This window comes from Rhinoderma darwinii, chromosome 5 (genome assembly GCF_050947455.1).
Source record: "Rhinoderma darwinii isolate aRhiDar2 chromosome 5, aRhiDar2.hap1, whole genome shotgun sequence".
NCBI lineage: Eukaryota > Metazoa > Chordata > Amphibia > Anura > Rhinodermatidae > Rhinoderma > Rhinoderma darwinii.
Window position 1 is genome coordinate 41268222 of NC_134691.1, and position 72089 is coordinate 41340310.

Sequence of the window (72089 nt, forward strand, 5' to 3'; positions counted from 1 at the left end):
TAAGGTTCTTACAAAAATACTGGCGACCAGACTGAACTCAGTCATACATACAATTATTCATCCAGATCAGACAGGCTTTATGTCCGGAAAATCTACATCAGATAACATTAGGAGAGTGCAAGTGGTGACGCATATTGGTATGGCCTTGAACAAAGATTGGGCGCTGGCCTCATTAGACGCCGCAAAAGTGTTTGATTCGATTGAATGGGTACTGCGCCGATTTGGTTTCGGGTCTCCGTTTATAAAGTGGGTTTCCTTATTGTATAGATCCCATAGGGCTCAAATGTTGATCGACTGAATTTTATCCCCATATTTTCAACTTGCTAGAGGCACACGGCAGGGATGCCCCTTATCCCCATTGCTGTTCAATATATCCATAGAACCATTAGGCTTACTTATACGTCAAGATATCGTATATCAACGGGTTCAATTTGGGGGGAAGATAGACAAAATTGGCCTTTATGCTAATGACATGATTCTCTTTATGCAGCAGCCTGCGGAATCTCTACCCGTAGCGATCACTTTAACTGACGAATTTGGAAGTTACTCTGGTTTACGGATAAATTGGGACAAGTCATACTTCATGCCATTGCAAGACAAGGGATGGGAACCAACAGTATGTGGACTCAAAGTAACTGATAGTTTTAAATATCTCGGGATAATGATTTGCAAACACCATAGTTCAGACTTGGATAATAATGTACGGTCTCTGTTGGACTATATTAAAACTAAATGTAATCTCATAAAAATGATTGTACTCCCCAAGTGCCTTTACATATTGGAACACATTGCAGTACCTGTCCCGATGTCTTTCTTTAAAAATGTTCATGCTCTATTTCCGTCCTTCATATGGGGAACTAATAGATCAAAGCTTAAACTAAGCACACAACAGAGACCCAAATCTATGGGAGGTGCCTCTCTCCCTGATATGTATTTGTATTACCTGTCGGGACAGCTCCGATATCTCACTTCTTGGACTGAACTGGGAATCCTCCTTAATCGTGAACACTATTTGGCATCCTATCTGGATGGTCCACATTTATGGCCTGTATTGGAGGGTTCAACGTCACTGTTCAAGAACTTACTTCCACTACATAGAATAGCAGCACAGCTATGGTTAGCTACCAAAAAGTTGCTCAATTATGTGGATATTATGTCTGAAACTCCTTTATGGCATAACCCGTCTCTGTCCCATATCTCGATTGCCCTAGACCCACAGTTTTGGAAGTTGTGTGGTGTTGGATGTATTGAGGATGTGTATGTAGAGAGAAGTATCAAGTCTTTTGTGCAATTACAATTAGATTTTTGATATACCTAGAGATTCCTTTTTTACATTTCTTCAGCTTCGTCACACTTTACAGATTCAATATCCGCTTAGAACCAGATTTTCCCATCATTGGAATTTTTAGGTCCCAGGGACCTAGGGGTCTGATTTCGGTAATCTACTCTTTCCTAATTCAGGCTAGATTGAAAGCGGCACTGCTGGTAGTTGAGATGAGATGGAGGGAGTTGATACCTGAGATATCCTCTGAGATATGGATTGATATTTTGAACTCCCATACATTGGTATCTCCAGCTGCCAATAATAGGATGACAATTATTTATAACTCACCAAAGCTATCTGACCCCAGTCTGACTTCAAAAAATTAATAGGTGCCCAACTGCTGAGTGCCATGGGTGTCGATCCTCCTGAAAAGATTTTTGGCACATGATATGGGCATGCTCATGGATATACTCCTTTTGGGAAGACGTGATAGCATTGGTATCTGATTGGTAACGCCCACTTGGTCAAAAATTAAAAAAACACCCAGTTGGGAATTAAGAAACTAATGGTTAGAAATATAAAATTGCTCATAACTTTCTCAAAAATTATAGTTTTTCAAAATAAAAACCATTGCGGTTATCTACATTACAGCGCCAATCAGACTATGTAGGAGATAGGCCACTTATAATGTGGTGACAGAGCCTCTTTAATTTCAAGGAGTATGACTAGGAAACATCTGAGCAGAATTTGACTAGACAGAAGAGAAACGTTCAAGTGTTAACCTGATATTGAGAGTATTTTAGGTGAAATGCTCTTTAGGAACACAAAGTACATGTCCCTACAACATCTAGTACATACACCATATACATATCTATCTGGACAGCTTCTACCTGTCATGAGGAGCAAGAACATTAACACAATATACCACTCAATACTGAAGCCTGCAGTGTACAAAACGTCCTAATAAAAGATACACATTGCAATCAAACATTGCACAAAAGCATCAACACAAACCAATTCACTATCAAACGTAAACCGGAAGACAAACAAATAGCAGGGCATTACTATTACAGCTAGGTCAGATAATCTCTCTGGATACTAATAAAGCTTGGCTTAAAAATAGATGAATGAAATTGATCGGTGCTCGTTTGCTCCTTTGACAAGTAGCAATGATCGGTTATGTATGGCTTACTACAATCGTATGTTCCTATATATTTTTGTTGCGTTGGCAGCACATCTCCCGGTTTACACAGGGAGATGTGCTGCCGACTAGCAACCATCTTTTTGGCCACATAAACGAGCCGATCAGACGATGAAAGCTCATTTGCCCGATCATTGATGTCATCACTGCAGCTCAATAGAGACCAGCGGGGAGCACCAGAGTGGCGGTGCTGAAACGACAGGGGGTGTAACAGGTAAGTTATACTTCTTTTAATATTTGATGTTATTTCCCTCCTTTGTCGATCCCAGTCAATCCCTTTTAAAAAAGCCCCTAAATACACATATGAAACTGCCATACAAAAACCATTGGCATCTGAAACCATTGGCATCTTTCACATGCATATAAAAATGCTTGTGAATGAGGCGTTTTGTTTGTTGCGATTTTCACAATTGGATGTTTGGACTCTGTTGGGGTATGATCTAGGCTCAAGTCGCAACCTGAATGGAGATTGAGAGCAAGACTAGGTAAGGGGAAATAGATTAACCCATTATACCAGTATCACACACAGTTTTAATGTAGTTTTTGACTCCGTTTTTTTGAACCAAAGCCAGAAGTGGATCCAAAAGGAAGAAAGATACTGTATAAAGAAAAGGCTGATACGTTTACTTTCTTTTGGATCCACTTCTGTGTTTGGCTTAAAAAAAACTGATCCAAAAACTGCCACAACACTGCATCAAAACTGTGTGTGTGACCCTGACCTTACAGTGACACTTCACACAACTGAAACTCATTAAAAAAGATAAACATGAAAGGTCTAAGTTCGATTTATATTGGCAACTTCTTCTGACATTTATCTAATGCAGTGGTTCTCAAACTTTCTGAGGCCGGGACCCACTTTTGTCTGAGACTTTTGTTTGGGAACCCCCACTACCGTACTTAGCCCTATTTTGTCTTACGTATGTCAACATAATTCGTAGTTAAATGCTGGTACTTAACTCTATTTGAAAAGTAAGTCCCGGCAACATTGAAAACAACAATAATTGTGTGGGCAGGGATAAGGTATCCTGCTGCTGTGCATCGCTGAGGCCCGACTATGGCTACTGATGGTGGGTCATATGACCCGACCTATACATCAGAGGCATAGCTAGCGGTTTAGTACATGGGCAGTGAATCACATCTGAGTGGACAACCCAGTGGGCCCCACACACAGTATAATGACCCCTTAGAGGCCCCCACACAGTATAATGCGCCTATAGCTGCCCCCGCACAGTATAATGCCTCTATAGTGCCTCCTTACACGGTAAAATGGAAGCCTGTCCTTTGTCATCCATTTTATAGTCTTTTTCCTATGAACAAGTATTAATTTTGTTCTCTTATCTTAAAACTATTACATTCTAGAATTAATTTTTGTAAGAAACTGTATAAACTTTTGTTCCTCTTTCTTAGATATGGCCCATCAGATATGGCTCACCACAAACTGTATGATGACTCTGCTCACGTAGCTAAAAATATGATGAAAACATTTATGATAAATCATGTGATATAATGTATACGTGTTCTTTTATGATGACTCAAGGTCAAAGTCCTTTGTGACTGGGGGGAGGGCTCGGGCAAAATGGGTATATAACATATGTGTTTTTCCTTACTAAATTAGAGAAGTTTGATTACACTTACATATTGCGTCAAGTGTGTTGTTTCTCTCTGATGCATCGTACTACTTGCACTCTCCCACCAATTTGAAACCAGATAGAGACTACAACGAGGTCCAGTTGATGACCTGCCTAAATTGATGTCCACAACAATTCTTGGTGCCGAAACCCAGGATGGAAGACAACGAGTAACGGACTGAACACAGTGGACAGACTCAGGAGGAGTCACTAACATAAAAACCACGGTGGGTAACACTGTTAGTTACTTAAAAATTGCCTCAGCCACTCTACTCCTAATTCTGTCTCAGGTCAGTCAGTGTCTCTTACATTTCCATCCCGAACAAATGTCTCTATCTGTGTTCGTATGAATGTTTGAATGAAAGGTCTACAATAGAACTCAGACTCTATAGAAAGATATAAATTGAAATGACAGGAACAGACATTGAAATACCAACTATTGTTGTTTGTATTTTACTGTATGTAATCTTCATTATATGGTTAAAGAGGCTCTGTCACCAGATTTTGCAACCCCTATCTGCTATTGCAGCAGATAGGCGCTACAATGTAGATTACAGTAACGTTTTTATTTTTAAAAAACGAGCATTTTTGGCCAAGTTATGACCATTTTTGTAGTTATGCAAATGAGGCTTGCAAAAGTCCAAGTGGGTGTGTTTAAAAGTAAAAGTCCAAGTGGGCGTGTATTAGGTGCGTACATCGGGGCGTTTTTAATACTTTTACTAGCTGGGCGCTCTGATGAGAAGTATCATCCACTTCTCATCAGAACGCCCAGCTTCTGGCAGTGCAGACACACAGCGTGTTCTCGAGAGATCACGCTGTGTCGTCACTCACAGGTCCTGCATCGTGTCAGACGAGCGAGGACACATCGGCACTAGAGGCTACAGTTGATTCTGCAGCAGCATCAGCGTTTGCAGGTAAGTAGCTACATCGACTTACCTGCTAACGCCGATGCTGCTGCAGAATCAACTGAAGCCTCTGGTGCCGGTGTCCTCGCTCGTCTGACACGATGCAGGACCTGTGAGTGACGTCACAGCGTGATCTGGCAGAAGCTGGGCGTTCTGAAGAGAAGTGGATGATACTTCTCATCAGAGCGCCCAGCTAGTAAAAGTATTAAAAACGCCCCGATGTACGCACATAATACACGCCCACTTGGACTTTTACTTTTAAACACACCCACTTGGACTTTTGCAAGCCTCATTTGCATAACTACAAAAATGGTCATAACTTGGCCAAAAATGCTTGTTTTTAAAAAATAAAAAAGTTACTGTAATCTACATTGCAGCGCCTATCTGCTGCAATAGCAGATAGGGGTTGCAAAATCTGGTGACAGAGCCTCTTTAATGGTTAAGATAGTAAACGATCAACGTAAGGGATACCCCAACACACATCTAGTATAGTGTAAAAGATATATACCTTTCGAGTGCTGTAGGCCTGAGGACAATATATCATTGAGTCCTAATTGTAAGGATATAATTGAATCTGATATAGTCAGATTTCAACATAGGGTGAAGATATACCAATACCTTTCGAGTGCTGAAGGCCTCGGGACGGTATATCACTATATCGAGATTGTTTGGATATAGAAAGGTTTGAGACAGTCAGACTAAAAAAGCATAATAGTCCTTTGAGGTTTGATACAACTGATCTGGGAACCTCCTTATAAACTCCCAACATGGATTCCGAAGACAGTAAACCTGACAGTGGGTGTGTGGAATCATGGGTGTCAGCAGTTGATATAGTTAGACGGTTGAAAAGTGAAGAAGCAACCAAAAACTGTAAAAGAATGTTTAAACAAATGATGATAGGAAGCAATGGTACGTTAGATGAAGGACAGTGGAAAGAGTTTATTGCCAATCATAGGAGACGGTAGAAGGTTGTGACAGAATGTTAAAATGAGCAGGAATGTCAAAAGGAGGTTGTTTACATAGTTCAAGATGGAAAACTTTCATAGAACAAAATGCTAGCTGGTTGAAAGACCATGAACTGATAGGAAAAGCAGAACTATAGTTGAGTGTGTCAATGAATGTTGATATGAATAGTATGTCTATACAGGCATAGTTTTTGACAAGAGTGACTGTACTAATGATGATAAAGACTAATACAGCCAGGTACATTGCAGTGAATAATGTGGATTATGATGAGAAGTATGTTGTAGACATATATACAGTGTGTGGGAGTTACAGAATAGTCTGAGGAGCAGACTGGAGCAAATGAGAATGGATTGTATTGATTGATGTGAGATGTTTCTTTTTTCCCAATCCAGATTGAGAACTGAATTGATTGAACCGTAAATTATTTTAGAGTGTGTAAAAAGCCCTAGAACACTGAACTTAAGTACAAGGTTGTGTAAATAGACGCTTTTTAACGTACCTTATCTATAAGGTTTAAATAATTAAAGTTAGGTCAAGTTTTAGAGTTATAAATACAGCAGTCTTAGTTTCTTCTCAGCATTTTGGCTTGCTGAGGCTCATAGTTCAAACAGTATGCCTGGATGGTGCTTCCCCAGGGTGCACCAACCTCCCCTGATATTTACCCCCATACAATGAAAGAGCTGTTGGATAAGTGGTCCCCCAACACTCCACCACTTGTCTATTCCAATATGTTGATGATTTGCTTTGGTGTTGTTGACATATGCGCTCAGGAAACAGTCTCATTATTGTTGTATCTGTCCCATATTGGTTGCAAAGTATCCAAGAACAAATTACAACTTTGTAAGCCCAGTGTTGTTTTTCTTGGTCATTGCCTCTCTGCTGGTGTTGCATCTCACTCTCTCCAGGCTTACTGATATCCAAGACCACCCAGTCCCACACAACCATCGCTCAGAGACTTCCTGGGATTAGTGGGTTATTGTAGACCATGGATTAAAAATGCGTCCATATCAATGCAGCCCCGGTATGATTGCCTACAAACTGACCCCTTCCAACTCTCGCCTTACGCTGTAGATGCATTTTACACCCTCAAGCTGTCTTTGATCTCAGCCCAAGCTCTGGGCATCCCTAGCTACCTTAAGCCTTTCTACCTCTATTGAGTGTCATGAACAAGATGGTCACGCTTCAGGTGCGCTCACACAAGACCATGGTGGTTGTATGCGCCCCATCGGATATTATTCCGCTAGCCCTGATCCCATTGTACAAGGTGCTCCCTCTTGACTCTAGGCAATCACAGCAGCCGCCCTCCTCCTTGCCAAAACTGCAGACATTATTTTACAACATGATTTAGTGTTTCATGTCCCACACGCAGTTGCCAAAGTCATGCACAATATTAAGACCAAGCACTTCACCACTTCTCGTATCACCAAACTTGAACTTGCCTTGTTAAATCCCTCCATCACTCTGAAAAGATGTACTACGCTCAACCCTGCTACTCTGATGCCTATGGTTACAGCAAAAGGAGGGGAAGTGGGGATGGTAAACCCTTAATGTACGAAACTGCAAATGACAATGACTAGTTTGATATGGAACATGAGCCTAATTGTCACAGTTTAATGCAACTCGCACTGATGTACCTTTGACTAACTATGATGCTCAGTATTTTGTAGACGGATCTAGGTACTGGAATTAGCAGACAGGACATTTCGCCACCGGGTATGCAGTAGTCTAGGAAGGTAAGACAGTGCTGCAAAAGTCACTGCCCTCCAGCAGCTCTGCCCAAGAGGCAGAACTCATGGCACTCGCAGAAGCATGTAAGTTATAGTCACAGGTAAAAGGGTGTACGTCTATACAGACTCAAAGTACGCCTTTGGAGTCGCACGCGATTATGGCACAATATGGCGATCAAGAGGCTTTCTGACTTCAGCAGGCAAACCAATCGAAAATGCTGATGCAGTATAACAACTACTTAACGCTCCAGCATTACCCACCCGGCGTAGCCATAATAAAAATGCAAGCACGCACAAGCCTAGACACCGCTGAAGAAAAGGGAATGCACCGGCCCCTGAGCAGAAATTTTGGCAGGAGGCAGGAGCTGTCAGAGGCGAAGAAGAGCCATGGCGTATAAAGGGTAAAACGTGCTTACCACGTAGTCTGTTTCCAATGATGTGCGCCCCTGCGTATATTCCCCAGTTCACAACTTAAAAGGAGCCATGAATAGCACAGTGTTACAACACTTGGTCCCCTGGATTTCAGAACGCAGCTGTTCGACATTTAGAGGGTTGGCTGACATGCACTGGACACAACCCCGGTAAATTGACAAAAACTCCCAGTAAGCACATGCCTCGCCCTGATTACCCCTTCCAGCGACTGCAGGTGGACTACATACAGCTACCCAAGGTAGGTGTATATGAATATGTCCTTGTATGTACTAACTTATTTTCAAACATGCCTGAGGCATGGCCAGTAACCAAAGCCACAGCTAAAAACACAGCTAAGAAAATACCCAGTGAAGTAGTATGCCGATATGGGGTCCCTGAAGTACTGTTTGGGTCAGTCCCAAAGACGGGTTTGTGCTTCCCACAACAGTTGCAACAACAGTTTGACGGACTAACAGCCTGTGTTATCCAATTACACAGGCATTTAACTGAATTGCATAAATAAGTGTATTCTTCTATTCCAGACACCAATTCCTTAGAAGGTACCCATCAACTGCTGCCCGGTGATTGGGTAATCCTGAAAAGACACACAAGGATAGCTTTGGAGCCCAGATAAACCGAACCGTACCATGCGCAACTGGTCACTGCAACTTCAATCAAGCTCGAAGGCAAAAACACCTGGATCCACGCCAGCCACTGCAAAAAGATTGTAGGAAGTCAAAGATGTCGCTACTTCTCCCGCTCTTGATGATGTTGCCACTGGCGGGCACCCTCAATGATGTAATCAAGGACTATTGGGACAATAAGTTCATCAAACATCACCAGGTTTTGTATCATGCTCTGAGGGAGCAAAGCAATCTGACTGATTGTTGGATTTGCACACACAGCCCTGTCAATGCCAAAAGCATGCCCTACCTCACTATACCTGTTACCTTGAATGAAATAAGGGAACTGTATAATTTTACTTGATTACTTAAAGAGGCTCTGTCACCAGATTTTGCAACCCCTATCTGCTATTGCAGCAGATCGGCGCTGCAATGTAGATTACAGTAACGTTTTTATTTTTTAAAAACGAGCATTTTTGGCCAAGTTATGACCATTTTCGTATTTATGCAAATGAGGCTTGCAAAAGTACAACTGGGCGTGTTGAAAAGTAAAAGTACAACTGGGCGTGTATTATGTGTGTACATCGGGGCGTGTTTACTACTTTTACTAGCTGGGCGTTCTGATGAGAAGTATCATCCACTTCTCTTCAGAACGCCCAGCTTCTGGCAGTGCAGATCTGTGACGTCACTCACAGGTCCTGCATCGTGTCGGCACCAGAGGCTACAGTTGATTCTGCAGCAGCATCAGCATTTGCAGGTAAGTAGCTACATTGACTTACCTGCAAACGCCGATGCTGCTGCAGAATCATCTGTAGCCTCTGGTGCCGATGTGTCCTCGCTCGTCTGACACGATGCAGGACCTGTGAGTGACGTCACAGCGTAATCTCTCGAGAACACGGCTGTGTCTGCACTGCCAGAAGCTGGGCGTTCTGAAGAGAAGTGGATGATACTTCTCATCAGAACGCCCAGCTAGTAAAAGTAGTAAACACGCCCCGATGTACGCACACAATACACGCCCAGTTGTACTTTTACTTTTCAACACGCCCAGTTGTACTTTTGCAAGCCTCATTTGCATAAATACGAAAATGGTCATAACTTGGCCAAAAATGCTCGTTTTTTTTAAAATAAAAACGTTACTGTAATCTACATTGCAGCGCCTATCTGCTGCAATAGCAGATAGGGGTTTCAAAATCTGGTGACAGAGCCTCTTTAACTGCCTCTCAAGGAGGAATGTGTCAAATTGTGGGCCCTGCCTGTTGCCATTATATTGTTCCTGTGGGCAACCTACATGTTAAAGCTAGTCCAACAAATATAGCTGATTTTAGAGAAAAGTGGTTAAATGAACACGAGGTTAACAGACTACTGGCGGGATTATACCTTTTCTTTTTAAACCCAGCCTATTGGTTCAAAAGAAAAGCAGGATGGCTTATGGGTATACTTCAAACTGTGTTTCAAATTATTTTATTTTTTATACTTGGCTATATAGCCTTTCGTTTGTTAATATGGCTAATGATATTTTTATGTAAGAGAGCAAATAAGGTGATACATCATAGGCCGAAACCCAGACCCTTCCATGAACAATATCCTATAAGAACGCAGCCTGTCACTGAGCCAGAGGTGGATGGGTAGAATCAGTAAGGAAGTCCCCCTCATCCGGTTTAGCGGGTGAGGATAGTAGCTTGGGGATCAGTGAATAAGTTTTAAGAATGAGTAAAAGGTCTGAGATGGAAGCCTGTCCTTTGTCATCCAATTTGTAGTCTTATTTCTATGAACAAGAATTTATTTTGCTCTCTTATCTTAAAACTATTATATTCTAGCATTCATTTGTGTAACAAACTGTTTAAACATTTGTTCCTCTTTCTTAGATATGGCCTGTCAGATATGGCTCACCACAAACTGTATGATGACTCTGCTCACATAGCTAAAAATATGATGATAACATTTATGATAAACCATGTAATATAATGTATACGTGTTCTTTTATGATGACTCAAGGTCACAGTCCCTTGTGACTGGGGGGAGGGCACGGACAGAATGGGTATATAACATATGTGTTGTTCCTTAATAAATTAGAGAAGTTTGATTACACTTTGTGTATACATATTGTATGTATGTGATACATATTGTGTCAAGTGTGTTGTTTCTCTCCGATGCATCGTACTTCTTGCACTCTCCCACCAATTTGAAACCAGATAGAGAATACAACGAGTTCCAGTTGATGACCTGCCTAAATTGATGTGCACAACAACAGTACAATGCCCCTAAAGCTGACCCCCCCACATGGACTAATGCCCCATAACTGCCCCCACGCAGTATAATGATTCCTTATTGCCCCCACACAGCATAATGCCCCTATGGCTGCCCCCCACAGAGTATAATGCCCCTACAGTACCTCCCACACAGAATAATGCTCCAATAACTGCCCCCACATAGTATAATGCCACCATAGCTTCCCCACACACAGTATAATGCCCCAAAAGCTGCTTCCATAGCTGCCCCCATACAGTGTATTGCCCCATAGCGGCCCCCATACCCAGCATAATGATCCCATAGTGCCTAATATAAAAATAATAAAATATTACTCACCTATCCCCTTTCCCACGCACACGGCCGGCATACACAGCGAATTTTGGAACAAGGAGCCATCAGCTCCCTGCTCCAGCATTGGATTTAACTGTATCTGCATCCCGAGGATTCAGATACGCTTGAAACCGAGACCTGCCACCATCATCGGTGAGGGGCTAGCAACCACCCAATGTTCTTCACACGACCCTCAGGGGGTCGCGACCCACAGTTTGGGAAACACTGATCTAATATGCAGTATATGATTTATTTATTTTTTCAAAGGTAGCTTTATTAAGACCTCATATCAAACAGTTGTACAAAATGTAGAAGTATTAAACAATCCTATACACAGTAAATAGCACGTCAGTGCCAAGTGTACAAGGTCAATGTTAAACAAAAACACAACGGATATATATTACTATATATTACGTCACATATCAGTAAGTATATATAATAGAAAGCAAAAACTGAACAAACCACTGTATATGATCCTTGATACTTGTTTTTACTGCAGAACCTTATGGACTTTGCAGACAGAACGGCAGTGACTGTGAAAGCTTCCGCCTGATGATGACCTCTCCAGTCCACTGTTTCCTGCCAAGCATCAGTCTCTTACGGGCAGTCACATTATCATAAAGAGCTGTCAGCATGAGCTACAACAGAGGAATAGTTCATTGGCATTTTGTAATCATTTTTGCATGAGGCATAGAGTAGTGCAGGTCTTAAGCCGCTGCATGATTTGCCTGCACCAATACGGACCTTGCCTTTGGTGCTTTGCTAGTGCAGAACTTTTAACCATCTGTCTAATGAAGCAGAAATTAATAAATACATGTCACCTTATTTGCAAGGTCCAGTAATCCTATGTTCATCTCTATAGGGTTTGTCTCAAGATGACTACCGCGTTCCATATGTTCTTTTACAGCATCTTGCTTTGACACACCTGACCCGCACATGTATTACATGGTCACCCATTCATTTAATGTATTTATGGCCAGACATGGCTCCCCCTGATGATAACAGCTGATCGCAGGGTAGAAAAGGTAAGCTTTAATTTACAAAGGGATTCTCTTTGTTAGAAGACTCCTTTAATTTCTCATTACTCTAACCAGGTAATTATATGTAATTTTAATTCCAGATGTAACCCCCTGTATATATGACAAGATATGACTTTGAACCTGTTAGCATAATCATCATTGACCACTCATTGTTCTTTTACAATAAAAGAAGTTATTGAGGACCATCACATTTTTCACCGGCCGGGTAAAAACTGGACGTCACCCAAGTTGGTGTACGAGAAGTCTGCGAGGCTTCAAACTGAGCCTTCATTTATACCTTCACACTTTCAATTAATACATATCGACCAATCAGATAATGACAACTGTAGAATACATACGTCACTTCTACATATGGTAACACTTTACTTCTTAGCTACACATACATCCGGATTACCTCATGATGTTATCTACATTCTGTCTTTATGTCATTAGAAATGTTATTCTTTTCATACAGAATTATAAAGATGGGGGGGATGTACTCTTACAATTTAAAACTTTTACATATCTCTTATATGGTTAACCCCTTCAGGACACAGCCTGTTTTGGCCTTCCTGACGAAGCCAATTTTTTCAAATTTTACATGTGTCATTTTATGTGGTAATAACTTTGAAATTATTTTTCATATCCAAACGAATCTGAGATTGTTTTCTTGTGACATATTGTACTTTATGTTAGTGAAAAAATTTGGTCGATAAATGTAATATTTATTTGTGAAAACCACCAAAATTTAGAGAAAATTTGCAAACATTAGCGCTTTTCTAAATTTAAATGTATCTGCTTGTAAAACAGATAGTAATACCACACAAAATAGTTACTATTTCACATATCCGATATGTCTACTTTATGCAGTCATCATTTTTTTTGAACGTTGTTTTCTTTTTCTAGGACGTTACAAGGCTGATAACTTTAGCAGCAATTTCTCATATAGTCAAGAAAATTTCAAAAGGCTATTTTTACAGGGACCAGTTCAGTTGTGAAGGGGCTTTGAGGGGCTCATACAATAGAAACCCCATAAATCACCGCATTTTAAAAACTGCACCCCTTAAATGATTGAAAACAGCATTAAGAAAGTTTCTTAACTCTTTCGGTGTTTCACAAGAATTAAAGCAATGTAGGGGTGAAATTTACAAATTAAATTTTTTTTGCAGAAATTCATAATTAATCCTTTTTTTTCTGTAACACAGAGGGTTTTACAAGATAAATGAAACTCAATATTTATTGCCCAAATTCTGCCGTTTTTAGAAATATCCCACATGTGGCCGAAATGTGCTTATGTACTCAAACACAGTCCTCAGAAGCAAAGGAGCACCTAGTGGATTTTGGGGCCTTCTTTTTATTAGAATATATTTTAGGCACCATGTCAGGTTTGAAGAAGTCTTGTGGTGCCAAAACAGTGGAAACACTCCCAAAAAGACACCATTTGGCAAACTACACACCTCAAGGAATTTATCAAGGCGTATAGTGGGCATTTTGACCCCACAGGATTTTTGCTGAATTTAGTGGAATGAGGCCGTGAAAATTATAATCTAAATTTTAAGGCATAAAGAACAAAAAAATAACATTTGAAAAGCAATTCCTCCCGATTATGGCAATACCCCATATGTGCTATTAAACTGCTGTTTGGACAAATGACAGGGCTTAGAAGGGAAAGAGCACTATTTGGCTTTTGTAGCTCAAATTGTGCTGGCATGGTTTGCGGTGGAAACTACACCCCTGAAGGAATTTATCTAGGGGTATAGGGAGCATTTTGACCCCACAGGTTTTTTGCCGAATTTAGTGGAAGTAGGCCATGAAATTGAAAAGCTAAAATTTTTGGGATAAAACGTGGACATTTTCAATTTTTACAAGGAATAAAGTAGAAAAAGTACCCTAACATTTGAAAAGCAATTTCTACCGATTACGGCAATACCCCATATGTGGTGATAAATTGCTGTTTGGACACTCGGCAGGGCTCAAAAGGGAAGAAGCACCAGTTGGAGCTCAAATTTAGCTGGAACGATAGGGCCCCTGAGAGCAGTATTGCTTGGGGGACACATGATGACATAGGGGCATTCAGATTATTTAGTTGTATTGCTGTTTATTAATATTTAGTTTTTCTAGGTGGTTTGGTCCTCCCCCCTTTATTTTCCCTTATTTTGCAGTTGGTACTTACCTATCGTTCTGGAAGTTTCTGTTCATCTGCCCAGCTCCTGGATACTCTTGCTGATTGGATGTCCACTTACCTGGGAGATTCTGGAAGTTTCTTTACTTCTCCCAGCACCTGGACTCTGTCGTTGATTGGCCGTTCAGTCGGAACGACGGGAAGAATTTGCTTTAAATACCCAACTTTCCCACAGCTTCGCCGTCAGTTCTGGATTTCCTTGGACCAGCGTCCCCGCCCTCCCTCCCAATTTTATGAATATTTATGCTGTCGCAATTTTTTATTAGTGGGGTTTTTGTCTCCCACCCTATTGCTGGGTGGACTGATTTTTTAACTGGATTATTATTATTATGGTGATTTTAATTTATATTGGTTTTAATTTTTGGTTCAAGTATTGATTATTTTATTGATTCAAGTATTAATATTTTTGTAACCCTTAATAAACACATTGCAGCCTTTTTTATACACATATTTTGTGTCTAGTGTCGTTAATTTTGTTATTATTAAACTGGATGAATTGGGCCTTGTGCCATCATGGTATTCGGGTGCCATGTCACATTTCAAAAGCCCCTGCAGGGCCAAAACAGCTAATAGTGACCCCATTTTGGAAACTACAAGGAATCTATCTAGTGGTATAGTGAGCATTTAAACCCCACAGGTATTTTGCAGAATTTATTGGAATTAGGCCGTAAAAAGTAATATCAAATTTTTTCCACTAAAAAGTTGCATTTTTTCATGCTCACAAGGGAAAAAGGAGAAAAAGGCGCCCAACATTTGTAAAGCAATTTCTCCCACGTACGGCAATACCCCACATGTGGTCATAAACTGCTATTTGGACACACAGCAGGGCTCTAAAGGGAAAAAGCGCAATATGGTTTTTGGAGTAGAGGTTTTACAAAATTAGTTTTCTGACACCATGTTGCATTGAGCTAAGGTACCAGTACATTGAAAAGCCCAGAAAAATTACCCCATTATGGAAACTACAACCCTGAAGAAATTAATCTAGCAGTATTGTGAGCATTTTGACTCCGCAAGTGTTTTGCAGAAATTAGTACACAGTAGATGTTGCAGATTGAAAATTGCCATTTTTCCACTTCTATGCAATTTCAGTGACCAATATGTTGTGCCCAGCTTGTGCCACTGGAGACACACACCCCATAAATTGTTAAGTGGGTTCTCCAGAATACAAATAATACCCCATATGTGGTCATAAACTGCTGTTTGGGTACACTGTCAGGCTCAGAAGGACCGCCATTTGGCTTTAGAGTGTAGATTTTGCTTGGTAGCAGTTTTGTTCGGGGTTTTACTGGTATTTCAGCGTATAATGTGGGGGCATATGTAATCTGTGCAGAGTACATCAGGGTATATGTAAGATGGGCGGAGCACATCAGGGTATACACTACCGTTCAAAAGTTTAGGGTCACTTAGAAATATCCTTATTTTTGAAAGAAAAGCACAGTTTTTTTCAATGAAGATAACATTAAATTAATCAGAAATACACTCTATACATTGTTAATGTGCTAAATGACTATTCTAGCTGCAAACGTCTGGTTTTTAATGAAATATCTACATAGGTGTATAGAGGCCCATTTCCAGCAACCATCACTCCAGTGTTCTAATGGTACATTGTGTTTGTTAACTGTGTTAGAAGGCTAATGGATGATTAGAAAACACTTGAAAACCCATGTGCAATTATGTTAGCACCGCTGTAAACAGTTTTGCTGTTTAGAGGAGCTATAAAACTGACCTTCCTTTGAGCTAGCTGAGAATCTGGAGCATTACATTTGTGGGTTCGATTAAACTCTCAAAATGGCTAGAAAAAGAGAGCTTTAATGTGAAACTCGACAGTCTATTCTTGTTCTTAGAAATGAAGGCTATTCCATGCGAGAAATTGCCAAGAAACTGAAGATTTCCTACAACGGTGTGTACTACTCCCTTCAGAGGACAGTACACACAGGTTCTAACCAAAGTAGAAAGAGAAGTGGGAGGCCCCGCTGCACAACTGATCAACAAGACAAGTACATTAGAGGCTCTAGTTTGAGAAATAGACGCCTCACAGGTCCTCAACTGGCAGCTTCATTAAATAGTACCCGCAAAACGCCAGTGTCAACGTCTACAGTGAAGAGCCGACTCCGGGATGCTGGCCTTCAGGGCAGAGTGGCAAGAAAAAGCCATATCTGAAACTGGCTAACAAAAGGAAACGATTAATATGGGCAAAAGCACACAGACGTTGGACAGAGGAAGATTGGAAAAAAGTGTTATGGACAGACGAATCGAAGTTTGAGGTGTTTGGATCACACAGAAGAACATTTGTGAGACGCAGAACAACTGAAAAGATTCTGGAAGAGTGCCTGACGCCATCTGTCAAGCATGGTGGAGGTAATGTGATGGTCTGGGGTTGCTTTGGGTGGTAAAGTGGGAGAATTGTACAAGGTAAAAGGGATTTTGAATAAGGAAGGCTATCACTCCATTTTGCAACGCCATGCCATACCCTGTGGACAGCGCTTGATTGGAGCCAATTTCATCCTACAACAGGACAATGACACAAAACACACCTCCAAATTATGCAAGAACTATTTAGGGAAGAAGCAGGCAGCTGGTATTCTATCTGTAATGGAGTGCCCAGCGCAGTCACCAGATCTCAACCCCATAGAGCTGTTGTGGGAGCAGCTTGACCGTATGGTACGCAAGAAGTACCCATCAAGCCAATCCAACTTGTGGGAGGGGCTTCTGGAAGCATGGGGTGAAATTTCTCCCGATTACCTAAGCAAATTAACTGCTAGAATGCCTAAGGTCTGCAATGCTGTAATTGCTGCAAATGGAGCATTCTTTGACGAAAGCAAAGTTTGAAGGAGAAAATTATTATTTCAAATAAAAATCATTATTTCTAACCTTGTCAATGTCTTGACTATATTTTCTAGTCATTTTGCAACTCATTTGATAAATATAAGTGTGAGTTTTCAAGGAAAACACAAAATTGTCTGGGTGACCCCAAACTTTTGAACGGTAGTGTATGTAAGCTGGGCAGAGTACCTCAAAGTATATGTAATCTGTGCGGAGTACATCATGGTATATGTAATCTGTGCGGAGTACATCAGGTTATATGTAAACTGTGCGGAGTGCATCAGGGTATATGTAAGCTGTGCGGAGTACATCAGGGTACATGTAAGCTGTGCGGAGTACATCATGGTATATGTAAGCTGTGCGGAGTGCATCAGGGTATATGTAAGCTGTGCGGAGTACATCAGGGTATATGTAAGTTGTGCAGAGTACATCAGGGTATATGTAAGCTGTGTGGAGTACATCAGGTTATATGTAAGCTGTGCGGAGTACATCAGGGTATATGTAATCTGTGCGGAGTACATCAGGGTATATGTAATCTGTGCGGAGTACATCAGGTTATATGTAAGCTGTGCGGAGTGCATCAGGGTATATGTAAGCTGTGCGGAATACATCAGCGTATATGTAAGCTGGGCGGAGTACATCAGGGTATATGTAAGCTGTGCGGAGTACATCAGGGTATATGTAATCTGTGCGGAGTGCAACAGGGTATATGTAAGCTGTGCGGAATACATCAGCGTATATGTAAGCTGGGCGGAGTACATCAGGGTATATGTAAGCTGGGCAGAGTACATCAGGGCATATGTAAGCTGTGCGGAGTACATCAGGGTATATGTAAGCTGTGCGGAGTACATCAGGGTATATGTAAGCTGTGCGGAGTACATCAGGGTATATGTAAGCTGTGCGGAGTACATCAGGGTATATGTAAGCTGGGCGGAGTGCATCAGGGTATATGTAAGCTGGGTGGAGTACATCAGGGTATATGTAAGCTGTGCGGAGTACATCAGGGTATATGTAAGCTGTGCGGAGTACATCAGGGTATATGTAAGCTGTGCGGAGTACATCAGGGTATATGTAAGCTGTGCGGAGTACATCAGGGTATATGTAAGCTGTGCGGAGTACATCAGGGTATATGTAAGCTGGGCGGAGTGCATCAGGGTATATGTAAGCTGGGTGGAGTACATCAGGGCATAATAGGATGATGTAATAATGGGGTGAATGAATAATCCATGGATTGGTGTGGTACGCTTTGAACCAATCCTTTATGCACAGGCCGGGTTTTTCGGGTATTGTACAAAATATCTGCGCTCCAGTATTGCCTAATCTTTGACTTCTTCACTAGCCCTATAAAGCCCTAAAATTTCCTCATCTCCGCTGCATCTACGGGTTTCACCTGTGGGGTCTAGCAAATGATGTTGTGTTGTTTTTAGTGAAAAACTACCGGACCTAAAATATTTGTCTGGGCCATCATTTTGCATCATTGCGTTTTGAGAGTCATAACGTGTTATTTCTCCGTTGACGGAGCTGTGTGAGGGCGCGTTTTTTGTGGAACGAGCTGTAATTTTTATTGGTTCCATTTTGGGGTACATGCGATTTTTTTTTTTTAGCACTATTTATTCCATTTTTTGGGACATGAGGAAACAAAAAAACAGCAATTCTAGCACGGTTTTGTTTTTTCTTTGTTACAGTGTTCACCGTGCAGTATAAACAACATATTAACTTTATTCTGTGCGTCGATACGATTACAGCGACACCAAATTTATATAGTTTATTTTACATTTTACTACTTTCACACAATAAAAATACTCTTTTCTAAAAAAAAACATGTTTAAGTGTCGCCATTTTCTGACAGCCATAACTTTTTAATTTTTTAGTTTATATCGCTGTGTGAGGGCTTGTTTTTGTATGTGACGAACTGTAGTAGGTACCATTTTGAGGTACTTGCACTTTTTCTTACATTTTGTCTGAGACAAGGTGACCCAAAAAATAAATTCTGTCATAGTTTTTTATTTAACATTTTTACGCTGTTCACCGTGCAGTAAAAATAACGTGATATTTTTATAGTTCAGGCCGTTCCGTACGCGGTGATACCTAATATGTATATATTTTTTCATTTTTCTAATTATAAAGTACTCGATCAGGGAAACAGGGCAATTATTGTTTTTATTACTTAACCCCTTCCCGACATCCGCCGTATATATACGGCGCGCGCCGGGTGGGGGAATATGGAGCGGGCTCACGGGCTGAGTCCGCTCCATAGAGCTAGTGTCTTGGCTGTGTGTTACAGCCGACACTTCCGGGTTACGAGCGGGATCCCGTTTTAGCGCGATCCCGCTTGTTTAACCCGTTAAATGCCGCTTTCAATAGAGATTGCGGCATTTAAATTACTAAAAACAGGGGGGCGACCTCCTGTAACGTCCCAACGGCCCCCCCGCGGCGAGATCGGGGGGAGCCGTTGGTTGGCACGGCTGCCTGGGGGCCTGACGAAGTCCCCCAGGTCCGCCATCTTTGTACTCCTATGAAGCTCTGCCTCCGGCAGGGTTTCATAGGAGACTGTCAGAATCACAATATACTGCATTACATTAGTATTGCAGTATATCGTACAAGCGATCTAACGATCGCTGGTTGAAGTCCCCTAGGGGGACTAATAAAAAAAGTAAAAATGAGTTAAATAAAAAAAAAAAAAATTTAAAAGTTAAAAAAACTCCCCTTTTCCCATTTTCCCCCTAGAGCATAGTAAAAAATTAAATAAATAAACATAATTGGTATCACCGCGTCCGTAAAAGTCTGAACTATCACAATATATCATTATTTAACCCGCACGGTGAACGCCGTAAAAAAAAAATTGGAAACGCCAGAATCTCTATTTTTTGTTCACCTAATCTCCCACAAAAAATGAAATAAAAAGTGATCAAACCGTCGCAAGTACACCAAAATGGTATTATTAAAAACTACAGCTTATCCCACAAAACATAAGCACTCATACCACTTAATCGACGAAAAAATAAAAAAGTTACGGCTCTCGGAATTTGGCGAAACAAAATACATTTTCTTTTTTAGACTTAGGTTTTTACTTGCAAAAGTAGTAAAATATAGAAAAAACCACATATATTTGGTATCGGCGTAATCGTATTGACCCACAGAATAAAATTAACATGTTATTTTAATTGCACAGTGAATTCCGTAAAAATGGCGCGCAAAAAACCATGGAGGAATTGGTGTTTTTTTCATTTTCTACCCCACAAATAATTTTTTTCCCGTTTCCTAGTACATTATATGGCAAAGTAAATGGTGCTATGAAAAACTACAGCTTGTCCCGCAAAAATCAAGCCCTCATAGTACTATATCGACGGAAAAATAAAGGCGTTATGGCTTTTGGAAGGTGGGGAGGAAAAAACTAAAATTAAAATCTGAAACAGGACTGCGACAGGAAGGGGTTAAAACTTTTATTTATTTATATTACTTAAACATTTTTTTAAACTTTTTTTTTTACACTTACTTGGGGACTTGAAGATCTGATCTTCTGAGCCCCGGTACAATACACTGCACTACTTATGTAGTGCACTGTATTGTAACTGTCATTTTCAACTGACAGATAGCTTATTTAGGTCCTGCCTTGGGCAGGACCTAATAGGCTTCCATACCCTGCTAACCGGGAAGCCATTGTTAGGCTTCCTGGTTGCCATAGCAACCATTGTAACCCGCGATCGCTCGCAGGAGGGGGTGGGGGGTACAGAGGGAGCCCCCTCCCTCTGTCAACCACTTCAATACGGCTGACGCCATTGACCGCCACATTGAAGGGGTTAAACGGCGGCGATCTGCAGTAACAGCTGACATCCGCTGAAGATGAAGCAAGCACAGCTCCTGTGCCTGCCTCATCTACATGACGGGTCTGGTACGTTGGATTGCGGTTAGAGACTTGCAATGCTGACATACCAGACCAGTCATTTTGCGGGAATGGGTTGAATGCAGCTATTTTCTTAGCGAATATACATTTTATATGTATGAGGCCTCATTTACACGAGCGTAATATACGCGCGTGCGACGCGCGTGCTTTTCACGCGTGTCGTACGCACCTATATTAGTCTATGGGGCAGTGTAGACGATGCGTGAATTTTGCGCAGTGCGAGTGCGTTGCGTAAAACTCACGACATGTTCTATAATCGTGCGTTTTTCGCGCATCACGCACCCATTGAAGTCAATGGGTGCGTGAAAACCACGCATGCCGCACGGAAGCACTTCCGTGCGAACTGCGTGATTCGCGCAAGAGCTGTCAAAAGGATGAATGTAAACAGAAAAGCACCACGTGCTTTTCTGTTTACAAACTTCCAAACGGAGTGTCAAATTAGAGATGAGCGCACCGAACTTCACCGGGTTCGGCCGAACTCGTTTTGACCGAACCCGGCAAAAAATGTTCGGGTACGCGACGGCAGGAGACAGTCACTGTCCACGGTGCTGAAAGAGTTAAACTGGTTCAGCACCATGGACAGTGACTTCCGATCACAATATACATGAACGTGTAAAAAAAAAAAAGAAGTTCTGACTTACCGATAAAACTCCCGGCTTCTTCCTCCAGTCCGACCTCCCGGGATGACAATTCAGTCCAAGTGACAGCTGCAGCCAATCACAGGCCAAGCACAGCCTGCAGCCAATCACAGGCTGCAGCGGTCTCATGGACTGCCGCGTCATCCTGGGAGGTGGGGCCGGATGACAAGAGAGGGACGCGTCACCAAGGCAACGGCCGGGAGACCGGACTGGAGGAAGCAGGAAGTTCATGGTAAGTATGGACGTCTTTTTTTGATTCACAGGTTGGTGTATATTGTGATCGGAACTCACTGTCGAGGGTGCTGAAAGAGTTACTGCCGATCCGTTAGCTCTTTCAGCACCTTGGACAGTGACGGGCGTCGACTAGCCTCATCTCTATGATGGCGGCTGCGCGAAAATCACGCAGCCGCGCATCATACACGGATGACACACGGAGCTGTCAAATGCCTTTTGCGCGCGCAAAACGCAGCGTTTTTTGCGCGCGCAAAACGCACGCGCTCGTGTAAATCAGGCCTTACTCTCATAAACTCAATGATGATGAAGTATTTATGACAACCACTATTTTACCAAATCAGTTATTAATGAAACACCACAGCCACATTTGCAAAAAAATATTCTAATTTGTTGGGTAACAGACCATCATTCTCTAGGAAGCTGTAAACAACCAGGAGCGTAAGTTGAGGAGGTGCAGAGGTTGCTGTTGCACCTGGGGCTGGAGCCTGAGGAGACCCAAAAGGTCCCTATTCCCCATGTGACGAGACAAGTACTATAAATTATGGAGAACAGTTGGGGTCCCGGTCCTCAGCTTAATGTTACACGCATGAGCCCAGTGCTTTTTTGACATTTGGGTCACATTGTGGTCATTACGCATACCTGCTGCTACTAAAGCATCATAGCACCCTGATCTCTTGGAAAAAGTAGTCACCTGGAAAATGTGATTATATCACAGTTATCACAGAACAGATAATATAATGACTGATACTAAATATACCTGGAAACACCAATCTTATTCAACTAATAGATACATAATCCTTTGCAATAACTGCTGTTTCTTTTACAAGTGAGGGTAAACCAAAAAAATCATCTAGTCTCTGTTCCCCCATGGCTCCTCTTCCTGCCCACTGCATGAGAATGGTGGACAGGCAGGGGCTGGTGACTGATCCAAAAGTTTTGAGATAGACACAAATGTTGGTTTTCACAAAGTTTGCTGCTTCAGTTTTTAGATCTTTTAGTCGGATGTTTCTATGGTTACTGAAGTACAATTATAAGCATTTCATACGTTTTTAAGCTTTTATTGACAAATACATCAAGTTTATGCAAAGACTCAATATTTACAGTGTTGACCCTTCATTTTCAAGTCTTCTGCAATTTGCCCTGGCATGCTGGATATTAGCCTCTGGGCCAAATCCTAACTGATGGCAACCCATTCTTGTCTCATCAGTGCTTCGAGTTTATCACAATTGCTGTTTTTATTTGTTTATCTGATTTTTGAGGATTGACCACAGGTTCTCAATTGGATTGAGATCTGGGAGTTTCCTGGCCATGGACTCAAAATGTCAATGTTTTGTTCCCCGGGCCACGTAGTTATCACTTTTGCCTTGTGACAAGGTGCTCGATCCTGCTGGAAAAAGCATTATCATCACCAAATTGCTCCTGGATCGTTGGGAGAAGTTTCTCTTGGAGGAAGTTTAGATACTACCTGCCTGCTGCTAAATCCTCTTTAGGACACAGTCCTGGAACTGGCTAGTTTTAAATCCTCCTTATGCTCCTGGCCAAGGCGAATAAAATGGTGGGGACATCGAATACCAGCAGTAGCTTGCGCTAAACGCCTACAGAAAACACGGCCCATGGGCATAATTCTACAGGCGAAATTTAATTTTCCTAAGGCCTTATTCACATGAACGTGTCCGCTTTGCTCGCATTAAAAATTCAGCATTTTTCCTGCATTGCAGTTCCGTGTGACATCAGTGTTTGGTGCTTGTCAGCGTTTTTTACGCGCGTATGTCATCCGTATGTCATGCGCTATTTACGTCAGCAAAATAAAATGAAGGAGGTGGTTTTCTTTTTCTCATCATTTCTTTAGCAACTGTTGCATGGATCACGCACAGCACACGGATGTGCGTCCGTGTGCTGTCCGTGATTTTCACGCACCCATTGACTTCAATGGGTGCATGATGCGCAAAAATCGCACAAGTATAGGACATGCAGTACGTTTCACGCAGCGGAGGCACGCTGTGTGAAAAAAACTGAATGTCTGAATGGCCCTATTGACTTGCATAGGTCCGTGTGACGTGCGTTATTTTCACGCGCGTAACACGGACGTGAAATACGCTCGTGTGAATTAGGTCTAAAAGAGATTGGGTGATTTTTTGTTTTCACCGTTGCCTGCAGATTGATAAGCTTTGCATCTGGTAACCTACATTCCATAGCCTGGGAATCAATTTCAATTCCCAAGAAACAGAGCGTAGTGGTTGGCCCCTCAGTTTTCTCTAACGCCAACGGAACCCCAATGTCAGCAAAGACATCCACTACCGCCTGCAACAATATTGCACACGACGGCCGAGCCGCAGGGCCCACACAAAAGAAGTCATCCAAATAATGAATAACTGCTTTAGAGCCAGCTCGTTCACGGATCACCCATTCCAAAAACGTGCAGAAGGCTTCGAAATAGGCACAAGAAATAGAGCATCCCATACGGAGGCACCTATCAATATAAAAAAGACCATCAAACGAGCACCCCAGCAAGTGCATGGAGTCCCGGTGCACTGGAAAAAGGCGAAATGCAGACTCCACATCCACCTTAGCCATCAGCGCCTTTTGCCCCACCGTTTAAATCAGACGAACCGCTTCATCGAACGACATATAGGAAACCCGCGACAAAGAGTCATCAATATCATCATTCACAGAAGAACCCTTCGGATAAGACAAATGATGTATAAGGCAAAATTTTCTCCTTCTTGGGGACAACCCCCAGCAGAGAGGCACCCAATTTCGAAATAGGAACATTAGAAAAGGGGGCTAACATTCTACCCAACAAAACTTCTTTCCGTAACTTGTCCCGCACCACGTCCGGATGATCACGCACCAAACGCATATTATCAGCCATCAAAACCCCTACCCCCGGGGAGAACGGAATCCTAAATCCATCACCCAAAACCATTCAATAACAGCCTAAATCCATCCCCGAAACCGTTCAATAACAGCTGCGCCTTCTCACTGTCGGGGTACATCTTTAGCCAAGGCGTCATGGCGTCGAGTTTCACTGGACTCTCCCCCTTTAGCAGTACCGTCCCCTGGAAGGGGAGCCCCCCCTAGGTAGAGCTACAGTGGTGGCAGCGGTAAACGCCATGTCCGTGGGGGTGCACACTGCTGTACCTATCGCGGCAGCTGAGCTGGGTCTCGCCAGTCTTAAGCCGGAGGGAGAAATTATGCAAGGGGATGGGGGTATAAAGTCTGGGATCTCAGCTCCCGCCGCCAACTGCGACATCTGCGACGGGGCTGGACGCTGCACTCAGCTATGAGCATGCGCCTCGCGTCTGCCAGACACAGAACGGGTACTCACCACCGTGGACGGGGAGAGACGAGAGCGGCGTGCCGAGCGGGGAGAGAGGCAGGCAAAGATGAGTCAGGTACTGCAGTCTCATTGAGGAGGGCCTGCAGCCAGACGGGGCTGTCATCCTGCAGACGGATGCGGATAATTTCTTCCAGCTCTTGCCGGTTCATGATCACAGCTACAAGTAAGTGGTCTGTGGACAAATAACGGCCAAAAGAGGGTGAGATGTTCTGGGCTGCTAGTTTTAAGCCAAAAATTGAGGTAATACTGCCCATATCCTAACCCACTTTATATGTACTGAGCTTGGTTCTGGTGTTGTATTTATGTACTGTGCTTGGTTCTGGTACCCACAGAGATCTGATGCCAACCAGTACACGTTATCAAAAAACGAAGAAGGAGGGGCGGCAGGAAACATAGGAAGGCTGGAACTAAACCAGAGCCGTCACCTCCGATCACGGAAATATCAACCATAAATTCGAACGTGGTCAATTTATCATCGACGGTACTAACGCCGGCACAAAACGAAGTTCTATCACTGGGTTTAAACTTTGCACCAACTAACAACTTTGATATCTTCCATACGATCCTTGATATTAATAAATTCATAAGAAATCTCACTGTCAAACGTCACTTTCTTATATCTGATTCCCAAGCTACAAACACCAAGACAGTGCCAGACTCTATATCCAGCAACTACAGAGCTTCACATGAGAACCCCACCTCCATAGTGCCCTCTTCAACCACTGATCAAACTAACTTGAGTCCAAATCAGGACCCCACAGTGACTCCCACTCATATCTCTATGGACATCACAGATCCATTCACATCTGTGCAAAGCAACAAAGACCAATCCACATTGGCTCTTTCCTTTCAGGAACTACAAACCATCTCATGTCTGGACAGTCTTCGAATAGATAACATCAACCAGGAGGATAATACCATTAACCAACTATCCAACTTTTCTACAACGAACATCCATTATTATCCTATTAAATCAAGGACCGACTCCATGGACATTTTCCAAACTTTGCTAGAAAAAGAACTACAAGCATTATCCAACAAAACCAACCAGATTGTGTACAAATCCAACTTGTCCAAAAAACTCAAAAATGCAGCAAAATATCTTGAAGATAACAAAGATATCATAATCAAAATGGCCGACAAAGGGGGAGGAGTAGCTGTCATGGACAAGTCTGATTACAAAACATCTATATTAAATCTTTTATCAGATGACCAAACCTATAGAAGGCTGGAAAAAAATCCCACGGAGACCATCCAAAAGAAAATGAAACAACTTCTCAATGAAGGTCTTAACAATGGGCATATCAGCCAGAAACAACTTAAATATATCTACATTGAACAGCCAATTACACCAATAATCCGCGCTCTACCTAAAATTCACAAACAAACTAAACCCCCACCCATGCGCCCAATCGTTTCGGGCATCGGTTCCATCCTGGAGAGACTATCTGAGTGGTTGGACACACTATTACAGCCACTAGCCCAGCAAACCCCAGCATTTCTGAGAGATACACGAGACGTTTTGTGTTCCTTTCAACATAAAGTATGGAAAGAGGAATACTCATGGCTTACATGTGACGTAATATCGTTATACACCTCGATTCCTCATCAAACCGCACATATTGCTCTAGATTATCATCTAGCCACCCACAGTACATACACGAGAAATTTCCAAAAGTATATTCTTGACGTATTAACTTTTCTCATGACTCATAACTATTTTCTATTCAATGACATATTTTACCTACAACTCAAGGGGGTCTCTATGGGAGCCAAATTCTCCCCTTCAATAGCCAACTTAGTCATGGCCTGGTGGGAGGAACATACTATTTTTTCAACCAATAACCCATTTGGACATCATATTGAATGGTATAAAAGATATATTGATGATCTGCTGTTTATTTGGAAAGGAAATGTCCAAACAATTCCAGAATTTTTGAAATATATAAATAACAACTCTCACAACCTCAGATTTACCTACAATCACAACAAATCTGACATTGTCTTCCTAGACCTAGAATTAAAAGGCTCAGAAGGAGACATAATCGAATCTAATACTCACCGAAAACCCACGTCTGCAAATACCATCCTACATGCAGAAAGTAATCAAGCGAAAAAAACCATCATGAACATTCCAATAGGAGAAATGTATCGGGCAAGGAGAAATTGCAGTTCCAATAAACAATTTAACATCGAGCAGAAACAAATATGCTCTAGATTACAAAAACGAGGCTACCCCAATTGGTCTCTTAGTAGGGCCACCAACGTCACAGCCAAATTAGCAAGAAACGATCTCCTCAATGAATTCAATAATAATAAGAAGAAAAGTAAAAAACATGACCACCAGGTACCCACCCTGATATTACAACAAAGTAACCAATTTCCTGAAATCAAAAGTATAATTTACAAATATCTACCAATTCTATTCGAAGACGACAGTCTACGCTCCATTCTTCAAGAAGGAGTTAGAATTGTTGCTCGAAAGGCTCCATCACTTGGTAGCTCACTATCTCCCTCAATATTTTCACCCAATGATACCAAATCAACGTGGTTAGAAAGCAAAGGCTTTTTTAAATGTGGGCAACACCCATGCAAAACTTGTTCTTATACCTATCCTAGTAAAAACTTTTCCAATACAGATAACACACTCACATTTGCTGTACAAAATTACATTAACTGCAACTCAAAGGCAGTCATTTACATTATTGAGTGCTCAGAATGCAAATTAAAATATGTCGGCTGCACCAGCAGAAAATTTAAAACCAGAATACTTGAACACTTAAGTTATATCCGTAACCCGAATATTGTTAATGTGTCCAATGCAGCCAAACATTTTATATACCAACATAACAGAACAACCAATTTCTTCAAATGTTACGCTATTGAAAAAGTCCATTTACCAAAAAGAGGAGGGGACCTACAATACAAAATCTACCAACGTGAGGCCCACTGGATCTTCAAATTGAACACACGTTTTCCCAATGGCCTCAATATTAGACATGATTTAAATCTCCATTACTAAAAAGCCTGTTACATTTCTGTGTTCAAAACTGTATCAGCCATGGCAGGATTCATATCACCTAAATCGCATATTCATTCATATGAACTGAAAATATTATTACATCTTAGGTTCATATAATAGGGCCACAATATGGATACATGTCTTCTCTCCAATAAGAACAAAATATACACATTCCCATTGGGATATTAATAACCTACTGGCACTTATAAAATAATCCTATTCTATCATTATTTGTAATCCGACAAATCCAATGGAGTATTTATCCATTCGTGGATAATTTACCTCTGTCAAAGTCCACATCGTTTTAAATACGTGGCGTGTATGTTATGTGCTTATTACACGCCACATTCTTTTAAAGTCACTATGTTAATACACTCAAAGTTTCATAGAAATTTTGTCACCCAAGTTTTTCGTTTTTCACTCTCCGTTTTATTTTCACACACATGTTCCGCTTTTACTTCATCATCAGATTTCCATACTTATAGCTGACTGTTCCAATCAAACATTTATATATACATATAAGTCTTCATTTACTAGAGACAAATCCATAAATCAACACGCTTGATCAATTTTTCATTTCATTCTGCCATCAAGTTTTCCTCAATACACAAGTACAAAAATCAAGAAGACGTCCTTTTGGATTAAACAGATAGCCCGTAGTTTGTATCTACATAGTAATATCATCAATCAAGGTCTAATCCTAATACAATTTATAGTTTATACACAGTTAGTATACAATTATACTCGTGTATATATATTGTCTACTCACGATCGGATTGCAGGGTTCCTCTCGACTCTTCGCCGCTGGGGATGCTGCTTCCGGTGATGCGGTCCAGCGTTGCCATGCCCTGTGGAACGCAAGCATAGTTGCAACTGACCCTTTAACCCGGATATCGTTCAGGATGACAGTTCCAGTAAATACGATCAGGATAGTTACACATAGAACCAAGTCTGAATGAATATACTACTCTTAAACATTTGACCTTCTAGTCTTAATATCCGAACTTCTTCCTATTTAAATCTTATTGTTAATATATCTACATTTGATACCAGAGTCAATCTACCGACAATGCTACGGACTAAAACACAAGGGAATATAATTAGGGCTAACGACCATCACATGTAAACGGAAGTATATATGGCAGCTTTTTCACTTCAGTCAGTCAGCTTCAGCCATGATTAAGGACGCTCGCAGCGTCTGAAACGCGTAGGCTTTCAACCATTACTACAATTTTTTCCTTACACTACCAGGATGTCACGCTGTGTACCCAGATCCTGATTTTAATCAGCCAAAATACTGGCCCATTAAACTTGGAAAATCCTTTCCATTTTATCGTAATTTCCGTGCTGGATCCAACCTTGCTTTTCTTGGTTCTGGTACTGTCTTTATGTACTGAGCTCGGTTCTGGTGTTGTATATATGTAGTGAGCTTTGTTCTAGTACTGTATATATGTACTGAGGTTGGTTCTGCTGATGCATATATGTACTGAGGTTGGTTCTCGTGTTGTATTTATGTGCTGAGCTTGGTTCTGGTACACTGTTTCCGTAAGTCCCATAGAACTGAATGGTAGTTACGTAAACAGCGTAGCTCGCATGCTACGCTGCTTCCGTAACTGCCATTCACTACTATGAGTTACGGAAAGTCCACGGTCAGGGAGTGGCCGAGAGGCAGCGATAGCAGAAAGAGGCAAAACAGGGTTTAGGGGGCCCGGTTCTAGAGATAGATGTGAGTCCCACCTCTGGGAACTGCACCTACCTGACAGGATCCACAGGATATGTCATAAATTTCCCTCACTGGAAAACCCCTTTAAAGTGTACCTAAACTTCTAAAAAACTTCTGATATGTCATAGTGAAATGTCAGAAGCTTTGATCGGTGGTCCGAGCCAGGGCCGCCATCAGGGGGGTATTAGGGGTACTACTGTAGGGGGCCCGGCCAAACTTAATTGAAAGGGGGGCCCGGCAACTGCCGCGACTTGCCTTTGTTAGAAAAAAACAGGCCCCTGCAATGGGGCCTGTTCTTTTCACCAAAGCAATGTCGTGAGCTGCGGGCCCCCCTCTCATCAAACACCGCTGTGAGCTGCGGGCCCCCCTCTCATCTAACACTGCCGCGAAACACCGCGTGCGACCGCGCGCGCGAACGACCGCAAGCGCGCGCCGGCGCGCTCGTTACCGCAAACGCGCGCTCACGCGCGAACGACCTGGGGAAGGCTGGAAAGCAACCCGCTCGTGCCCGCCGCCGAGAGGGATGCGGTGCGCACGCACCAAAAGTACAGCGACCAATCAACTGGGAAGAACAGCGGCGCACAGTCTAATTACCTGCTGGCCCGCCTCCGACTCCTCGTCCTCCTCCGCCTCCTCGTCCTCCTCCTCGGCCTCCTCGTCCAGCGCCTCCTCGTCCGACTCCGCCTCCGCCTCCTCCTTCTTCTCCTCCTCCAGAGCGTAGCTGCGTAAGGAGAGGGGGAGGAGTCCAGTTCTTGCGCGACGGCAGGAGTTCTTCGATCCCCGCAATTTTCTGGAGCCTGGAGGTGAAGGACGACATCTGGACCGAAGACATCGCCTGACGAGGACTGGAGAGGGAGCAGCTCTTCTGACACAGTGAGTAAAGTGTCTGAAAGTGCTGTTTATGTATGGCCCTGTTCACACAGAGTATTTTTGCAGGCCAAAAAAATCTGCCTCAAAATTCCTTAAAGAATTTTGAGGCAGATTTTGACCTGCCCACACTATCTTGCCGCGTTTTTTGCTGCGTTTTTTGCCCTCGGCGATTGAGGACAGCAGACAAAAAACGCAGCGAAAAATGCATTTTCTGCCTCCCATTGATTTCGATGGGAGGTCAGAGGCGGAACCGCGGCAAGAAAGGACGTGCTGCTTTTTCTTTTTTCCGCGACTGGCTCCCATTGATTTCAGATTAAATCAATGGGAGGCGGTTTTGGAAGTTTTTTGGTGCTGATTCTGACGCAGCGTCCGAGTCAATATCAAGGCCCAAAAACTCTGTGAACTGGGCCTTATTGTTAGGGCTTATTCAGACGAACGTGTAATACGTCCGTGCAACGTGTGTGATTTTCACGCGCCTCGCACGGACCTATGTTACTCTATGGGGCCGTGCAGACTGTCAGTGATTTTCACGCAGCGTGTGTCCGTGTGTCCGCTGCGTAAAACTCACGACATGTCCAATATTTGTGCATTGTTCGCGCATCACGCACCCACTGAAGTCAATGGGTGGGTGAAAATCACGCCCAGCACTTCCGCAGCAGTATAAACTATGAATGAAAACAGAAAAGCACCACGTGCTACAAACATCCAAACAGAGTGTCATAATGATGGCGGCTGCGCGAAAATCACGCAGCCACGCATCATACACTGCTACCACACGGAGCTGTTATGGACCTTTTGCATGCGCAAAACGCCACGTTTTTTGCGCACGCAAAAATCACACGCTTGTGTAAATCCGGCCTTAGGGTAGGAACACACTAGGCATGAACACTGCGGATTTTATGCAACACATTTTATTGTGGAAAATCCGCAGCGTATCACAGTCGCAGCAGAGTGGATGAGATATGAACAAATCTCATCCACACGCTGCAAAAAAAATTGACCTGCAGTGTGGCTTTTGGCTTTTTAGGCCGCAGCATGTCAATTTATGCTGCAGAATCGCCACTCGTCTGGTGCGGAAATGTTGCGGTTCTGCCGCAAAAATCACAAAAGAGAAAAAAAAAAGGCACTTTTTTAAATTGATAAAAAAGTTTATACTTACCCCGGCCGTAGTCCTGGTGACGCGATCTTCTATTCTTAGCGCAGCTCCTGGAGCTGCTGCCGGTCTCTAAATAGGCAGTTGGTCCAGTAGAATTTGGAATTATTTTTTTTTGTGAACCAGCTTAAAAAAATACAAAACTTTTGTGTTAGGGCCTGTTCACATCACCGTTCGCTTCCGCTCCGGGGTTCCATCTGAGGTTTCTGTCGGGTGAACACCGCAACGGAAAGTGAAAGTGATAGCACAGCTTCCGTTTCAGTCACCATTGATCTCAATGGTGACGGAAACATCGCTAATGGTTTCCGTTCGTCACCATTCCGGCTGGTTTTCGGACGGAATCAATAGTGCAGTCGACTGCGCTAATTGTGACGGAAGCTGTGCTGTCACTTTCACTTTCCGTTGCGGGGTTCACCCGACGGAAACCTCAGATGGAACCCCGGAGCGGAAGCGAACAGTGATGTGAACAGGCCCTAACACAAAAGTTTTGTATTTTTTTAAGCTGGTTCACAAAAAAAAATAATTCCAAATTCTACTGGACCAACTGCCTATTTAGAGACCGGCAGCAGCTCCAGGAGCGACATCATAAGGGACACACTAGGCGGATATGCTGAGTAAAACTACACAGCTTATCCACCCCGGTAGCCGCAGGGAATTCTGCCAGCAAAACCGCACCAAGTAGTGGTGCAGGTTTCGTGAGGCGTGTCCGCTGCGGGAATCCTGCAGGGAAAAAAAAGTTTAGACTTCCCCCGGCCGTAGTCCTGGTGACGCATCTCTCTCTTCTGAACGTAGCCCCGCCTCCTGGGATGACGCTGTAGACCATGTGACCGCTGCAGCAGTCACATGGGATGAAACGTCATGACAGAAGGCTGAGCTGCGCTAAGACTAGAGGATCGCGTCACCAGGACTACGGCCGGGGCAAGTCTAAACTTTTTTATAAATTTAAAAAAGTGCCTTTTTATTTTTTCTCATGTGTGATTTTTGCGGCAGAACCGCAGCATTTCCACAACAGAGGAGCGGCGATTCCACAGAATACATTGACACGCTGCGGCTTAAAAAGCCAAAAGCCACACTGCAGGTCAATTTTTTTTGCAGAGTGTGGATGAGATTTGTTCATATCTCATCCACTCTGCTGCGACTGTGATACGCTGCGGATTTTCCACAATAAAATGTGTTGCATAAAATCCGCAGTGTTCATGCCTAGTGTGTTCCTACCCTAAGGCCGGATTCACACGAGCGCGTGCTATTTGCGCGCGCAAAAACATGGCGTTTTGCGCATGCAAAAGGTCCATAACAGCTCCGTGTGTCAGCAGCGTATGATGCGCGGCTGCGTGATTTTCGCGCCATCATTATGACACTCTGTTTGTATGTTTGTAGCACGTGGTGCTTTTCTGTTTTCATTCATAGTTTATACTGCTGCGGAAGTGCTGGGCGTGATTTTCACCCACCCATTGACTTCAATGGGTGCGTGATGCGCGAACAATGCACAAATATAGGACATGTCGTGAGTTTTACGCAGCGGACACACGGACACACGCTGCGTGAAAATCACTGACAGTCTGCATGGCCCCATAGAGTAACATAGGTCCGTGTGAAAATCACGCACGTTGCACGGACGTATTACACGTTCGTCTGAATAAGCCCTAACAATAAGGCCCAGTTCACAGAGTTTTTGGGCCTTGATATTGACTCGGACACTGCGTCAGAATCAGCACCAAAAAACTTCCAAAACCGCCTCCCATTGATTTAATCTGAAATCAATGGGAGCCAGTCGCGGAAAAAAGAAAAAGCAGCACGTCCTTTCTTGCCGCGGTTCTGCCTCTGACCTCCCATCGAAATCAATGGGAGGCAGAAAATGCATTTTTCCCTGCGTTTTTTTGTCTGCTGTCATCAATCGCCGCGGGCAAAAAACGCGGCAAGATAGTGTGGGCAGGTCAATATCTGCCTCAAAATTCGGTGCGCGGTTCCAGGCGGTCGCGGGTGCCCATGCGCAGGAGTTTGCGGGTGCGCGCGATCGGTCGCACGGGCGGCGGTGTTTGACGGCCCCATGACGACCCCCATGCTACCCAGGGCCGCCATCAGGGGGGGTATTATGGGTGCTGATGTGAGAGGCCCGGCCAAACCTAATTGAAAGGGGGGCCCGCAGCTCACAACATTCTTTTGGTGAAAAAAACGGGCCCCATTGCAGGGGCCTGGTTTTTTTCTACCAAAGGCAAGTCGCGGCAGTTTGCCGGGCCCCCCTTTCAATTAGGTTTGGCCGGGCCTCTCACATCAGTACCCCTAATACCCCCCCTGATGGCCGCCCTGGGTACCATGATATAGTGCTGGACGGAGTACCGTTAACAGGCGGTGCCACGGTAGGGGGGCCCAAAAAATTTAGCTGTAGGGGGCCCTGAAATTCCTGATGGCGGCCCTGGTCCGAGCACTGAGACCCCCATGGATCACTAAAACAAAGTGGCAGAAGCGCTCAGGTGACTCCTGTGCCGCTTCGTTTCTGATCTGCTTTTCTCAGAAAGCCGAGCAAGCGGTGTACGGACGTACACCACTCCGAGGAATGCCGATCAGAAGCAAAGCAGCGCAGCATTTAATCGTGCGCTTCTGCCGCTTCACTTTATCGATTGGTCGGCGTCTCAGTGCTCGAACCCCCCACCGATTAAAAGTTCTGACATCACTATGACATGTTAAAAGTTTAGTTACACTTTAAAGAGAGAGGTTATAAGTTTTTTTTATTATTATTACAATTTTTTCTTTAATAAAACAGTGTATCAGTGTGTTTGGTGCAACTTTCTAAATACTTTTTATTAAAAATTATTTTTACTTTTTGAGATACAGCTGCTTTATATCCTGAACACAGAGCAGCTGTATTTCTTGCTAAAACCTGTATCCGTCAGGTTAGTGGCACTGACGGGTGCCACACAGCCCCCTGAAGATGCCACAGAGCCCCCCTGTAGATACCACACAGTCCCCCTGTAGATGCCACACAGCCCCCCTGTACACAAAGCTCTGATGTATATGATGCCACACAGCCGACATGAATGCCCTACATACTCACCGATGCAGTGCTGTCTTCTTCAGGTAAGGTCCCTCGTCTTCACGGGATCTGCGGCGATGCGATGACACATACTCACCGATGCAGCGCTGTCTTCTGGTCTGGTCACTGGTCTCACATGATCTGCAAAGGTGGCGCGATGACGTCACCGTGTCGCCTTCGCAGAACCCATGAGACTAGCGACCAGACCAGAAGACAGCGCTGCATCGGTATGTGTCGTCACGCCGCCGATAGCCAGCAAGGGAACTTGTAGTTCCCTTGCAAATCTCCATGTCACAGATCAGTTTTCAACGGTTGTTACATGTATTGACAGCCGTTAAAATCGGATCCATTGACTTCTATGGGGGCCGTCAGGCCGTTAAAACGGCCAAAAATACGACAAGTTAAAAAAACGGCCATTTGAATACACCCATAGAACATCATTTTTCTGAAAACGGCTGTGTGACGGCCGTTAAAAGAACGGCTGTCACTCGGCCGTTTATCACTGTCGTGTGAATAAAGCCTTAAGGTCGATTGTCAGTTCTTAACTCTTCCCTAGCCTGATGTAACGTCCGTGGTCGCTGAACACGAACTACTTCCATCCAGTCAACGCCCTTCTCTCCAGAGATGTCTGCACATACGGCCATCCTGTTCCACAGTGACCACCAGGGTGCGCTCGCGAGCTCAGTCCAGACTCAAGAAGCCAGAGCGCACGCATGTGGGATATTTAGCTGATTGCTCCCAAAAGCACCCTGGCCTATAAGAAGGTCTCAGCCCCTTCCTCCCACGCCTGAAGGTTATTGTCGTATCCTAAGTTTGTCTTGCAAATGGTCCCCTAGTGTTTCCTGCTCCCAGTGTTCCCTGTTCCTGTAACCTGTATCCTGATCTATTGAGCTGTTGCCGTGATGTGCTGTATACCACGCCTGTCCTGCTACTCCACGCCTGACGTCTACCTACTGCCTAGTCCCAGCCAAGCCTGCCTTGCTACTGTCCGAGCTGCCACAGGTACCCTATATGAACTATAGACTCTGATCTGCGCCCTGTTGGCCAGCTGCCATACCGCCAAGACGGTACGGCCCTGTGGGTCTACGAACCCTATGTGACAGTATGATCAGGCCATGGACCCTGACAAGACCATGACAACGTCACAAGAGATGCGGGCGGATATGCTAAACCTCCAGTCTCGACAGGACCAACTCCTCCAGGCCTTGAACATTCTCGCACGTCGGCAGGTGACACGAGCTGCCATTCCTCCTACTACACCTCCTGTCAGTACTGTTCCTCAGGCTACACATCCTGGCAGTGTTGATCCTCATTTTTCTTTGCCACTTCCTGACCGCTATGATGGAGACGCAAGTACCTGTCGTGGATTTTTGAACCGGTGCCCGATCCACTTCAGCCTGTATTCAAGGGCATTTTCGTCTGATGGCGCAAGGGTCACTTTCATCATCTCTCTTCTTACTGGCAAGGCCCTTGCATGGGCGAAACCCTATCTGGGAGAGACAAGGACCAGAGATCCGTGACTTTCAGAGGTTCCTCCGGATATTTTGCACAGTGTTTGAGGAGCCTGGACGAGTCTCCTCTGCTGCGGCTTCCTTGCCGAACCTACGCCAAGGCGATATCTCTCTGGGCGAGTACGCCATCCACTTCCGCACCCTGGCGGGAGAGCTGTTGTGGAACAATGAGGCGCTGGTGGCTACATTCTGGCATGGACTGTCTCCTAAGATTAAAGACAAACTTGCTGCTCGAGACCTGCCGTCTACCCTGGATGACCTCATCCTCAGGGCTGCCCGGATTGATAGAAGGCTCCGAGAATGGCTCCAAGAGGTTCGTCGGGAGGGAGGCCTTCCTAGTCTGGCCCCTACCTTGCATCAACCCCTGCCGTCCTCAGATGCCGATCCTCCTCAGGAGTATGTGAGGATGGACCAATGTAAGCTATCTACCCAGGAGAGACAACGCAGACGCACTTCAGGACTCTGTCTTTATTGCGGCCTCAGAGGCCATCTTGTGCATCTGTGTCCCCAAAAGCCCCAAAGTCTAGGGTTGGAAGGAGAGACAACCTTGGGTAAAGAAGGACTCCCGTCTAAGTTGTCCATGCCCGTAACCATAGTGTCCGGTGAGAAAACGCATCAGGTCTCTGCGTATCTGGACTCTGGATTCGCTGCTAATTTCATTTGTAGATACCTGGTGGACCTTCTCCAATTACCTACTACCCCTCTGTAGAGACCGTTGATGGTTGCATGGCTCCAAGTAGGGGCTCTCCACTCCGAACTTCTACCGTTCTATGTCCTGTCCAAGGCCGTTAACCCTGTGCTGCTGGGTCTGCCTTGGCTCCGACTACATGCACCAGTTCTGGACAGGAACTCTGGAGAAGTTCTCCAGTGGGGCCCCGAGTGTCACAGCCGATGCCTGGTGCAGATTTGTTCGGTCCAGCCTTCTCTGCCTCGATCATTGGCAGGATTGCCTGGTCATTATGCTGCATTTTCGGACGTCTTCAGCAAAAGGGAGACAGAGGCACTGCCCCCACATCGGGCATATGACTGTCCTATCGAGCTGATCCCTGGTGCATCCCTTCCCCATGGTAGGATATATCCTCTCTCCTTGCCAGAGACCCTGTCCATGTCCACCTATGTTAAAGGGAATGTGTTGCCAGCAAAACATGTTTTGTTTTTTTTTAGTTAAACAATTAGTGTATAGGTGATTAAACATTGTTCTAATTTTTTTTTTTTTTTTCACTAGTCAGGAAATATTATAAATTGGATTCAATTGGATTCTAATTTATAATATTTCCCATTGCTGATCACTAGATGGAGCCATTCCCAAAATTGCAGCATTGCATGTGGTAAAGCAACCACATTGCTTTATGCTGCAAAATTGGGTAAAAAGCCCTCGCTCTAGTGAGCTCTCAGCATCCCCCCCTCCTTTATCCTGGCTAGTGCCGGGAGAAACGAGGGGTTTGAACGGTCTAACCTCCTACACTGTGTGTCGCCATTTTTTGAGCTAACACACAGTGTAGAAAGTTTACATACAGTAGTAAACACACACTGAAACACAAACATACATAGAAATCCCTTACCTGCTCCAGTCGCCACCGCTCCCTCCGGTCCATCCGCTCCGTCTGCTGCCGCTGCTCCATGTGCACAAGTCCGGAAGCCGCGACCGGAAGTAGTAATCTTACTGTCCGGCCGCAACTTCCGGTCCACAGGAAAATGGCGCCGGACGGCGCGCATTTCAAATTGAACTGTGTGGGAGCGGCGCATGCGCCGTTCCCACACAGCGGCGTACATGTTAGTGGATGGAACGGGCCCCGTTCGCAGTCCCGTATGGGACTGGAGCTGCCGTATTCCATGTCTGTATGTGTCGTTAATCGACACATACAGAAATGGAAAAAAAAATGGCAGCCCCCATAGGGAAGAAAAAGTGTAAAAATAAGAAAAAGTAACACACAAACACACAAATTAATCCAAACGTTTTTAATAAAGCACTAACATCTTTAACATATTAAAAAAAAATTTGTGGTGACACTGTTCCTTTAAGGAGAACTTGTAGAGGGGCTTCATATGGAAGTATTCCTCCCCGGCAGGAGCTGGATTCTTCTTCGTCAAGAAAAAGGTTGGCTCCCTGCGTACTTGTATTGACTACCAGGGTCTCAATCAAATCATGGTGAAGAATAAATATCCATTGCCGCTGATCTCTGAATTATTTGATCGTATACGTGATGCCAACATTTTTTCCAAACTAGACCTACGTGGGGCTTACAACCTAATCCGGATTCGCCAGGGTGACGAATGGAAGGCTGCATTTAACACCCGTGATGGACACTATGAGTATCTAATAATGCCCTTCGGCTTGTGTAATGCTCCCGCGGTCTTCCAGGAGTTTGTTAATGACATTTTCCGTGACCTCCTCTATGTTTGTGTTGTGGTCTATCTTGATGACATCTTGATTTTTTCTCCAGATCCTGTGACTCATCAGAGACATGTCCGTCAAGTTTTGCTGCGGTTAAGAGAGAATCGTCTGTACGCCAAGTTGGAGAAGTGCGTGTTTGAAAAGGATGCTCTGCCCTTCCTCGGCTACATTGTCTCAACTAGAGGTCTCAACATGGATCCTGAAAAGGTAAAGTCCATTCTGGAATGGCCACGCCCTCAAGGCTTAAGGGCCATACAGCGCTTTATGGTATACGCCAATTTTTACAGACAGTTTATTCCAAACTTCTCCTCACTGACTTCTCCTATCTCTGACCTCACTAAGAAGGGCATGAACGCCAAGGTGTGGACTCCTGAGGCAGTCTGCATTCAATAGCCTGAAGAGTGCCTTCACGTCAGCTTCTATCCTCCATCATCCCGACATTTCTCTACAGTTCTCGCTCGAGGTGGACGTATCCTCTGTCGGTGCTGGTGCACTCCTGTTCCAGAGAGGTTCCAAGGGCAAGTCTATGGTATGTGGATATTTCTCTAAGCTCTTCTCGTCCGCAGAACGCAACTACTCGATCGGAACTACTTGGGGATCGGGAGTTACTGGCCATCAAGTTGGCCCTGGAGGAGTGGAGACATCTACTAGAGGGCGCAGCTCATCCCATCCTGATTATTACGGACCACAAGAACCTCACCTATCTCCAGACGGCCCAACGGCTGAATCCTCGTCAGGCCAGGTGGTCACTGCTCTTTACCAGGTTCCAGTTTGAGCTCCATTATCGCCCGGCCGACAAGAATGTGAGGGCCGATGCCTTGTCCAGGTCTTTAGAGACAGAGGACACCATGGAAATGCCACAGAACATTATCCGTCTTACATTGTCTTTGTCAATCCCCTGCAAGTTGGGGACATTCCTCCAGGGAGGACTTTTGTGCGCCTGGCTGACCGAGGGAGAATCCACCGCTGGAGACACGCCTCTAGACTGGCAGGTCACGCGGGGATCCGTAAGACCCGGGATTTGATTGCCCATCATTTCTGGTGGCCCACGCTGCCCAAAGATATTATGGACTTTGTTTCCCCCTGCTCTGTGTGTGCAGCTAACAAGGTCGCTCACTCCAGACCCGCTGGTCTGCTCCAGCCATTGCCTGTGCCTAATGCTCCCTGGCAGCATATAGCTATGGACTTTATTACTGACCTGCCTCTCTCTGCCGGATGCAGCACTGTCTCATTTCAAAAATGGCCCACTTTGTTCCTTTGACCGGTCTTCCATCTGCTCCTCAACTGGCCAAACTGTTTATCCAACACATCTTCTGCCTGCGCAGCTTGCCGCAGCATAATGTGTCTGATCGGGGGGTTCAGTTCACCTCGAGGTTCTGTAGAGCCCCCTGCGGACTTCTAGGTGTGAATTTGGACTTTTTCTCGGCCTACCATCCTAAGTCCAATGGACAGGTCGAGAGGATCAATCAAATCTTGGAGAACTACCTGCGTCACTTCGTCTCTAGGCAACACGATGACTGGGTACAGTTGATTCCGTGGGCTGAATTCTCCTACAACAATCATACCAGCGAGTCCACAAGGGACACTCCGTTCTTCATAGTCCTTGGCCAACACCCATGAATACCTCACCTGGTTCCTGATTCATGCAAGGTACCATCTGCTGACGCTGCCTTTAGGGACTTTCTACAGATTTGGCGGCAGACTCGATCCTCAATCCCGCTGGCAGTTGACCGTATGAAACGGAGGGAGGACACAAGGAGAAGAGAACCACCTCAGTTTCTTCCTGGCACAAAGGTCTGGCTGTTCTCCAGGAACATTCGACTAAGAGTACTGTCATGCAAGTTTGCTCCCAGGTTCCTCGGACCATTCGAGATCCTACAATAAATCAACCCTGTCGCCTATAAACTTCGGCTGCCTCCTACCCTCAAGATCCCCAACTCCTTCCATGTATCCCTCCTGAAGCCAGTGGTCCTGTACTGCTACACCAAGACTCCTAGCCCTGTGGTTGTCGCCACCGGCCCTTCAGAAACCTTTGAGGTTCAAGAGATCCTGGACAACAAAAGAGTGAGAGGAAAGACCTTTTATTTGGTGGATTGGAAGGGATTTGGTCCTAAAGAGAGGTCTTGGGAGCCAGAGGAGAACCTCAATGCTCCTGCTCTTCTGAAAAAGTTTCTCTCTCACTCTGGTCCCAAGAAGAGGGGCTTAAAAGGGGGGATACTGTCATGTCCGTGGCTGCGGGCTGTCAGCTCCGTTCTCCCCCTCACAGCCGCAGCCACGAGTCGGTAAGCGCTCGCCCCAGCCTCCTCCTCAGGAGAAGCCAGCGCTCGCGTCTACTCACCACTGCCGGATCTCATTCCTGAACTTTGACCCGTGAGTACTCTGGTCTATAAGAGGGGTCCAGCCCCCTAATTCTATGCCTGAGCTTTGTTGTTGTATTCCTAGTCTGTCTTGCAAATGGCCCCCTAGTGTTTCCTGCTCTCAGTGTTCCCTGTTCCTGTAACCTGTATCCTGATCTAGTGCCGTGCTTGCTGTATCCGTGCTGTGCTGTATTCTATGCCTGACTTGCTTCTCCACACCCGACGCCCACCTGCTGCCAAGTTCCTGCCTTGCTACTGTCCGAGCTGCCACAAGTACCCTATACGAACTATAGACTTTGACCTGCATCCTGTTGGCCAGCTGCCTTACCGCCAAGACGGTACGGCCCAGTGGGTCCACGAACTCTTCTTGACACTCCTGTAGACAGTGCCCTACATATAGCCCCCTTGTAGCTAGTGCCCCATAGGTAACCCACCTCTGTATATAGTGTACCACCCCTATAGATAGTGCCCTACATATAGCCCCCCTATAGATAGCGCTCTACATATAGCCCACCTCTGTATAGTGTCCCGCATATAGCTCCCCCTATAAATAGTGACCCACATTCACACATATAGACCCCATGTATATAGTGCCCCACATATAGACCCCCCTGTATATAGTGCCCCACATACCCACATATAGACCCCCCAGTATATAGTGCCCCACATCCCCACATATAGACCCCCCTGTAGATAGTGCCCCACATCCCCACATATAGACCCCCAGTATATAGTGCCCCACATCCCCACATATAGACCACCTTGTAGATAGTGCCCCACATCCCCAAATATAGACCCCCCTGTATATAGTGCTCCACATATAGACCCCCCCCCTGTATACAGTGGCCCTCATATAGACCCCCTTTATACAGTGACCTACATATAGACCCCCCCTGTAGGTAATGCCACTCACCGTTTTATTAGAAAAAAGTTAAAAAACAACTTTACATACTCACATGATTCCGTTCCAGCGCCACTCACAGAAAAAAGCTTGGATCACTCCGACCATGCATCAATTATCGTTGGTTAAATCATATCACGGTCAAAAACAAGTACCCTTGCCGCTTATCTCTGAGCTTTCCAACAGGATTCATGGAGCCAAGGTTTTCACTAAGCTGGATCTACGCGGAGCCTATAACCTGATCCGTATCCGCAAGGGTGACGAATTGAAAACCGCATTAATACCAGAGACGGTCACTACGAGTACCTTGTAATACATATATGGATAGTGATGTCCGGAGCAGAGCTGAAGTCCCGGGCAGAGCGCTAGTAGAGGCTCTGCTGCGGTACCCTGGCTCTGGGGAACCCCCTGACATCACTGTCTTTATATGGCTCGTGATGTCAGGGGCAACCCCAGAGCCAAAGTCTCAGGCAGAGCGCTACTAGCACTCTGCCTGCGACACTGCTCTGCTCCTGACATCACTGTCCATATATGGACAGTGATGTCAGGTGCTTCCCCAGAGATGGAGTCCCGGAGCAGAGCCGCTTCTAGTGCTTTGCCTGGGTTGCCTTCTCTCCTCCTGACATCAATGCCCATATATGCATTACAAGGTACCAGCGCTCTGCCTGGGACTCCTCTCCTCCTGACATCACTGTTCATATACGGACAGTGATGTCAGGGGCTTCCCCAGAGACAGAGTCCCAGAGCAGAGCCGCTAGCGCTCTGCCTGGGACTCCTCTCCTCCTGACATCACTGTCCATATATGTCCGAGTGGGCCCACCGAAGGGTAGTGGTCCCTGGCACTTGCCCGGGTTCACCGGGTGCTGACGCCGGCCCTGGTGGCCAAGTCCTCAAGGTCTCCGAGCTATACAGAGATTTCTTGGATACGCTCATTTTTATCGACAGTTCATCCCAAATTTCTCATCCCTTACTGCTCCCATCTCAGCTTTTACCAAGAAGGGAGTGAACGCTAAGAAATGGAACCCAGAGGCTGAGTCATCATTCTCCAACCACAAGAGCGCCTTCACTTCTGCCTCTGTTCTTCATCTTTTCTTGGATGTTGATTCCTCTTCCATCGGTGCTGGAGCACTCTTGTTTCAAAAGAATTCCAAGGGTAAGGCAGTATCATGTGGATTCTTCTCCAAACTCTTCTGTCCTGCTGAGCGCAACTATTCCATTGGGGACCGAGAATTACTCGCTGTCAAGTTGGCCTTGGAAGAGTGGAGACATCTGCTGGAGATCCCTTCCCACAAATTCGCTCCCGGGTTCCTCTGCCTCTTCAAGGTTTTGCAACAAATAAACTCTCTGTGTCCTATAAGCTTTGGCTGCCTCCTACGCTCAAAATTCCCAACTCGTTCCATGTGTCCCTCCTAAAGCCTGTGGTTCTGAACCATTACAGTAATTCTCCTGGTTCTACAGTTGCTCCCAGCGGTTCTTCTGACATATTTGAGGTAAAGGAGATCCTGGACTACAAGAGGGTAGGAGGAAAGACTTTCTATCTGGTGGACTGGAAAGGCTTTAGTCCTGAGGAGAGGCGTTGGGAGCCAGAAGAGAACATTAATGCCCCAACTCTCATCCAGAAGTTCCTCCCACACTCTGGACCTAAGATGAGGGGGCGTAAGGGGGGGTACTGCTGTGCCCGCTGATCGCCAGCACGTTATACTCACCGGCAGCCGGGACCACAGGACACTTGGAGCTTGCCAGCATCTCCCTGCCCGAGACACTCGGCTGCAGTACTCTACTGCTTCCCCTAGAGTGTGCGTGCACGCTCGATCCCGGCCTTAAAGTAAGTGAAATAGTCCTTACCCAATCCCAACGCACCGTGGACTATAAAATGGACTCTGCCCTCTTCCTCCTTGCCTGAGAGTTATTGTGTCTACCCATGTTCGTTTTGCAAATGGTCCCTTAGTTGTATCCTGTATCCTGTGTTACCGTATCCCGTATCCCATATCCAGTAATTGTGTTTCTTCCAGTGCGACGTCTAGTGTCTGAGTCGATTTCACCATCTGTGCCAAGTGTCATCTGTGCCAAGTTTCATCTGTGTCAAATGTCTGCCACGCCAAGTGTCTGCCAAGTCAAGTATCTGCCAAATCTTCTATCCAGGTACGTTTGTCCTAAAAGACTATAATTGACTATTGTTTGGCCAGCTGCTACTCCGCTACGAGGGAGCGGCCTAGTGGGTTCACATACCCCACAGCCGTAACAAGCGTCAGTCTACCTAATGCATAACATGCAACGGTCTAATTTTGTTGTCTAGTGGTGGTGTGTTGGGGATGGACAGCAGAAGTAACTTATCTGGCTCTTTCAGAAGTTGTTCAAGGCAATCACAGCTTTTGCATTCAGTTTATACTGCTTAGACAGTGTGCAATTCAGGGGTTGGATTAAGTCTGTTCTCCCAATCTGGTTGTCAATCTAACAACTGTTTTGCTGAATCAGGTAGAAGTGAGATGCCAATCCGCAGGGGTGCTACTAAGGACTTAAAAGATCACGGTCACAAGTCTCAAGGCATATCTTGTACTCCCCCGCAAAGCTTATACTGTATATAGAAGACAGCATAGCTATAAGACAAACTTGGATTACTTTATAATTTAATTTGAGACCTGGAACCTGCATCCATAAAAGTTTGTCCCGTATCAGCCCAGCCCACAAACAATTTGCCCCTGTCATAAACACTATAACTCTATATATGATATAGTTACTAAATAATACCCCTATGCAGGGATCATTACATGTATTATAAAGATACTGATCACACGCAGGCAGAGGAGTAAAGAATTTGTAATCGTTCTCTATCCCGTTTCTTTTCTATCCATCCCAGATTGCCTTGATAACAACTTGTGCCCCTGACAGCAACAGAGCCACATGGTCATCTCTAAAAATAATTGGGCCAAGCTGATAGTGACCCTAACAGTAATAATGCTGAGTGCCCTCATAAGTAATAGTTTTCCCCAAGAGTGTCTCCATTTGGAATAGTGCTTTCCCAGAGTGCCCTCTATTGGTAATAGTGTATTCCCCATATAATAGCAATTCTGGAACATCCTTTCTTAGGACCCTCCATTGTGCCGTTCCTGTTATTTCCAGTAGAAATCTATGAAGAAATTGACAACTGGGTGTTACCATTCCCTTTATCAAAGGAGCGTGTCCCTACACAGTCTCTCTCTGTCAGCTTTGATTGGTTGGTGTCAGACTGCGTATGGACATCCCCCCCAACTGGTAACACCCAGTTGTCAATTTATTTATACATTTCTATGACGCGATAACAGAGGAACGGCTCCAGAATTGTTATTTAATGGGGAATACAATTATTTACTAAATAGACATGTCAGTAGAGGTGACAGGTCCTCTTTAAAGAAATCATGAAAATCTCAAGAAATCCTTGATCTAATGTAGGTCCCTGCCACCATTACTCCATTATCCTGCAGAAGCGACTAATGGGGTAACAGTTGCTGGTTGCAAGCAGGGAAAGTGGGCTGAAGGGGGACTGCAGGAGGCCCTCAGGCTACCACATCTAATCTTGACAAAGGTCTACCACATCAATGCATGGCACATACAATGTCCTGATGCCGGGCAGTGTCAGCACATTGCATGCGACGCAGCACACCTCGAAGACGTGTGCTGCGTCGCATATGACATCCTGGCGCTGCCTGTGGCAGCCTGAGGGGCTTTGGGATGGCCCCCTGCGGACAAGAGAAGAGGAGCAGTGAGTAAATTTTTTTTTTAATGTCCGATCAGGGCAAGGTATGGGTTTGGGGCCTGGCTCAATCTTACGCCCCTGGAAAGGACCCAATCCTAGATCATGGAATTCCTGGTAAATATTTGGCAGCCGGGCATATCATTTACATTTAAAGAAGACGTGCCCGTGTGCCTCTATATGGTATAGAAAACTTTACGATACAAAGCTCATGCAATTCATGACACATAAGGAAGCAGCTTGTTTTGAAATATGAAACGTCACCTATAGCAAAAGAGCTGTCAGACTGATTAATGACCCGTATGCCTGTAACGCAACTGTCTATGTTGTTAAAAGCTATGCTCCTCCATTAGACGGAGAGATGTATACTCATTTGTCATGCAGGAACATACATCTGCTCTGACATGTCTGTCTGTTCCTAGAAAGAACATTCCTGTAACTGTACCTCCCTCATAGCTGAACATCCAGTCTTGCTAGTGAGGTGCACACTTTCCAGGAAGCAGTTTAATCAAGAAATAGAGACTTCTTCTCCTGTACATTCTGGACTGTAGGGTTTTGGGGCCTCATAAACTTCACCCAGTGTACCTCCCCTATGATGCCCATTTACACTGGGCAAATATCATCACGATTAGTTTCCAAAGGATTGTAATGATAATGGGCCGGTGTACATGGAGAGATCCAGGGACGTAGCCATAGGGGGTATAAAGGTAGCAGTCATACCTGGGCCCTGGTGCCTGAGGGGGCCCAGAAACCTCTCTTCCACATTAGAAAACACCAGTATTATGAATGGCACATAACAGGTGGGGGTCCTCTTACAAATTTTTCATTGGGGCCCAATCAAATTGTACATACCTAAAAATGATCGGCATGATTGGCTCAAGAAGACATTTACAGTACACTTTACCTGTGATGCTTCTATAATTAGAATTATAAGCGTGCTCTGATAAAGCCGGTTGACCTTCGCTAACCTCAGAGGGCAATGAAGTTTCATAATCAAGGGCGCAAAGTCCTTCCAAAACCAAAAAAGTCCTTCGTGCAATTAGTAACCAGAAGTCCCTGTAAAACCAGATACAGAGTTTGATATATACAGCAAGCTCTGGTGGTTAAATATGTTTTTCAATTACTGCAAGCAGTACCACTATACTCTATCGAGAAAACAAACATAAAAAAACCTTAAAAGGGTATACCGGCCATAGACGTTTATGGCATATCTGTAGGTGTAAAGGATCTGCCAGGCACAGCTTCTGTGTCGACGCCCGTGGGCAATCAGTCTGCACCTGCTCCTATGTCTGTGAGACTGACTCCATCTTCCACCACTCAGGATGGCAGGCTTAGGAGTGGGAGAGCCTATCACAGCCTGGCCAGACGGAGCTAGCTCCCGCCCACTGTCTATTTATACCTGCTTTTCCTGTTCCTCCTTTGCCTGAGATTCTGCTCTGCTTGTTTCCTGGCTTGCTGCTGCTGTTTGTACTACTCATCCTCTGCTTGTTATTGACCTTGGCTTTCTGACCACTCTCCTGCTCAGCGTTTTGTACCTCGTTCACTCCTGGTTTGACTCGGCTCGTTCACTACTCTTGTTGCTCACGGTGTCTCCGTGGGCAGCTGCCCCGTTTCCCTAGCTTCTGTGTACCCTTGTCTGTTTGTCTGTCTTGCACTTACTGAGCGTAGGGACCGTCGCCCAGTTGTACCCAGTCGCCTAGGGTGGGTCGTTGCAAGTAGGCAGGGACTGAGTGGTGGGTAGATTAGGGCTCACCTGTCTGTCTCCCTACCCCGTCATTACAGTAGGATATGTAATAAATGTTTGATAGGTAGGTATCCCACCATTAGAGTCCCGTCTGCAATCAAAAGTGTCTGGCTGCTCTCTCCATTACAGTTTATGAAAGTCTGGGAGGTGACACTTCTGCCTATCACATATTTATGACAGATATCCTAAGGATACATCAAAGGCCTTTGGGCCCCTCAGGAACCAGGGCCCATAAATCTATGGTTGAAATACCTCTATAAAGCCTGATCATTTTTGGAGCTACTTTTTGTAGACTTGATTCTCATGATATGTCAATCAGATGGGTCATGAGAGTAACCTCGGGGGCAGTCCCAACTGCAAGATGAAAGAGTCCCATACACATTTTCAGAGAAGTGGCAAAACGTACTACAGTCCTTCAAAATCAGTGGGGAAACCTGTGAGTTCTGTAAGCCCCCAAAACGTGCAGCAGAGCCAGTGTTTCTCAACATTCTAGCCAAGTACCCCCTACACAAAAAATTATATCAAAGCACCCCCAAGGCCATCATCATACACTGTTTAATGGACAGCATGAGGATAGTGAAAGTACCCTCTAGAAACATCACATGTACCCCCTGGGGGTACTTGGGCTCTGTAAAATTATTTCCAGCCACCATTAGAAGGACAAACCATTAGACATCAATAAAGCACAGAATGAATCCCTCAATAGAAAGAAGGAAATATAACAACCACCGCTCCCGCCACTAGTGACTTGGAAAAGGCTACTAGATACTCAAAGTACCACTGACCAACAGGCATTGTATGTGTTACTGATCACCAGTCAGTGGAAGCTGCAAATACAAAAAGCCACCAGGGGTGGAGGAATTGGAACAGGAGGTAACAAATAATTTGCCAGATAAACTGGAGGATCAAACCTCTGGACATCAGATACAGACTGGGATAACATACCATTGGCCAATAAGGACTGACTGGGCCAAACTGCTGACAATCAGAAACTGACTGGAATTAACTGGTGCACGAAAACCCTTGGCGACTACAGCACAGGCCCCTGAACTTCGTCTGTTCGGGGGGAATCTCAGCATTTATATTTTATGTTCCTCATCTCAATATGAGAAGTGATTCCAAACAGCAGTATAAAAAATTCAAACTTGACCTAGTACTGCTAACACAGCTGCAGTTTGTTGCAATATATCAGTGTAGGTAAAAGGCTCCCAGCCTGGAGTTTAGGATGAGAGAGAAAGTTTTATTACTATTGTGTTTAGATCAAAGAGGATTGCCTAGACTAATACATTCTAACCAGTCAGCTGTGGGAGCAGGACTAGGACAGAACCTATAAATGTAAGCAATGCTAAATGCTTCCATTCACTGCCGTAAGAGTAGATCTTAAAAAATGGCTAAGAATTGAAACACAAAGTATATTAAGAGGGTAAATAACTTTTCATTATAGCTTTCATTTACGTAAGCACAACCCTTTATCTATATACTAGCATCCTTTATGATGTCCTACAGCAGACAGGGTTCTGGAAATTGACTGTAAACCACATTGTCCACAACAGATCCATGCATTATACTGACAGCCCATTAATTTCAATGAGCACCATGTAATGCTTCATTTTCCCTGTGGCGGGGCTGTAGGGAAATTGAACATTTGCTTCCTGGGTCACCCACAAATCACAGTTGATCTCTGAAGGACAACCACAGATCAGCTTATTATTTTTAGGTTACCCTTCTTACAAAAAGGGATTGCAAAAAGTGAACAACCCCTTTAAAGGGCATAGATAGATAGATAGACAGACAGACAGACAGACAGACAGACAGACAGACAGACAGATAGATAGATAGATAGATAGATAGATAGATAGATAGATAGATAGATAGATAGATAGATAGATAGATAGATAGATAGATAGATAGACAGACAGACAGATATCCACATTACATTACAAAGTGCAATTGGGGACAATTTCTGAGAAGGAACAAGTAAATCTTGAACTGCTGCCCCTAAATAACCTTGATCTCAGGGTCATAAATAAAGGTGGTTATCATGAAGTGTCGGAGAGTGGTGACCTCTTTTGCCTCCACTCTATATACCCTGGCAAATGTCCACAAACAGTTGTATACTTACAGTAGTAACACCATATACCACCCAGTTCTTTAGCTCGAGGGCTTGAACAACACAGAGCTGTATGGAGAATATCATGTGATTGTGCAATATTTCACTTGTTTATCTTAATACTTGTAAAGCCTCAGAGCTTGTGAGCTGCTTTCCTGTAAACCGCAACATGAACCTGCCGGCAGTAGTCTCTCACACAGGCACCACAGGGTTTCTGAGGTGACTTGCAGGCCGGCTGGCATCAGGTTGCCATATTTAGAGGTGGTGGCCATGTCACTGCGCACTGATCAGGGAGACGTTCTGTACTAAGATTTATGAAATCCGGAAGGCTCCTCTTTAGGACTCTAAATAAAAGCTAAATTTGGATCTCTATTTAAAGAAAAGCAACTATTGTGAACTGCAACATAAAACTAGGGAGATCAGCAGAGCAGCAATTAGAGATAAATGGAAGCTCTCAAGTAACATGAACATACGTCTGCTATGGATCCATTGGAGAAAGGGGCCTCGTCCCGGTTGGTCCGGTCTCCTGTTAGGTGGCGAGAACCTGTGTAGGACTCCTCTCTCCAGAGAAACTGCCTAGTTAGCAAACAAGAGGGTGCGGAATTGAAAAACAGTTATGGAAAAAGCATGGAGGAGGAAGCATGCACCCGGCCCTCCTGTCCTGGGTGACACAACCTTGCTCCACAATGGGGCAGGGCAGTTTGATCTTTGCTATGAAGCCTCCTCTTTTCTATGTATGCCACTGGTTTTCAATAGTTTTTTATTAAACAGTTTTTTGTAATATAATAATAACACAGACTCGCAGAGTCTCAACTTTTGCATATCAATAATACAATTAAACAAAGTATTAGACCAACATGGTCTCCAATAAATCTCACATTATATATCATTCATGATGTCAACACTTCTGCCAAATATATAGTATATAAATGCCTTCATTACTAACATAGGTAACCAATCTTGACATCACATTGCTTTATAGAGTACCTTAACATGGCCTCTAAGGAAAAAATATAAGAGAGAAAAACAAAACACACACAATAAACAAAAGAAGGATAAGGAGGGGGGGAAGGAAAGGTGTAGGGTAGAAGGGTCTCCTAACCATCTCTATGTATTCACGAAAATGTGTGGTTCCTCCATGGGTCCCAAATGGCATCAAATTTGTCTAATGTACCCGCCAGCTGATGTGTTAGGCGGTCATTAACCATTATCCATGAGATCTTAGCGATCAACATATCCATAGAAAACGTGGGTGTTCGCCAGGCCCTAGCAATAGTTATTTTAGCTGCCAGAAACACATATCGGAGAAATTTACATGCGGGGGCCCGAACCTCGGGAATAGGACCGCATAGCAGAGCCGTAATCACATCCCTGGGGGGTTTGACTTGGATCACTGTGTTAATAAGCTGGTATACCTGGTTCCAAAATGTGGCAACCACTGGACACTCCCATAGAATATGCATTAGTGTACCCTCCGCACCACATTGTCTAAAGCAGTGCTTATCCACCAATGGGTTAAAGCGAGCTATACGAGTAGGGACCATATACCATCTCATTAATACTTTATAACCCGCTTCCACCAAGGATGTATTGATAGATAGTTTTGAGGTCGTACATGCCATCTCCCGCCACTGCTCCAATTCCACTCCCGTACCTAGATCATGTTCCCATCGTGTCATGTAAGGGAGTTTACCTTCCGGAGTAACCAGATCGGAATATATCGTGGAAATTTTATGTCGTAAGCCAGAAAGCCAACACAGCCGTTCAAAAGTGGTCAATGTGCTGATGTCCCCCCTCCTGGATTTCCAGTTCAACAAGAAGTGGTGTATCTGGATATATCTAAAATGCTCCGATGGGGGCATCGAGTGTGAGTCCTTAAAGTAATCCAGAGTTCTGATGTCCCTCCCTACAAAAAAGTCCTTAATCCTGTAAAACCCCTTATTGAGCCACCACCGGAATTCCATTCTACGCAGACCCGGAGGAAAGGCAGAATTACCCGTGATGGTCATGAGCGGATTATGGGGTGATTTAATATGGAATCTCTTTCTAAGCGAGTCCCACAGCTGTAACATCTGAGAAAGCACAGGGGAGAGAACCGGAGGCCTGTCCGAGGACTCCATCCACAGTAGCGTTTCCAGCGGGAAACTGGTACATGCGGCCGTCTCAATTTGCGTCCACTGGGGACAGTATGGTCTCGCATACATATCTGTAAATTGCGCCAGACGTGCTGCGTGATAGTATTGTTGGATATTGGGAACCCCCAGACCCCCCGCCGTTTTAGGGGTGAATAAAGTTTGTCTCTGTATTCTCGGTCTTTTAGAACCCCAAATAAACCCCATGATGAGCCCTTGGATTTGTCTAAGCGCCTTCTGAGGGACCACAATAGGGAGCGTGCGAAAATAATATAGCAATCTGGGCAATATCGTCATTTTGATGGAGGCAATGCGGCCAAACCATGAAAGATTAAGAGGGGACCATCTAGTGAGATCCGTAGCTATTTGTTGAAAAAGTGGAGGGAAATTGTCCTCGTAAAGGGACTCTATGGTAGGTGTCAATTTAATACCCAAATACGTCAATCTACGTGCATCCCAATGAAAATCAAAGTTAATTTTTAGGAGCTTCACTACCCCTATTGGCAATGTAAGATTCATTGCCACCGACTTGGAGTGATTGACCTTAAGCCCAGACAGCTTGCCAAACTGATCAAGAATATGAAAGAGATTCGGCAATGATGTGAGAGGTGTCGATATGAAAAGCAGTATGTCATCCGCAAACAAGGCACATTTGTGTTCTACTCCTCCCACCTTCACCCCCCTAATGTCGGGAGAATCTCGTATGAGGTTGGCCAATGGCTCAATAGCCAGCGCAAACAGGGAAGGCGATAGCGGGCACCCCTGTCGCGTTCCTCTGCATATTGGAAAAGCTCCCGACATAAATCCCCTAGAATTTATTTTTGCTGTAGGAAGACAATATAAGATCTTAAGAATAGACAAAAATCCCGTACCGAAGCCCATTCTCTCAAGGACATAAAACAAATAGTCCCAGGATAGCGAGTCAAAGGCTTTCTGGAGGTCAAGGCTTAATAACATACTTTGACGTCCGGAAGTGCCATCCCACCCCGAACGAACAGCTGAGATAATGTCCACAGCCCGTCTCGTCTGGTCTTCCGCCTGGCGGAGGGGTATAAATCCCGCCTGATCCTTATGTATATATGTGGCTAGGAATGAATTCAATCTAACCGCCAGAATTTTTGTCATAATCTTAAGATCCACATCAAGAAGGGATATCGGGCGATAGTTAGCCTGATCTGTATGATCCTTATGAGGCTTGGGGATAAGATGTATATAGGCTAGATTCGAAAAAGGGGGCAAATTGTTACCCTCCCGATAAGCATTGAACAATTCAACCATGTGCGGGGCCAGGACCTCCCTAAAGTGTTTGTAATAACCTGAGGAAAACCCATCTGGCCCCGGGGCTTTGTGAGCCTTCAGATTTTTAATAACATCCAATACCTCCTCCAATCTAAATTCAGCATCCAGTGTTTCTCTATCCCCTTGGGAAAGTTTAGTAGGGAATGTTTTTTCCAACAAGACCCTAGCCTTATTTTTATCAAACTGAGGTGGAGCTGAGTACAACGCTGAATAAAAATCCTGAAAGGCCTTTACAACTTTTGTGGGATTCTGTGATAAAGATCCATCGGCCAATCGCAGTTTCGGTGGTGTTGAGGTGTTAAATCGGGGCGTGAGGCGTCTAGAGAGTAATGTTCCCGGTTTATCCCCTTGTGTAAAAAACTTATGTTGTGACCAACGCAGACTTTTTTCCGCCCAACTTGTCAGACATAAATTTAATTCTGTTCTAGCTTCTGCTAATTTTGCTTTAATAACTGCTGAGGGGTCTGTTTTAAATTTCTTAGACAGGTCCGCAAAATTCCTCTCCTTTAACGCCAGAACCTCCTTCAACCGTTTCTTATTACGCGAGGCTATCTGGATGAATTTCCCCCTAATCACTGCTTTGTGAGCCGCCCAATTGGACATAATTGAGGTGTCTGGTGCCTTATTAAGTAGAAAATATGTGTCCAATTCCCTTTGGATTTCTTTAACTATCTCCTGATCCGATAGTAATGACTCATTCAATCTCCAAGAGGAGATAGGCGGTCTCCCACATAAATCTGACAACCGAACCACAATCGGGTCATGATCAGACCAGGGTGTAGCTAAAATCCTAGCATCCGTGACCTTAGGGAGTAAGCTAGTTGACATCATAACATGATCAATACGGGTGTGGATATTATGGGCTGAGGAGAAATAAGTATAATCCCTTGCTGTGGGGTTAAAATCCCGCCAGACATCTATGACGTCCACCGAATGGAAGAAACGTGCTACTTGTATGCTGGTTGACGTAGGAGGTATAAGTCGCACCCTGAATGCGTGGGATTTATCCATGGACGCGTCCAAGGCGATATTAGAATCCCCACCCATGATTATCGGGCCCTCTATCGATGAATGGATCTTGCGCCACATACCCTGGAAGAACGCCGGTTGATTGGAGTTCGGGGCATAGTAGTTAATAAAGGTTATTGGAGATTCATGTAACAGACCCGAGACCAGGATGTACCTGCCATCCGGGTCAGAGATCGTGTTGTGAGGTGTAAACGGGACCGACCGAGACAACCATATGCCCACTCCCCTGTGCTTAGTAGAGGCACTAGCCAAAAATTTTTGTGAGTAGTGTTTATGAAAGTACGATGGAGCAGAGGAGGTAGAAAAATGCGTTTCCTGTAAAAATAGTATATCAACATGAGAGGATTTATAATACAAGAAAGCTTTTCGACGCTTGATCGGGGAATTAAGGCCCTGCACATTATGTGTGAGTAAGCTAAAGGTTTTAGCAGATTCCATGGCCGCCATCATAGAGCAGGAGGTAGAACCATGTGCGTATTAGGATCCCGCCATAGAGACAAAGGTCAGAAATAGGAAAGAAAGGAAAGGGAAGGGGGTAAAAGACAGAACAAAAATAAGACATACACAAGGTATCAATAGTACCGAACATAGTCTACCGACTAGGCAGTCAAGGAAGACTGCTAACAGGGGGACAGCAGACCGTCGTGAAGGCACAGCATTTCCGAAAATATATATCCAGACATTCAACCCCTTAACCTATATCAACCCTGAGCATAATAGGCATTCACATGTTAAGTATAAGGTAAAGCAAACTTTCATATTTTTTTTTAAAAAAAAAACAAAACAAACATATCTATAGCCAGAGTACCAACTCACTGCGAACTTGACCCATCCAAACCCTTCCTCGCCTTTTTCGGGTCAGCTTATAAACAAATTTCCATTACTATAAGTGGGAGTCCAGAGAAGCAAAAGAAATCCCCACATCCCCCCCAACGTATGGATCCCCAGCTCCCAGTCCGCTGAGAACTGCAAATGGCGGTATCCGGCTGAAATTCAGCCTCCATGCTGCTTGAAGACATCTCCGGCCGATATGAAGAATAAAGAAAGAGAAAGAAAAAGAAACTATCTGCTTCTATAATCGACCTCCTTTCCGTCATGTCGGATTCAATTGTTGCCGACGAGATTCCACCCTCTGTTCCCGAGGAAACTCTGGACGGCCTCCTTGGGTACGCCATATTGGTGACAACGGGGGATCCCGTATGGGGAGTCGGGAGGAACTGGCTTTATCCTGGGGTGGTAGAATATGTAAGTCCCTCAGCAGGTCCTCTCCCTCCTGTAGCGTAGAGAAGCTATGTATGCCACTGGAGTGTCACGGACCTATGTGTCTTAGTTCAGATATTGCCGGTTGGCTTCCTCTATTGTAATATGGTTATTGCTATTATATTAATAATAATACATTATATGCATAAGATCCACATAGGAGCATGTATGCGTACATCAATTTCCCCAGTTAAGGCACGTATATAGGCTAGTGCCAGTATTGAAGATCTGTACTACTAGTAGCCAAAATGGCACAAAACAATGCTGTGCCATTTGGCTACTAGGAGCGCTGAAAGAATACACCAGTCTCACAGCTTATGAGTCCAGTGTATTCATGAGGAGCGTTCTCCCCCTGCCTCTCCCGCCTTCCACGTGCATACACAGCAGCCTGTCAATCACTGCCATAAGGGGAATTGGGAGGCCGGGAGAGGCGAGGTGGGGAGCACACTCCTCATGAATACATTAAACTCATAAGCTATCCTTGTTTAAAACCTGTTAGGGCCTTAACCGGGTTGTCTCATGAAGACATCCCCTGTCCATGTGCCCTATTGGGGCACCCCGCTCAAGACCGCCCTATTTGAGGCAAAACTGAGAAGCGTTCTGGCGAGCTTGAGCCATCCATGTAATACATTAACATGAGTGGCCCCTATGTAGTAGCAGTCACAGTGGTCCGGCTGGTCGCAGCATTTTCTGGCAAGATCAGTGTTTACTGTGGCAATCAAAGGGTTAACCAGTCCAGATCGGAGGAAGAGTGGGAGCTAAGCGATCATTAGACATACGTGCACATTGGTACATTGGTCAGATATGTTGCATTTGATCATAGGATATGTGTTTAATTACCAATGTATTTTGCTACGTTCTACAGTTAGTATCGAATATATTTTATTAGGATGCAAGAATAATCAGGTTTACATTTTAATGATGTGCTGCGGTGGCTGCATAAGAAATAGTATCCTGGGGTCTGAGACGAATTACATTTTATTAGTCTCCGTAGAGATGTTGTCGAAGGATTCAGTTTAATGAACGTGATATCAGACAGAAATATAATCTTCTGGCTCACAGAAGTGTGGGACATGGGAGCATGGGGCAATGTTCACCTTACATCTATACATTCAGACATTTTAAAGGCTATGTACATCTTTGAAAGCAATTTTATATATATACACTACCGTTCAAAAGTTTGGGGTCACCCAGACAATTTTGTGTTTTCCATGAAATCTCACACTTATATTTATCAAATGAGTTGCAAAATGACTAGAAAATATAGTCAAGATATTGACAAGGTCCGAAATAATGATTTTTATTTGAAATAATAATTTTCTCCTTCAAACTTTGCTTTCGTCAAAGAATGCTCCATTTGCAGCAATTACAGTATTGCAGACCTTTGGCATTCTAGCTGTTAATTTGCTGAGGTAATCGGGAGAAATTTCACCCCATGCTTTCAGAAGACCCTCCCACAAGTTGGATTGGCTTGATGGGCACTTCTTGCGTACCATACGGTCAAGCTGCTCCCACAACAGCTCTATGGGGTTGAGATCTGGTGACTGCGCTGGCCACTCCATTACAGATAGAATACCAGCTGCCTGCTTCTTCCCTAAATAGTTCTTGCATAATTTGGAGGTGTGCTTTGGGTCATTGTCGGCTCCAATCAAGCGCTGTCCACAGGGTATGGCATGGCGTTGCAAAATGGAGTGATAGCCTTCCTTGTTCAAAATCCCTTTTACCTTGTACAAATCTCCCACTTTACCAGCACCAAAGCAACCCAGACCATCACATTACCTCCACCATGCTTGACAGATGGCATCAGGCACTCTTCCACCATCTTTTCAGTTGTTCTGCGTCTCACAAATGTTCTTCTGTGTGATCTAAACACCTCAAACTTCGATTCGTCTGTCCATAACACTTTTTTCCAATCTTCCTCTGTCCAATGTCTGTGTGCTTTTGCCCATATTAATCTTTTCCTTTTGTTAGCCAATCTCAGATATGGCTTTTTCTTTGCTACTCTGCCCTGAAGGCCAACATCCCGGAGTCGCCTCTTCACTGTAGACGTTGACACTGACATTTTGCAGGTACTATTTAATGAAGCTGCTAGTTGAGGACCTGTGAGGCGTCTTATTCTCAAACTAAAGACTCTAATGTACTTGTCTTGTTGCTCAGTTGTGCAGCGGGGCCTCCCACTTCTCTTTCTACTCTGGTTAGAGCCTGTTTGTGCTGTCATCTGAAGGGAGTAGTACACACCGTTGTAGGAAATCTTAAAGGCAATGTGTTGCCAGAAAAACATGTTGTTTTTTTTTAAATTAAACATTTAGTGTGTGGGTGATTAAACATTGTTAAAAAATTTTTTATTTTTTTCACGAGTCAGGAAATATTATAAATTGGATTCAATTGGATTCAAATTTATAGTATTTACCATTTCTGGTCACTAGATGGAGCCATTCCCAAAAGCATGTGGTAAAGCAACCACATAGCTTTTCTGCTGCAAAATTGGGTAAAAAGCCCTCGCTCTAGTGAGCTCTCAGCATCCCCCCGTCCTTTATCCTGGCTAGTGCCGGGATAAACGAGGGGTTTGAACGGTGTAACCTCCTACACTGTGTGTCGCCATTTTTTGAGCTAACACACAGTGTAGTAGGTTTACATACAGTAGTAAACACACACAAACACGGACATACATTGAAATCTCTTACCTGCTCCTGCCGCCGCGGCTCCCTCCGGCCCGTCCGCTCCGTCTGCTGCCGCTGGTCCAAGTGCACAAGTCCGGAAGCCGCGACCGGAAGTAGTAATATTACTGTCCGGCCGCGACTTCCGGTCCACAGGAAAATGGCGCCGGACGGCGCCAATTTCAAATTGGACTGTGTGGGAGCGGCGCATGCGCAGTTCCCACACAGACGCCGTACACACAAGTGAATGGGACGGGAGCCGTTCGCAGTCCCTATGGGACTGTGGCTGCCGTATTCCATGTCTGTATGTGTCGTTAATCGACACACACAGAAATGGAACAAAAAATGGCAGCCCCCATAGGGAAGAAAAAGTGTAAAAATAAGAAAAAGTAAAACACAAACACACAAATAAATATAAACGTTTTTAATAAAGCACTAACATCTTGAACATATGAAAATTTTTTGGGTGATGACACTGTTCCTTTAAGTTTCTTGGCAATTTCTCGCGTGGAATAGCCTTCATTTCTAAGAACAAGAATAGACTGTCGAGTTTCACATGAAATCTCACTTTTTCTAGCCATTTTGAGAGTTTAATCGAACCCACAATTGTAATGCTCCAGATTCTCAACTAGCTCAAAGGAAGGTCAGATTTATAGCTCCTCTAAACAGCAAAACTGTTTTCAGCGGTGCTAACATAATTTCACAAGGGTTTTCAAGTGTTTTCTAATCATCCATTAGCCTTCTAACACAGTTAGCAAACACAATGTACCATTAGAACACTGGAGTGATGGTTGCTGGAAATGGGCCTCTATTCACCTATGTAGATATTGCATTAAAAAGCAGACGTTTGCAGCTAGAATAATCAGAGTGTATTTCTGATTAATTTAATGTCATCTTTATTGAAAAAAACTGTGCATATCTTTCAAAAATAAGGAAATTTCTAAGTGACCCTAAACGTTTGAACGGTAGTATATATATATATATATATATATATATATATATATATATGTATATATACATAAAAAGGTCAATCAGTGTGTTTTGTACAACTTTATAATTAGTTTTTATTAAAAATTATTTGTACTTTTTGAGATACAACTGCTTTGTATCTTGTATATAGAGAAGCTGTACCTTACGATGAATCCTGTACCCGTCAGGTGTACGGGACTGACGGGTTCAGCGAAAGTGGGTCCTGCGTGTCTCTGACACGCAGGATCCACCTGTAATCTATTACATGTAAAAGCTATGAACTTAGATGTGATCGATAGCAGCTCGATCCAGCGTGAACCCCTCAATCCTGTACACCTGATGGGTACAGGATTCAGTGTAAGATACAGCTGCTCTATATACAGGATACAAAGCAGTTGTATCTCTAAAAGTAAAAATTATTTTTAATAAAAAACTAATTACAAAGTTGCACAAAACACACTGATTGACCTTTTTATTAAAAAAAACAAAGCCCTTTCAAAGGTGTACATAGCCTTTAATGCTTTTTATACATATAGCATTTCGGGTCAGAGCTCTATTCTTGGCTATGTTATCATTGAGTGATGTTATAAACATGGGCAGACATTCTGCTCCCATTTATAGAAGGAAGAGCAGCCATTTGTACAATATAGAACTGGCACAGCTGTGGAGGCTGGTGGTACATTTTCAAAATGACATTTACATAATAGATAGTATTTCCTCACAACCGCCACTAGTGGGAACTAACTGCATATGACTTGACTTCAAATGGAGACCCGTTGACTTCAAATGGAGCTGCATTAATCTGTATGCAGTGAGCTCCCTCTTATAGCAGTGAGCTCCCCCTTATGGCAGTTTTAGTTTTGATTATGTAACTCTATGGCTCAGTGAACTTGAAAAGGGGGTTTGGAGTTCACACTGAGTTTTTTTACAAGTTTTTTGACACGGAAACCGTGTCGGAAAACGCGCCAAAAAACGGCCGAAAATGCCTCCCATTGATTTCAATGGGAGGCGGAGGCGTTTTTTTCCCGCGAGCAGAAAAAACATCTCACTGGAAAAAGAGTGGCGTATTCAGCACACAGTCAGACCAGGCAGCAGCTATGGGGCTGTGGTGAGAGGAGAGACTGGCATTTTACTCCTGCTTCCGACATAAAGTTATTGAATTTCCTGCAGTCACCACAGGGGGAAGCTCACTGCAAAGAGATTTTTACAGCTTCAATTGAGTCCAATGGTAGCTGTATAAATTCATATGAACCAAGCTCCCCTAGTGGTAACTGCAGGAAGAAAGATTTCTGTCATGTACTGTGTCTAGCGACACAGGAATTGGGAGCTGTATGAGGGAGATTTATCAATGTATTCATATCAGGTGTCTGGTGTGAATACATTGAAAAACATGGTGTTCAGACCAATCACCATATTGATGAAGCATGTTGCACTATCCACATCCAAGTCGTAAAAAGTTGGCAAGGCTTCAGAGTCGTGCGGAGCACAATTTGTTTATTTATATATTCCTCCACTTTTCTACTTAGAATAGGGTTGGAAATGGTCCGGCCTGGCAATTTTATCATAAGCCAGATTCATCAACAGGGCAGGCACGCCATTCTGTTACATGCTATACAGGGGAGAAATACCAGCACACTGCTCACATGCTGCATCAATTATAACAGAGCTTCCCCTATAAAGATCTATTATATATTGGCAGTGCACATTAACTTTCCTTTATCATATTTGGAGATGGGTGGGGCCCATATAAAAGTGCACCTGTCACCTTTCCTGACACGTCTGTTTTAGTAAATAATTGTATTCCCTATGAAATAACAATTTTGAAGCATCTTTTCTTAAAACACTACAGTGTACCGTTCTTCTGTTATTCCTCCTAGAAATGTGACACCAGGGTGTTACCAGTTGGGGGGGGGGGGTGTCCCTACACAGACTGACACTGTCCAATCAGTGCTGCCAGAGTGAGACTGTGTGGGGACACACCCCTTTGACAAGGGAAATGGTTACATCAATTTGTTAATTTATTCATAAATTTCTAGGAGGAACGGCACAACAGATTTTTAGGAAAATATGCTCCAGAATTGTTGTTTCATGGGGAATACAAGTGTTTACTAAAATAAACATGTCAAATGAGAGGTGACGGGTCCACCTTAACCCCTTCCCGCTCCTTGACGTACTATTACGTCATGGCAGCTGTATCGTTCGCGCTCCATGCCGTAATAGTACGTCTCGGGAGTAACGGCCGTTTCGGCCGTCCTCCCGACACATACAGGAGCTGTGACGCTGCTGTCTTGTTCAGCAGCTGTCACAGCTCCTACAGCGGGGACCGATCGCTGTGTCCCCGCTGATTAACCCCTTAAAAGCCGCGTTCTATAGAGATCGCGGCTTTTTAGGGGTTAAGCTGCCATCGCCGGCCTGCTACGCGATAGCGGCCGGCGATGGTGACTATGGCAACCGGACACCAAACAATGGCGTCCGGCTATGCCATAGACGGAAGCCTAGTGGGTCCTGACAACGTCAGGACCCACTATGCTTGCTGTCAGTGAGTAGCTGACAGTTCTAATACACTGCACTACGCATGTAGTGCAGTGTATTAGAATAGCGATCAGGGCCTCCTGCCCTCATGTCCCCTAGTGGGACAAAGTAATAAAGTTAAAAAAAAGTTAAAAAAAGATGTGTAAAAATAAGAAAATAAAAGTTTTAAAAGTAATAAAAGTAAAAGTCCCACTTTTTCCCTTATCAGGCCTTTATTATTAATAAAAATATATAAACAAACAAATAAACTATACATAATTGGTATCGCCGCGTCCGTAACGGCCTGAACTACAAAATTATTTTGTTATTTATCCCGCACGGTGAACGCCGTAAAAAAAAATATTAATAAACCGTACCACAATCACAATTGTTTGGTCACTTCACCTCCCAAAAAATGGAATAAAAAGAGATCAAAAAGTCGCATGTACCTAAAAATGGTACTGATGGAAACTACAGTTCGTTACGCAAAAAATAAGTCCTCGCACGGCTTTATTGATTGAAAAATAAAAACGTTATGGCTCTTAGAATAAGGTAACACAAAAAGTGAATGATTGTTTACAAAACGTATTTTATTGTGCAAACGCCATAAGACATAAAAAAAAACTATAAACATCTGGTATCGCCGTAATCGTATCGCCCCGCAGAATAAAGTGAATATGTCATTTATAGCGCACGGTGAACGCTGTAGAAAAAAAAGTATACAAAAACAATAGTAGAATTGCTGTTTTTTAGTCACCACGCCACCTAAAAATGGAATAAAAACTGATCAAAAAGCCGCATGCACCCCAAGAAAACTACAATGGATTCCTCAAGGGGTCTAGTTTCCAAATTGGGGTCACTTTTGGGGGGTTTCCAATGTTTTGGCACCACAAGACCTCTTCAAACCGGACATGGTGCCTAATAAAAAAGAGGGCTCAAAATCCGCTAGGTGCTCCTTTGCTTCGGAGGCCGGTGCTTCAGTCCATTACCGCCCGAGGGCCACATGTGGGATATTTCTCTAAACTGCAGAATCTGGGCAATAAGTATTGAGTTGCGTTTCTCTGATAAATCCTTTTGTGTTATAAAAAAAATGGTATAAAAAGAGTAAATGTCACCTCTACTTTGCTCTAAATTTCTGTGAAACACCTAAAGGGTTCATAAACTTTCTAAATGCTGTTGTGAATACTTTGAGGGGTCTAGTTTCTAAAATGGGGTGTTTGATAGGGGTTTCTAATATATGGGCCCCTCAAAGCAACTTCAGAAATGAACTGGAACCTAAAAAAATAAATAAATGAGGCAATACTTCGCTTCTTACATTATACTGATAATGAGCCGTGCCCACCCCGAGATGACCCCAGTTTTGACCGTTTGTATAAACGGAGACCCCTATTAGACCGTTCCAGTGCCCGGTTTTCCCAAGCATACACCCCCGAGAAGTGTATTTCTATTGATGAGTCCCTGGTACATTTTAAAGGGAGGGTTCAATTCCGCCAGTACCTGCCAGGTAAGAGGGCAAGGTATGGCGTGAAGATGTATAAGCTGCGAGAGTGCATCAGGGTATACCTACAGGTTTAGGATATATGAAGGAAAGGCCACCCCCAAACCAGACTGCATCCTGGACTACAATAGGTACATGGGAGGGATGGACTTGTCAAATCAAGTCCTGAAGCCCTACAGCGCCATGCGGTGAGGTATAAGAAGCTGGCCGGGCACATCATACAGATGGCTTTGTACAATGCGTATGTGCTACGTCGATGTGCAGGCCAGAGGGGAACTTTCCTGGAATTTCAAGATCTAATCTTTAGGGACCAGGAAGGGGGGGCGCATCGTACCAGGGCAACACTTTCCAGGAGAAGGTCCCCAAACCGGTGGAAAGGGAAAGAGTCAAAAGAGGTGCAGAGTCTGCTATAAGAGGGGGATAAGGAAGAACACAATATACCAATGTGACACGTGTCCCGAAAAACCAGGGCTCTGTATAAAAGATTGTTTTAAAATGTATCATACATCCCTTGATTTTCAATTTACCCTGATGCACTCCGCACAGCTTACCCCCCTCATCTTTCCCTTCTGAGCCCTGCCGTATGCCCAGGCAGCTGATAACAGCCACATGTAGGGTATTGTCGTACCCAGGAGAACCCACATTACAATTTAAGGGGTGTATATCTCCGGTGGCGCATGCTGGGCACACTATATTGGACACTGAAATGGCATATACATATATAAAATTGCAAATCTCACACTGCACCATCTGCTGCGCATTATCTTTTACACAGTACCTGTGGGGTCAAAATGCTCACTACACCTCTAGATGAATGTCTTAAGGGGTGTAGTTTTTAAAATGGGGTCACTTCTCGGGGGTTTCAACTGTACTGGTACCTCAGGGGCTTCTGCACACATGACTTAGCACCAGAAAAGCTCCAGTAGGCCAAATGGTGGTCCTTTCCTTCTGAGCCCTCCCATGGGCCCAAAGGGCAGTTTATCACCACAAATGGGGTATTGCCGCACTAAGGACAAATTGGGCAACAAAATGGGGTATGTTGTTCCTTGTGAAAATAAGAAATTTTGATCACAAATGACATCTTATTGGAAAAAATATCATTTTTTTCATTTCACAGCCCAATTCAAATAGGTGCTGTGAAAAAACTGTGCGGTCAAAATGATAACAAAAACCATAAATGAATTCCTTGAGGGGTGTAGTTTCCAAAATGGGGTCACTTCTGGTGGGTTTCCATTGCTTTGATACCTCTGGGGCTCTGCAAATGCAACATGGCACCCGAAAACCAATCCAGCAAAATCTGGACTCCAACAAACACATAGCGCTCCTTTCCGTCTGAGCCCTCCCATGGGCCCAAACGGCAGTTTATCACCACAAATGGGGTATTGCCGCACTAAGGACAAATTGGGCAACAAAATGGGGTATGTTGTTCCCTGTGAAAATAAGAAATTTTGATCAAAAATGACATCTTATTGGAAAAAATATAATTTTTTTCATTTCACAGCCCAATTCAAATAGGTGCTGTGAAAAACCTGTGCGGTCAAAATGATAACAAAAACCATAAATGAATTCCTTGAGGGGTGTAGTTTCCAAAATGGGGTCACTTCTGGTGGGTTTCCATTGCTTTGATACCTCTGGGGCTCTGCAAATGCGACATGGCACCCGAAAACCAATCCAGCAAAATCTGGACTCCAACAAACACATAGCGCTCCTTTCCGTCTGAGCCCTCCCATGGGCCCAAACGGCAGTTTATCACCACAAATGGGGTATTGCCGCACTAAGGACAAATTGGGCAACAAAATGGGGTATGTTGTTCCCTGTGAAAATAAGAAATTTTGATCAAAAATGACATCTTATTGGAAAAAATATAATTTTTTTCATTTCACAGCCCAATTCAAATAGGTGCTGTGAAAAACCTGTGCGGTCAAAATGATAACAAAAACCATAAATGAATTCCTTGAGGGGTGTAGTTTCCAAAATGGGGTCACTTCTGGTGGGTTTCCATTGCTTTGATACCTCTGGGGCTCTGCAAATGCGACATGGCACCCGAAAACCAATCCAGCAAAATCTGGACTCCAACAAACACATAGCGCTCCTTTCCTTCTGAGCCCTCCCATGGGCCCAAACGGCAGTTTATCACCACAAATGGGGTATTGCCGCACTAAGGACAAATTGGGCAACAAAATGGGGTATGTTGTTCCCTGTGAAAATAAGAAAATTTGATCAAAAATGACATTTTATTGGAAAAAATATCATTTTTTTCATTTCACAGCCCAATTCAAATAGGTGCTGTGAAAAAACTGTGCGGTCAAAATGATAACAAAAACCATAAATGAATTCCTTGAGGGGTGTAATTTCCAAAATGGGGTCACTTCTGGTGGGTTTCCATTGTTTTGATACCTCAACGCCTCTTCAAACCTGGCATGCTGCCTAAAATATATTCTAATAAAAAAGAGGCCTCAAAATGCACTAGGTGCTTCTTTGCTTCTAGGGCTTGTGTTTTAGTCCACGAGCGCAGTAGGGCCACATGTGGGACATTTCTAAAAACTGCAGAATCTGGACAATACATATTTAGTAGTGTTTCTCTGGTAAAACCTTCTCTGTTACTAAAAAAAAATTGAATAAAATTGAAATTCAGCAGAAAAAATGAAATTTGCAAATTTAATTTCCACTTTGCTTTAATTCCTGTGAAATGCCTGAAGGGTTAAAAAACTTTCTATATGCTGTTTTGAATACTTTGAGGGGTCTAGTTTTTAAAATGGGGTGTTTTATGGGGGTTTCTAACACATAGTCCCCTCAAATCCACTTCAGAACTGAACTGGCACCTTCAAAAAAAGGCTTTTGAAATTTTCTTAAGAATATGAGAAATTGCTGTTTATGTTCTAAGCCTTGTAACGTCCAAGAAAAATAAAAGAATGTTCAAAAAACGATGCCAATCAAAAGTAGACATATGGGAAATGTGAACTAGTAACTATTTTGGGTGGTATAACCGTCTGTTTTTCAAGCAGATGCATTTAAATTCTGAAAAATGCTATTTTTTGTAAATTTTCTCAAAATTTTGCAATTTTTCACAAATAAAGACTGAATATATCGACCAAATTTTACCACGAACATGAAGCCCAAAGTGTCACGAGAAAACAATCTCAGAATCGCTTGGATAGGTTTAAGCATTCCGACGTTATTACCACATAAAGTGAAATATGTCAGATTTGAAAAATGGGCTCTGAGCCTTAAGGCCCAAACTAGGCTGCGTCCTTAAGGGGTTAAAGAGTCTCTGTCACCAGATTATAAATGCTCTATCTCTTACATCATGTGATCGGCGCTGTAATGTAGATAACAACAGTGTTTTTTATTTAGAAAAACGATCTATTTTCACCAAGTTATGAGCGATTTTAGCTTTATGCTAATGAGTTTCTTAATGCCCAACTGGGCGTGTTTTTACTTTTGACCAAGTGGGCGTTGTGGAGAATAGTGTATGACGCTGACCAATCAGCGTCATACACTTCTCTCCATTCATTTACTCTGCACATAAGGATCCTGCGTTATTCACTATGTGCAGTCACATACTCATACATTAACGTTACTGAAGTGTCCTGACAGTGAATAGACATCGCTTCCAGCCAGGACGCGATTTCTATTCACAATCCCGACACTTCGGTAACGCTTGTGTGGGAGTTACAGCACAGCAAGCGTGATCTAGCAGTAAACTGTCATTACAGCGTGTACAATAGCTTGATTTCCGTGTACACCACTGGCTATACCCCTAGAAAGAGAAATTATGAAATGCAGTACAGACTTTTGGACCTTATTAAAAAATAAAATGAAAGTGACACTTTAACACCTTTACTACTCTAGACCACCGGAGTAGTAATTCATTAACCCTTTTTGTTTCTAGACCATCAATGATCATAACACTACACATTACTGGCACTATTGTGCATGGGTGGGACTCAGCTGGTACTGTTTATAGGGGGCACTATTGTGGCACTACTGCTTTTTTTTTACAATTCTGTATATCTATGAACTAGAGAACAGATCTTTGGAGATCTGGGGTATCTTTAGTAATATGTAAAGCACTGTTAGGTTAAAGATTTGCTGGAACTCCACAAGTTATTCTAGGAAGACAGAGAATAGGAAAGTCAACAGCTCCATGTTATACAGGAATGTATCAGAGCTGAAAATAGACTGAGGAGCTGAGCATTATGGTATCTACCAGCTGCAATGATAAACTGGAGGATTTAAAGCTATGAGGGGAAGCCCCACAAGGTCAGTGGAATTTAAAAGACGGAAAGTACCTTGACTGGACACATCGAATTTACATGTGGGGAGTTTCTAATTATCTTGATGATAAATGGGACCATGTATCGTCTTACAGCAAAGTATTTGAGTCCGGTCTGCACATGCAAAGAATTGAAGGGTAAAGTTTATATATTTTAGACGATCACAGTGCTGTAGGACTAAGATGAGGACGCCCAGAGAGATACGAGGGGGAGGCTGCAGAGGTCACTAAAATTTGTGAGAATCGCACTACAATGTTCTGCTTTATTGTGTATGAGAAGACATACATTTTAGAGCCATACAAGACTTATGGTGTGGCTTACTTGGCAGACGGAGTCTGAAGCGCCAGACAATTTTTACTTACACAGATGAACATTAAAGCTGTTCCTGGTAGCCCCATAGGAATGGAGCGGGTAGTGTGCCACCTCGCCATTAATCTTTATGAGGCTGCCGAGCGCTATCTATTGGCAGCCCCATGGAAATGAATAGAGCAGTAGTTGAGCATGCACATTACCCGCTTCATTCCTATGGGGCTCCCAGGAACGGCAAGGTAAGCCATTCTTGTGATCGGTGGAGGTCCCAGCGGTTGATCTCCACCAATCAGATATTTAACACCTATTCTGTGGATAGGTAATGAATATTGATTATGGGAAAACCCCTTTAAAGGGGTTGTCCCAGCATGGACAACTGATGACATATCCGCAGGATAGGTCACCAGTATATGATCGGTGGGGTTCCTACACTGGGCGTCGGAGGTTATGCAGTGTATGCAGTATTCAGAGCCGGAAGCAGATGGCTCCGACTACTCCATAGCGGCTGTGCTGCAGAACTGCAGCTCTGCTCCTATTCACTTGAATAGGAGATGAGCTGCAGTACTGCAGCACAGCCGCTATTCTTTGACCGGAGCCAACTGCTTCCAGGATGGACATCCCATGTCTGGAGACAGCCGGAGTAGCTGATCGATGCAAGGTCACGGTGTCCCTGTTGATAGGTAATCAGTTGTCCGTAAGTTGACAACCCCTTTAAATCCGGTACTGTTTCTATAGGGAAGATTAGTGCTTAGATTATATTTATGTTGAGTTGGATCCACTTTGATAAGTCCTATCCTTGAACTGGGTTACAGTGTCATGAATAGTAGGTCTAGAGTCCAAGGCTAGGGATAGATAGTTGTGTTGTGCAGTTTACGTTGCATGCTGTAGTTTTTGTGTTATTTTTCTAGATGCTATTTTTTTTTCTCCCTTTAGAAGTCAATAGAAAAAGCAAAGTGACAATAACCATTGACTATTGTAGGATGCAACTAGAAATTTCAGTCACCGTGCCACTCAATACATTCCCATGGGGCATGACTGACATACAGCAGTTCCAAAGCCAAAAGTTGTGAGGCAGAGGTCCTCATCTGGCCCTAAATGTGAGGTATTGCCCTTAATTAGGGTTGCATAATTAATTATAGGATGATTCTGTTGCTTTATGAAGAGGATAATAACTAAGACCAGGCTCATTTTACTTTTTCATCAATGATTCTATTAGAGGGATTTCTGCTCCTATAATGAGGAAATCGGAAGCAGGTGTGCAAAGTTTTGTGAAAAGAACAAATGAAGTTCTGAACTTGAGAAATAGAAGTCTTATGGGTTTCAATCTCAGAAAGTGGTAAGACGCACATAAATGGGAAGTGCCTCTTCATGGTTAGACCACAAGCTGAGTGGTGTGTCATGTCCAGACATACATGTTGTCATCATTATATATATATCAGAATGGCATCAACTCCTCCTCCTCACATGCACTCTGCGCTGTGAGGAGGAGGAGATAGAGCGCAAGAGCCGGAAAACCCGGCCGTCACTCGGGACACATCCCGGTGATGGCCGGGTATAACCCGGCACCATAGACTTCTATGGGAGCCGGGCGGCCGGGTACCCGGGCGAAAATAGAGCATGTCCTATTTTTTGACGGGCGGTTTTCCCGGCCGTCAAAAAATCGGTCGTGTGAATAGCCCCATTAGGGGTCTATTATTCCTAATGCAGCCGGGTGCCGGCCGATTTATGAACGGCCGGCACCAGGCCGGGAAAACCTGTCGTGTGAATGAGGCCTAAGTGGGTGCATACCCACTAAATCCACCGCTGGTCAAAAAAATCTGATCAGCCGAAAGGAGTGATCATGAAGAATAGCTTCTACTTCTATATGTATTTTTCTGAGAGACATTAGAATCAAACTGAGCCACTACCATCGTTCTTGCTCATTCTTATTTCCAGTCATCTTGTAAGTGTTTGATCTTGCAATCTCTGTATAGACTTTTCAGAAAAGTATGTCCTCGCTGTACTATATGTGTCTAGACTTCTCATATGTCTCCCCAGTCTGTAATCCAAACTTCTCATAATAGTATGTCCACAGTGTGTATGCTCAGCCTGCTAACATATCATCCCCGTCTATTCCCAGGGTACAAGTATGTTCTCACTCTATGTGCTCAGATAATTCATATGCAGAGATGTCCTCACCGTTTATTTTCAGAACACTGACCAGTTCATTTACCTGTGAATTACCCAGAACAAAAGCAAAACGGATGAATTAGTAATGATAGAAATGACACTTTGCAGACAAATGCATAAATCTACAATTTACAAAGCATTGCAAAGAGAGCCATAACATTTTTATTTTTCTGTCGACGTAGCTGTATGACGGCTTTTTTTTTTTTTTGTGGGAGCAGTTGTATGTTTTAATGCCACCATTTAGGGGTACATATATTATCTTATTAATTATTTTTTATTAACTTTTTTTGGGAGGGATGAAAAAAACAGCAAGTACTTCATAGTTTTTTGCATTTTAAATTTACATTGTTTACCATGTGGCAGCAATAATGTGTTAACTTTATTCTATGGATCAGTACATTTTAGACGATACCAAATATGTATGGTTTTTGTTACTACTTGTGCACAATAATACCACATTTCATGGAAAAAAAAGTAGTTTTTAAGTCACCGCATTCCAAGAGCAAGAACTTTTTTATTTTTCCGTCGATGTAGCCATATGGGGGCTTGTTTTTTTGTGTTGGATGAGTCATATTTTTTACTAGAACCATTTTGGGGTACATATAACTTAACTTTTAAAAAACTGGGGGGATGGGAAAGCAATTCCGCTGTTGTTGTTTTTTTTTTGCATTTAAACAATGTATAGTGTAAATAATGTATTAACCTTATTATACAGGACCTTACAATTGCGGCGATACCATGTAGGTGTATTTTTTTTAACACTTTGCAAAATAAAACCACTTTTTATGGGAAAACAAAGATTTTATTTTTATTTACTCTAATAACTTTTTAATATGTAAATAAACGTTATTTAATAATTTTTTTAGTCCCAATAGAGAACTTCACAATGCGATTTGCCGATCAAAATAATGCTTTTGTATTCTCAGTCTAAGGCTAGATTCACACGAGCGTTGGGAAACTCAGATGTGAAAAACTTGACATTTTTCACGTCCGAGGTGCCACTGTGCGGGTCTCGTTTTCACGGATCCCCATAGACTTGAACCTATGGAGGGATCTGTGAAAATGGAACAAAATAGGACAGGTTCTATTTTTCAATGGACCCTTCACGTGGTCCGTTGAAACAACGGTCGTGTGAACGGCACCATTGAAAAACATGAGTATGTGTGATGGCCGTAGTTTTAACGGCCGTCACACGGACGTATTCAACGCTTACGTGAATAAGGCCTTAGAAAGTATTATTGCCTGTCAGTAATAATTAACAGCCAATCTGTTAGCTGTGCATATGGCATGGCCTAATAGGCAAAGAGTCATGGCAGGCCTGGGGACCATGGCCCTAAGGCCCCTCAGCCACATAGGAAAGAGAGCTTAATTTACATTTTAGAATTGCATTAGAAAAGTATACTAGAGTGATCTATCTGGTTTAACATGTGATCCCTTCCCTTTTATTAATGTATATACTGTATTAATTTATTGAATATCTACAATACATTACACTGTAACTGCATAAATACGCAAAGAGAAAAACTCGACTACAAGACCAAAAATATTTCCACTCAAATTTCTATTCACTTAAATTTCTGTACAATTTGTACTTATTGCTGCCTGCATGTCTTCACCATTAGATACAGTAATTCAGGTGTAATTTGGACTATGCACAGTCATTTGCCTACATAGTGTAGGAGTATTGTGAATTTTACAGTATCCCTGCTGCAGCGCCAAGCTGTGTGAGTAATTTAATGTAGGTGGAAATGAAGTATAAGAGGAAAAGAAAAAGGTAACATATTATTAAATAGCATGCAAGAAGGAGACACATAAATAACAGCAAAAGTGGCATTTAAATTTAAAACAATGCTACACTGACACCTAGTGGAATCAAGAGAAATTGCTGTTGGTTATTTCAGTATATTAAACCCCTGAGGACCAGTCCAAATTAGGCATGGTCTAAATAAAGTTTCTGTTTTTGCCTCTTTGCATTTAGGCAGTTCTG